We start from the raw sequence: 72,089 nt of genomic DNA, 5'->3' as shown, positions 1-72,089 counted from the left end.
CATCAGTTATTTTGCTCCCCAAATAGCGAAACTGCTTTACTACTTTTAAGTGACTCATTTCCTAATCTAATTCCCTCAGCATCACCCGACTTAATTCGACTACATTCCGTTATCCTCGTTTTGCTTTTGTTGATGTTCGTCTTATACCCTCTTTTCAAGACACTATCCATTCCGTTCAACTGCTCTTCCAAGTCCTTTGCTGTCTCTGACAGAATTACAATGTCATAGGTGAACCTCAAAATTTTAATTTCTTCTCCATGGATTTTAATATCTACTCCGAATTTTTCTTTTGTTTCCTTCACTGCTTGCTCAATATACAGATGGAATAACATTGGGGAGAGGCTACAACCCTGTCTCACTCCCTTCCCAACCACTGCTTCCCTTTCGTGTCCCTCGACTCTTATAACTGCCATCTGGTTTCTGTACAAATTGTAAATAGACTTTCGCTCCCTGTATTTTACCCCTGCCACCTTTAGAATTTGAAAGAGAGTACTCCAGTCAACATTGTCAAAAGCTTTCTCTAAGTCTACAAATGCTAGAAACGTAGGTTTGCCTTTCCTTAATCTAGCTTCTAAGATAAGTCGTAGGGTCAGCTTCTACCAGTTTTTCCATTCGTCTGTCTGCATAGCTTTCGTTTTATTTTGGTAATAGTTCCAACCTGCCAATTAATAATGTCTGCTCTATCGCCCACTGCAATATTTCCTCCTTTAATTCCACTCTCAATCCGCTTGCTGTTGCCTGCGTAACCTTTCGCCCAGAAAATTCATTTTCAGTAAATGTCATCAAGTCTTCGAATTGCTGTTGTACATTCACTGCTTCTCTAACTGTTGCAGTTTTCCCTTCGGCATTATTATTCAAATTAGCTGTGACCGTCGTCACTGTTCCTTTCCGGGTAGCCAGCCTGACTACCTCTGTCCATTTGATGTGCACGCTGCAATGCACATCCTCTCCTGTTAAGCTGCCCCTCTGTCGTAACGCCGCTTTCCGCTGAGTCGCCAGAAGCGTCAGGTGTGGCTGGCCTTGCCTGACACCTGTCGCGGCTCGTAGAGAAGCCAGAGCAACTGGCGGCGCAGCGGGGCTCCTGACGCATTGCTGTGGCCCGCGTGCCTCTTCTCAGTTGACACAGCGCAAACACCGACGCGCACTCTGCACCAACGGTATAGCGACGATCCCTCCACGCTGGCAGCGACTGGCCCCACTTATAACTTCAATTCAGTCGCCCTGCCCTGTTTAGACTTAATGTCTCTTCGAGAAAACTTGAATAACTGACACGTCTACTGGTGAGTACAGGAAGCACTTGCCACAGGAAAACACCGTTTAATCACGGAGCCGACGTCAAGTTACAACCGATCCGACGTACTGCTTGACGCCCTTGAGATGCAGCCCAAGCCATGCTGAGGCATCACCTCTGCCATTCCCACCATCAGCCTCTCTGTCCAGAACATAGCCACTAAGATGGGTCCCAAAACAACTGTCAACACCATTTGCATCCCGTCCTTGAGTCCATCTTGCCCCATCATCACCTACAGAATCACCAACTATCATCAAAATCCTGCGTCTCCTAATTTCTGGCTTCTACTGTTGTGAAATATGGACAAAAACCTTTGTGTATTGTACATATACATGAATTCTAATTAACAAATGAACTAAAATTTCAGGACGTTATCGAAAGTTTACACATCCGTGTTAATCTCATAAAAACACTTAAAGAAGAGCGCAAGCTACACAAGCAAACACATATACTGATAATATTTTTTGCTAGATACGTATAACATCAAAATTATTGTCATAGAAACGATGTCTGACGGACTCCAAGAATTAAACTGTACACTGGATTCATTAGTCAGTGATCTACTATGCTTTTAATTTTGTAATACGTGGAATATTCAGTCATTATGTAAAATGAAGCTGAATGGTGAATCACATTACTGTTGCAAATTTTGTTTCCGCCATTCAAGGGGGCAAGTTGTTGTTGTTGTGGTTTTCAGTCCTGAGACTGGTTTGATGCAGCTCTCCATGCTACTCTATCCTGTCCAAGCTTCTTCATCTCTCAGTACCTACTGCAACCTACATCCTTCTGAATCTGTTTAGTGTATTCATCTCTTGGTCTCCCTCTACGATTTTTGCCCTCCAGGCTGCCCTCCAATACTAAATTGGAGATCCCTTGATGCCTCAGAACATGTCCTACCAACCGATCCCTTCTTCCAGTCAAGATGTGCGACAAACTTCTCTTCTCCCCAATCCTACTCAATACCTCCTCATTAGTTATGTGATCTACCCATCTAATCTTCAGCATTCTTCTGTAGCACCACATTTCGAAAGCTTCTGTTCTCATCTTGTCTAAACTACACTCCTGGAAATGGAAAAAAGAACACATTGACACCGGTGTGTCAGACCCACCACACTTGCTCCGGACACTGCGAGAGGGCTGTACAAGCAATGATCACACGCACGGCACAGCGGACACACAAGGAACCGCCGTGTTGGCCGTCGAATGGCGCTAGCTGCGCAGCGTTTGTGCACCGCCGCCGTCAGTGTCAGCCAGTTTGCCGTGGCATACGGAGTTCCATCGCAGTCCTTAACACTGGTAGCATGCCGCGACAGCGTGGACGTGAACCGTATGTGCAGTTGACGGACTTTGAGCGAGGGCGTATAGTGGGCATGCGGGAGGCCGGGTGGACGTACGGCCGAATTGCTCAACACGTGGGGCGTGAGGTCTCCACAGTACATCGATGTTGTCGCCAGTGGTCGGCGGAAGGTGCACGTGCCCGTCGACCTGGGACCGGACCGCAGCGACGCACGGATGCACGCCAAGACCGTAGGATCCTACGCAGTGCCGTAGGGGACCGCACCGCCACTTCCCAGCAAATTAGGGACACTGTTGCTCCTGGGGTATCGGCGAGGACCATTCGCAACCGTCTCCATGAAGCTGGGCTACGGTCCCACACACCATTAGGCCGTCTTCCGCTCACGCCCCAACATCGTGCAGCCCGCCTCCAGTGGTGTCGCGACAGGCGTGAATGGAGGGACGAATGGAGACGTGTCGTCTTCAGCGATGAGAGTCGCTTCTGCCTTGGTGCCAATGATGGTCGTCTGCGTGTTTGGCGCCGTGCAGGTGAGCGCCACAATCAGGACTGCATACGACCGAGGCACACAGGGCCAACACCCGGCATCATGGTGTGGGGAGCGATCTCCTACACTGGCCGTACACCACTGGTGATCGTCGAGGGGACACTGAATAGTGCACGCTACATCCAAACCGTCATCGAACCCATCGTTCTACCATTCCTAGACCGGCAAGGGAACTTGCTGTTCCAACAGGACAATGCACGTCCGCATGTAACCCGTGCCACCCAACGTGCTCTAGAAGGTGTAAGTCAACTACCCTGGCCAGCAAGATCTCCGGATCTGTCCCCCATTGAGCATGTTTGGGACTGGATTAAGCGTCGTCTCACGCGGTCTGCACGTCCAGCACGAACGCTGGTCCAACTGAGGCGCCAGGTGGAAATGGCATGGCAAGCCGTACCACAGGACTACATCCAGCATCTCTACGATCGTCTCCATGGGAGAATAGCAGCCTGCATTGCTGCGAAAGGTGGATATACACTGTACTAGTGCTGACATTGTGCATGCTCTGTTGCCTGTGTCTATGTGCCTGTGGTTCTGTCAGTGTGATCATGTGATGTATCTGACCCCAGGAATGTGTCAATAAGGTTTCCCCTTCCTGGGACAATGAATTCACGGTGTTCTTATTTCAATTTCCAGGAGTGTATTTATCGTCGACGTTTCTCTTCCATACATGGCTACTCTCCATACAAATACTTTCAGAAACGACTTCCTAACTCTTAAATCAATACTCGATGTTAACAAATTTCTCTTCTTCAGAAACGCTTTCGTTTCCATTGCCAGTCTACATTTTATATCCTCTCTACTTCGACCATCGTCAGTTATTTTGCTCCCCAAATAGCAAAACTCCTTTACTATGTTAAGTGTCTCATTTCCTAAGCTAATTCCCTCAGCGTCACCCGACGTAATTCGACTACATTCCATTATCCTTGTTTTGATTTTGTTGATGTTCATCTTATACCCTCTTTTCAAGACACTATCCATTCCGTTCAACTACTCTTCCAAGTCCTTTGCTGTCTCTGACAGAATTACAATGTCATCAGCGAACCTCAAAGTTTTAATTTCTTCTCCATAGATTTTAATACCTACTCCGAACTTTTCTTTTGTTTCCTTCACTGCTTGCTCAATATACAGATTGAACAACATTGGGGAGAGGCTACAACCCTGTCTCACTTCCTTCCCAACCGCTGCTTCCCTTTCATGTCTCTCGACTCTTATAACTGCCCTCTGGTTTCTGTACATATTGTAAATAGCCTTTCGATCCCTGTATTTTACCCCTGCCACCTTCAGAATTTGAAAGAGAGTATTCTAGTCAACATTGTCAAAAGCTTTGTCTAAGTCTACAAAAGCTAGAAACGTAGGTTTGCCTTTCCTTAATCTTTCTTCTAAGATAAGTCGTAGGGTCAGTATTGCCTCACGTGTTCCAACATTTCTACGGAATCCAAACTGATCTTCCCCGAGGTCGGCTTCTACCAGTTTTTCCATTCGTCTATAAAGAATTCGCGTTCGTATTTTGCAGCTGTGGCTTATTAAGCTGATAGTTCGGTAATTTCACATCTGTCAACACCTGCTTTCTTTGGGATTGGAATTATTATATTCTTCTTGAAGCCTGAGGGAATTTCGACTCTCTCATAAATCTTGCTCACCAGATGGTAGAGTTTTGTCAAGACTGGCTCTCCCAAGGCTGTCAGTAGTTCTAATGGAATTTTGTCTACTCCCGGGGCCTTATTTCAACTTAGGTCTTTCAGTGCTCTGTCAAACTCTTCACGCAAGTAGAAAAATAAATTACGATTCAGCATCAAAACGTTTATTGTACAGCAGAAAGATTATGGTGTTCCGTGTATGTACAGTAAAGTCTTTGTTTCCTGATTGTAAAGTTTATATCTTATGCATATTCTACTATCTTTGGGAATTCCGTTTTTCTAATGCTTTGAACAATATGAACACAAGGTACTACTCACTCTCATTCTTCTTCCTCCGTGAGCTTCCACGCGAAAAGGTCCTGCATATTTTGTTAGCGCAATTTCATAATGAAATATTAACTTGATACTTAAAATGCATTACATTTTGTTTAATAGTAGCATATTTAGTACCACACTCCACTAATCAAAAACCTTTTATATATTTTTAAGCTTGCAAATTAGTTGCAAGTGGTCAGTTTGGTGATACAACAATCGTGTGCGGTAAGTGTGCTTTCGTTTGCAAATTACAATGTACGTCATTCAAACGTGCAGTACATAATTTTAACAAAATCCGATCATAAGTAGTATTTTCAACAAAGCTGACATTTTGCATTTACATCTACACTGTCTGGCGTCACCAAGACTATCATTTTACAAATATGGCTTTTGACTGCAATAATTTCAATTTCTGCCGAGAAAAGTTGTAGTATGGCACTGAAGATAAACTTATACCATATCACTTAATTAAACAGAAAAACATTTTCCTTCTCTTGTCAGCTGTGTGATGTGTCCTTACTTTGTCACAAATTTTACTTTCAAACATTTAATCTTTAAAGGGCATGTTGTCACAAAAATGGGGATACATTACGTAGGTGACACCAGTGACATAGAACATGATAACACAGGTGAGCCTTCTATACCCAGCTGAAGAATCTTATTGGAAAATAACGAAAAATGCGGTCAACTGCTTAAAATGACATATGACATTTTACATAATCTCAAGAAGGGCTGATATGACTATATATTGGCCACGACATCTTGGTAGATGATTGTTGCAGTGTCTGTGTGTTTATGGGTTGCATTTTTTGATATGACTTGTCAAGCCAATGGCAGCACGGCATCTCTTGACGCAATTGTCACAAGTGTATCTGGCTGCTGAGGCGGGAGCAGTGGTAGCGTTGCGAAGCTTTTTCTGCCTTAATCTGTCTAACAAGCCTTCATCATGCTTCGACATTCCAGATGATATATCATCACGCCACTCTTGTCTCATGCTAGCCCGTGCCTCCCATCTGTTTGTGTCGATTCCAAAGCTCTCCATATCTCGTTTACAGGAGTCTTTGAACGTCAGTACAGGACGTTCTACAGGTCTTTTGGCTATAGAGATCTCTCCAGGCATCACCTCACGTGGTAATCTGTCACGATCCATTCGGTGGACGTGTCCCAGCCAGCGGAGTCGTCTCTGCTTCAAGATAGCTGAAATACTGTTGCAGTTAGTTTTAGATAGCACTGCTTAGTTGGTCACTCGGTCCTTCCACGTTACTCCGAGGATGGATCTCAGGCACCGCATGTGGAAAGCATTAAGGCGACGTTCTTGTTTGGCATAGGTAGTCCATGTTTCCGATGCATACAAAAGGATGCTGAGGACGCAAGTTTGATATACAAGAATTTTGGTGGTCAAAGAGAGTTTGTTGTTTTTCCTAACACGTGTAGAGAGTTTGCCAAAAGTTGTCGCAGCTCTTCCAATGCGAGCAATTTCCTTGTCAACAGACATGTTTGATTCTATAGTAGATCCAAGATAGCAGAAGTTATCTACGACTTGCAGAGTAGTGCCATACTACATAAACTACAAAGACTGAACAGTTATTATGAGAAATGTGTATTCTTCCTCAAATGAACTATGATGTGAATTCTACAAAAGTATCGCACAAGGAGTTACTCCAAGGACATTTTATTACTGATTTCCGTATCGAATACTAAAATGTGAATGTGTTTTAGAGTATATAATTATTTATAAAATGAGTTTTCTTTTCTGTTATCTACTGTCAGGTCGTGATATGTGAAAGTGTTATGTAAAATTTTGATGAAAAAAGTTAACGTAGTGCTCTGTGCCTGCATTTCTGTTCTCTGTGTTTGCATTTCTATACCTAAGCCAATTAACTTCGCACCGAACTCTGTTCCCAGCACCTGCAATTTCTTTAATACCAGATTTCGGAATGCAATGGAATCAGAACTGGAAGCAGAAACCGTGTCTTCTGCGGACTTAAGCTCCCGAGCTAACCAGCGCAGTGGCGTCCAGCTTTACCTGTCTTGTGGACGAGGGTCGCTTGAGACCCACACCAGTGCTAAGTGTTACTAGGTGGTTGCTCATGGCCTGTGGTCCAGCACATCTGATAAGACTGGAGACAGTGCTTCGCCGCCCTTATCACTTGAGCTCCAACCTTCCATTAGAAGAACATATTCGTACTCTGTCACATTCTCTACTTCAATCCCATGGCCGTTATTCGGCGCACTAACGCTCTGTTCGCCATCAATTTCAAGAATCTGGAGTCGCTTACACCTATGTACATCATGCCACCTAGAACAGCAACCGGAAAACTATGGCGTATTTTAAACAAGAAAGCAACGTTTTACCCCTCTGAAACTGATCGAAAATATTTGCTATGTAATACATACACGCATGTTATTCACTACTCCTCGGAAAAAACCATAAAAATTACAGGAATATGACGCTGTTTAGCTGTCGGAACTCTAATGCTGTAATCTTCGCTACACAGAAATTGCATTAATCCTGCAAGAGAAAATTACATATTACGCGTTTCCTAACATCTACTGCTTCCCAAAATATTCATGTTATCTAAAATATCCTGCCACGAGTCGCCAGATAAAAGATGCCCCCACTATTTGAAATACCTCTTTGGGGGGAGAGGAGACGATCTTCCGCCATGTAGTAGAGACTACACGTAGCCATGAGGTTTTCACTAAACAAATATAGTGCTTAATGTTGTCCCTAAGTGTCAAATCGCCAAAGGTTCCACAAATGTTGAGATATAGCCCTAGTTTCTATCCCAGGGAAAAGAGGTGCAACGGAAATTAACTTCAGATCGATTGATTAGGGTTTATTCTCAACTAAATATTCCCTAGTAACTATCTCTTACAGGGTAAATGAGATCAGAGATCACAGGAGGAGGGAAGGCGTGTTGGTATGCACATAATGGCGAAGTTTAATGAACTAAATTTATTTAGCAGGTGGAGCATACTCCCGAAACTGTGTTTACATGGGACACATAATAAATCCTAATTTTACGATTGTGTGCACCAAACTGCAATAACGGAGCGATCGTCATTATTCAGGAAGGACAGAGTCAATTACAGAATGCACAATCGAAGTGGAATTGTTCACACACAAGATTAGAATTCACAGAATAATCGAAAGAAAAATTCACCGTTTTCATTTAATGACCAGATCGTCAATACCGACTTGTGATTCACGACGAAATGAAAAACTTAACTGGGATCACGATGCATCAAATTAATTGTGACCGATTAAAGAACAAGTATTGTTCCATCTCAATCTAAGTAAAACAAAAGCAAAGTTGTCACTTATGAGAATACCTCACTGCTCCTAAAGATTTAATTTAATCCTTGTAAAGAATCCTAACTGAAGACTGAGCTAATTACCATGCAAAATAATCATTTAAATGCACACATATGCAGTGTGTCATACTTACTTGACCGCAGAATAGCGACTAAGTAACAACGAATAAAAGCTATCCTGCTTCACCTATGTATACAGCGATCAGAGAAACGAGTGTCTTCTCCTATCAGAAGACAGGAGAGAGAGTGGCTGGTTTCCTTCTCCTCAAAACTTTCCTCACGGTTCAACGTCGGAAATTCGAACATGGCGTCCCTAGCACATGGGTCTAGAGGAATCAATCGTTTTTTTCCCGAGTTTAAGAACGCTTAGACAGACGTGTGTCACGACTGACTGGCACCACGACCGGATTCGAAGATTACATTCAGTGGGCTTTCCTAGGCTTTTACTGCGAATTTAAACCAAGAACGTCACCTTGAATTTACCCACTCGTATTCATTTAATCTAGCCATTATCCATGTTTAGGACAGGTGGTTACAGGTACATGGTGCGCTGGGTGGAAACTGTAATAAAATGACAATTTCGCGATCTTCCTCCCTGGCGAGTAAAATGGTTCAAATGTGTGTGAAATCTAATGGGACTTAACTGCTAAGGTCATCAGTCCCTACGCTTACACACTACTTAACCTAAATAATCCTAAGGACAAACACACACACCCATGCCCGAGGGACGACTCGAACCTCCGCTGGGACCAGCCGCACAGTCCATGACTGCAGCGCCTTAAACCGCTCGGCTAATCAGGCGTGGCAGCAAGTAAAAAAGCGATACAATACAGGCAGAGAAAAAATACTCTGCAGCACTTGATAAAACCACGAAATTACAAAACCGCAAAACTGCACTGACGGAAAAAGTCGCAGCACCAAAAAATAATTAATGTAAACTAATGAAATTTCGGGAATACAGTTGTCTAGGTAACATATCTAAGTGATTGATTTTGCAAGATCGCAGGTTAATGAAAGAGCAAAATAAGCCATTGAAATTGTGAAATGCTGGTACATTAATAACTGATGTAACTACCAGAATGTAGAATGCAAGTATGCAGACGTGTATGCATTGTGTTGTACAGCTGCTGGATGTCCATTTATGGGATGGAGCTCCATGCCTATTGCGATTGGTCGATCAATACACGGACGGTTAATGCTCCAAATGCTGTCGACACTCTATAGAGTATGTTGGGTAGCAACAATAGTATGTGGACGAGTATTAGCCTGTTGGTAAACACCTGTTGGAATGAATATTGTAGTCAGGATGCGTGGAATAACCACGAGAGTGCTCCAGCACTCATACAAAATCGCAGACCAGACCAAAAACCAGGTGTAGATTCGGTGTTCTGGCACACAGACAGGTTGGCTGCAGTTCTCAATTAGCCTCCTCCTAACCAACACATGGCCATTACTGGCACCGAAAAATGGTTCAAATGGCTCTGAGCACTATGGGACTTAATATCTGAGGCCTTCAGTCCCTTAGAACTTAGAACTACTTAAACCTAACCAACCTAAGGACATCACACACATCCATGCCCGAGGCAGGATTCGAACCTGCGACCGTAGCGGTCGCGCGGTTCCAGACTGTGGCGTCTAGAACCGCTCGGTCACAGCGGCCGGCCTGGAACCGAAGCAGGGCTAACTTCCATCAGAAAACAAACGGACTTCCACCCTGCACTCTAATGAGCTCTCGCTCGTGAATTTAAAGCAAACCTGATTTGCATCCTCATACCGGGGCTACTACCATCACTCTTATTTGAGTGGTATGGAATCTGAATAGAAATCAGCTTTCAGATATAGAAACATCCCTCCCTAGTTTAGTTTACATCGACAACTCCTTCTTTATGTTCCACCTTTTTTCCATCAGTTTATGTTGAAGATGGGGGAACACTACCTTTCATAATTATTTGGAAATATTTAAAGCAGTACATTTTTTTATAACATATCCACATACACTATGCTTTGACAAGAAAACAACTGAGTGAGCAGAGATCTAGTGCAGTATTAAAAATTGTGTGGAATATGTATACAAACACCTTGCACAACATATGTAAGGTGGGAATGTCGTTTTGATTTTCGTAAGTTATCGATGTGCACGTCAGAGAGAGAGCAGGTTATGTTACTGTTAAACAGTCTTTGGTCTTGTTGTGGCACAGTCTTTGCTTCTGCACAGTCTGATACACTCTTAGTTGAAGTGTGGTGGTAGGTGATGGACGTGTTCTGTAGTTCTTTGTTACCTTGTGATAGTATTTGTTGAATGAAGGAAGACTTATTGTAAAGGACAACAAGGATGAATTGATGTGTATATTGAAAGGTGAAAGGAATGTAAATTTTGAATAATGTAAGAATAAGGTAAGACTGCAGCACTCTGTAGTTTGTTTGTTGGACTGATTATTGTCCGTTAGTTAACTTCATTCACTTCTCAGAGCTGAGAGAAAGGCCACCTCACTTGCCTGAGCCACGCATGATCATACCAACTGATTAAGCTCTTTGGTTTTTATAGAAATTCTCTGTTAACATTATGCCCTTTTTAAATCATTGTTCACTTCTTTAAGGATAATATTGTTCAGGCCAATGTTATGTGTGAAGGTGACGTGAAGTTTTAATCATTCTTTTTGAATACACAATTCAGTCTAAAATCGCTGTCTTGGAATTCCATTTCATAGGAACAGTTACCCTCCCCATCCCTCTGTTTTAAGAAGCTTTATCATTACCCATTACCACATTGCACCATTTATTATGCAACAGTTTGAATTTGGGAGGACGATGGTTTAATCCTGCGTCTGGTCATCCTGATTTAGGATTTCCGTGATTTCCCTAAATCGCTCCAGGCAAATGTCAGGATGGTTCCTTTGAAAGGGCATGGCCAACTTCCTTCCCCATCCTTCCCTAATCCAATGAGACTGATGACCTCGCTGTCTGGTCTCCTTCCTCAAACAACCCAACCCAGTTTGAATATTGTTTGATAACTTCATTTAAAAATAGAAATCTAGCTTAGCCAAGCCTGCTTGCTATTTGCTGTTATGCTTTTGAGAAATCTGCAACAATGTTGTCAAGATGCGAGGTAAGTGGAAATTATGAGTAGGGCCAGATAATTGTTTTACTTCAGTTGTACATTTAATATAAAGGCAGGCTGTATTCAGACCAGTTACAGATCAATTCAAATTAGGTTCTGTTTAGTCAAAGGTTAGCATACGGGCTTACGTTGGATACATCTGCACCTACATCTACAAACATACTCTGCAAGCCATCATACTATGCGTGGCGCAGGGTACCTTGTACCACTACTTGTCATTTTCTTTCCTGTTTAACTCGCAAATAGAGCGAGGGAAAAACGACTGTCTGTATGCCTCCATATGAGTCCTAATTTCTCATGTCTTATCTTCATGGTGATTTCGTGCAGTGTATGTCGGCAGCAGTAGAATCGTTCGGCAGTCAGCTTCAAATCCTGGTTCTCTAAATTTTTTCAATAGTGTTTCCCGAAAGAACGTCACCTCTCCCCAGGGATTCCCATCTGAGTTTCTGAAGCATCTCCGTAACACTTAGATGTTGGTCAAACCTAACGGTAACAAATCTAGCAGCCCGCCTTCGAATTGCCTCGACATCTTTCTTCAATCAGACCTTTTACAGACCCAAAACACTTGAGCAATACCCAAGAATAGGTCGCACCAGCGTCCTATATGCGGTCTCCTTTACAGGTGAACCACTCTCCCCTAAAATTCTCCCTATAAACTGAAGTCAACCATTCGCCTTTCCTACCACAGTTCTCACATCCTCATTCCATATCACATCGCTTTGCAACTTTATGCCCAGATATTTAAAGGACATGACTCTGTCAAGCAGGACACCAGTAATACTGTATCTGAACATTACGGGTTTGATCTTCTTACTCATTCATATTAAGTTACATTTTTTCACATTTAGGGCTAGCTGGCATTCATCACACCAACTAGAAATTTTGTCTAAGTCGCTTTGTATCTTGCTACAGTCACTCAACTTCGACACCTTACTTTACACCACAGTATCATCAGCAAACAACCGCAGATTGCTATCCATCCTGTCAGCCAAATCATTTATGTATATAGAGAACAACAGTGGTCCTATAACACTTCCACAGGGCACTCCTGACGATATCCTTGTCTCTGATGAACACTTGCCGTAGAGGGCAACACACTGGCTCCCATTATTCATGAAGTCTTCGAGCAACTCCCGTACCTGTGAACTTATTCCATATGCTTGTACTTCCGCTAACAGCCTGCAATGGGGCACCATATCGAATGCGTTCCAGAAATCTAGAAATATGGAATCTGTCTGTTGCCCTTCAGTATATCACATGAGAAAAAAACCAAGCTGAGTTTCGCATGAGCGATGCTTTCTAAAACCATGCTGATTTGTGCACATAAGCTTCTGAGTCTCAAGAAGGTTTAATCTATTTGAACTGAGAATATATTCAAGGATTCAGCAGCAAACAGAAGTTAGGAATAACGGTATGTAATTTTGGGGGTCCGTTCTTTTACCTTTCGTATACACTGGAGTCACCTCCGCTTGTTTCCAGTCGCTGGGCGAGAGATTCACGATAAATCCAATCTAGGTAAGAGGCTAGTGTCGTAGAGTACTTTTTGTAAAATCTAACTGGAATTCCATCCGGACCTCGTGATTTATTTGCTTTCAAATCTTTTATTTGGTTCTCTACGCCAGGCTTACTTATTACTATGTCATGCATATGGGAGTCTGTCCTATGGTCAAATGACGTTACGTTTGTACGATTCTCCTGTGTGAACGATTTCTTGAACGTGAAATTTATCTTCAACTGCCACACCACATTGGTCAACAAGGGACTAAATGGAAACCCTCAGACCCGCTTAGTGATTTAACATACGACCAGAATTTTCTTAGGTTCTCTGCCTGGTGTTTTGCTAAGGTGTTCAAAAATGTTCAAATGTGTGTGTGATCTTATGGGACTTAACTGCTAAGTCCATCAGTCCCTAAGCTTAGACACTACTTAACGTAAATTATCCTAAGGACAAACACACAAACCCATGCCCGCGGGAGGACTCGAACCTCCGACGGGACCAGCCGCACAGTCCATGACTGCAGCGCCTCAGACCGCTCGGCTAATCCCGCGCGGCTGCTAAACTATGACGATGGTAGTTGTTGTATGTTTCGCGCATAGATCTTTTCACAGACGCACGAATCTCTTCTAACCTTCGCTTGTCGTCATTTATGCGTTGCCTTCTGAACCAAGAATACAACAGCCTCTGCTTCCACAGCATCCACCGAATTTCGTTATTAAACCATGGTGGGTGTTTTCCATCTTTTATCCACTTACTGGGCACATAACTCTACAGACCACGATTTACAATCTGCTTAAACGTCGCCCATAATTCCTCTACATCCATCTAACTGGAACTAAGTGATGCCAATTCACTGTCTAACTATCATAATCATAGTTGCTATAATGACATTATGATCGCTAATCCCCGTTTCTATACTGACATTGTCGATAAGGTGTGATCTATTTGCAGCTACAAGGTGTAAGAGATTTCAAGTTTGTGTGGCCTGCTGTGTTCAAAAGTATTTCGCATGACTGTCTGCCTGTGCCACCCACAATGAATCCATACACGTCCCAGTCTATGCTCAGCAAGTCAAAATCGCTTCCAACCAATATTGCATGAGCTTGGTATTTACTAGCTATATACTATACACTTTCTTTGAAAGGCTCTAGAACTGTCACAGCAGAATTGGGTGGCCGGTAAAGGCCTTCCAACAATTAACTTGTTTTCATCTATACCTGTTATATGTGAACAGATGACTTCACTGTCACACTCAACGTGGACCTCAGTAGAGTCTATATTTTTGTCAACTGCTATGAACACTCCTCCTCCTAGGGCCTCTAATCTATCTTCTCAATTTACGTTCCATGACTTATTAAATATCTCAGAGCTTTCGGTCCCAAGAATAATTTGGGCACAAGAACTTTGCTGGAGGGCAGTAAATTCGGAAACTTTATTAGAAATACTTGGGCAGTTTACTGATAAAATTTTGACAGTCGAAGTGTCTTTATTCTGAATGCTGTTTGACCTCCTTTGCTGCATATCGACGGACGAGTGTTCATCAGAGCACCTCAAACTACTGCTTAACCTAAAGAAACCTCATGTGCACTCCACAAGTACTCTACTAACCAAGTAGCTGCTTCCTGTGAGTGTGGACCCCTGACCTATCAAGGGGAGATGTACAAATCTCCAAACGATAACACAGGTCTAGAAACTTGCAGAGAAGACCGCTACAGAGTTGACGAAGCCTTTGGTTGAGATCCTCCACTCAGCCACAAACCAAAGAACCCCTATCAACTCTGGGAATGATGCTGAAAATTACGTGCTCTGCTTGCCCCCCCGTGTGCGAGGCCAGCAGTCTTCACCACCTCTGTCGGCCACATGTAAGAACTGAGGATCTCCGCAGAACCCATGCAACAGGCGTCTTTGGTGCCAACATGAGCCACAACATACAGACAACCGCATCCTGCACACTCGATAGCCACAGGTAAGACTGACACCACATCTCGGATGAGGCCCCCTGACAGACATACAAGGTGCACATTGGCTTTCCTAGCAGTCCTGAATGCCATCTCCCTATGGGCTCCACAACACGCCTAACACTGGAGCTCCCAATAACTAGTAAACCCCTCCCCCATGTGCCTGCTCAGACCCTGCTGAAGGAGGTGCCAACTGTCCACTCACAGTGTGAATGGATGAGGTCAGGCGACTGGTCTCCAGAAAGCACTCCACCTCAAGTGAAGCGAATGCTTTACCACCCACCAATCATCCCACTGTGAGGGTGGATCCACCATTGGGTGCACTAGGAGGTGCCTTGAAAGCTGAGCCTGTGGGCAAAACAAGTGACATCTGAGCCGTCCCATGCGATGCGACATATTCTCCACCACCACTACAACCTGAGGCAGTAGCCTGAATGTGACTGACCATAGCCAAAAGCACATTCAGCTGTTTACGAACTGCAGCCAGCTCCTCTTGCATCCGCACACAGCGTGTGCACATCCCAGCCAACCTAATGAGACTAACTGAAGAAGGGAACTATAAAAGCAGACAATCCTAGATACGCTACTTACTGACTACAAGCGAGTGAGTATGGCGTCGAGGATGGTGCGTAAGCTACACACGCATCAGCTCACTCTTCGAATGTGGTTGCGGCTATGCACTTGCAAAGAGGTGACAGTGGCACCTTTGATGTGCCTGATGGCTTTCCAAGAGTGTTCATCTTCTCGATTGACAGCTTCAGACGCTGCAACAGCCTCTGCAAGAGGTGACAGTAGGACCTGTGACGTATCCAGCGACTTTCCACAGCATGCTGTCACTCAAGCAGATGCTCCAACTGCGGATGGGTCCAAGGGCTCGTACGCACGCAAGGCAGTTCAAAAGCAGCCTGTATTCATGGCTATGCCATCGTATACAGTCGCTAGAACACTGGACGTTGGGGGCCGGCAGACAGCTCGACCCAAACAAGAAGATGGTGCAGCAGACGGGACCAAGGTCTTGCACTCTCCTGTACCTGTATAACGGTCTGACAATGAGCTTGCTCCACCAGCCGTTGCTCACAACAGCGCAAATACACAATCTGTGAGCACTGCAAACGCGAGAACTGACAACACGCAGATCATAGAGCCAAATCTGGTCGTTGCAATGGAAATCACTCGCGATAACAGGCCCACCGATGTAGAAATGGAAACAAATTCACGGAAGTGCCGTGCTGACGTGAGTGAGATTTCCAAGCTACTAAACGCTCTGCTGCAGCGAGGCCGAGAGCAAGAACACGTAGCAATACGTCCAGGAAAAGCACCACGGCAAGCGCGGGAAATGCCTAATGAAGACGGTTTTGTCAGGCTAACCGCAAACATACTGCAAGGGCAGTTACACTTAGTGCGACAACGCAACAAATGGAAACAGACAACCGCTTTTCTAACCTAAATGACAATGCTCATGCAGCTACAACCGACATGGAGGTATCCGTAAGGTCCAAGCACGGGAAAAGATTACCACCTCCAACACTGGTGGTTATTAACTGGAAAGAGGAACCTTTAAAGCAGCAACATTTGAAACTCTGCTAATACTTACTCATTCAAGAATAGGTATTTTTACTTTGAAAAAAATTGATAATTATAACTGAGATGATAGTAGAAAACAGCCGGCCGAGGTGGTTGAGCAGTTCTAGGCGATACAGTCTCGAACCGCGCGACCGCTACAGTCGCAGGTTCGAATCCTGCCTTGGGCATGGATGAGTGTGATGTCCTTAGGTTAGTTAGGTTTAACTAGTTCTAAGTTCTAGGGGACTAATGACCTCAGAAGTTGAGGATTCGAACCTGTGACCGTAGCGGCCTCGCGGTTCCAGACTGCAGCGCCTATAACCGCACGGCCACTTTGGCCAGCTGTAATACATCCTTGGTACCAATCTTCTCTATAAAATTGTCTGTCCAAGTTTCTTGTGAGGTGCTTGGCATAGACAAATTATCACAAAATGCGACGTCTTCACACACATCATCGTCATCAGCTTCGATTTCTGAGTCCTATGGGTTATCTGGCAGTGAAAATAAAAAATCCAGGATTTCGCTGTTCGCAGCTTCTGTAATGAAGATTATAGGTAATTTTTGTAAACCACATGCTGTGCTTTTATTAATCACAAAAATTTACAGAAAAACTGTATTTATCTAAAATATGAGTACTGCAATATCGCAACATGAAGGCATTATAAGGCGACACAAGGATCACCAGAACGCATGTGTCCCACTAATTGCAAATACCCTGAAAAAAATTTTAGAAGTAAAATGATTTTTAGAAAATGTCGTTTTTGTTTGTAAAGATCTAAGAAACACGAAAAAGCAATAATGCTTACATTTTTAGAGCAAGAAAACGACGAAAACCGTTTCGACACACAAGTAACAATGGTTACGGCGCGAAAACTCACGCGGCAGCCCATTTAAACAGTCACAGCCTTCTACACAATGAGAACCCCAGTGCCTCGATTTCTTTTCCAAGTATAGAAGGGCAGTGAACAGATGACAGCACTACGCAGAAGTATGTAACCAGCCTCCCAAACCTTTAAAGGTGGATTCACAATTGCCAGAATGTCACTGACACATCCATCATGTCAAAAGATTCTCCTCTGTAATTCAAATGGTGACATTCACACATGTCGTCACCAGAACGTCATTTCTAGGCAATATGATGTTGAATCAAAATTAGGTGTATGGTAGATGATGAACTTTATTTAAAGTAACAGGAATAACTTGAAATGCTGTTATTCCTGTGAAATAATTGGTCTTTTCAGAGTCTCCAGCATATTGTCACCATACAGATATCATGGCGATTGATTTGAGTGACTACCTTGCTGTTGTATTTACATATTAGAATCATTAAGTAATTCAGCAGCAATGGGTACTATACCGAATCTACTTTTCCTGACTCATTTAACACTATTTGTGCAGCCACTTTTGAACTTAATAAGCGTATACAAATCCTGTTCCTATGAAGTGATGGTTATTGATAATTATATTTGGGCATATATGAAGAATAAGACGCCAAATTTACAATGAACTACCAAATCTTTTTTTTAAATTGCTATTGAGCGAGATGGCGCAGTGGTTAGCACACTGTACTTGCATTCAGGAGGACAGTGGTTCAAATCCGTGTCTAGCCATCCTGATTTGTGTTTTCTGTGATTTCCCTAAATTGCTCCAGGCAAATGCTGAGATGGTTCCTTTGAAAGGGCATGGCCAGCTTCTTTCTCAGTCCTTTCCTAATCTGATGAGACTGACAACCTGGCTGTTTGGTCCCCTCTCAAAATCAACCAACCAATCAACCTTTATATTGCTGAAGTAAAAATATTGGTATGACATGTATGCATACTAAAATCTGTTGTTATTGCATCTCCCCTAAATGTTTGAAGAACAGTAATTATTTCATATATAATTTCGGCTTTTTCAGTCATCTCTAGCGGCTGTATATAGTCTGGGATGGTGGGAGAGGTAACTGGGGACATTACACCTTCACTGTGTTATGCCTTGTTTTCTACTATCATCTCAGTTATAATTATCAATTTTTTTAAAGTAAAAATACCTATTCTCGAATGAGAAAGTATTAGCAGAGTTTCAAATGGTGCTGCCTTAAAGATTGCATGGAAAGAGGCAGAGAAGTGAAGAAGAACTGTTTTGGGTAAAAAAGAGAGCATAAAGCTCAAAATTAGGATTAAAAAGAAAAATTAAAACAAATGATCTCAGTATAAAATATATTAATTTATGTGCATCTGCTATTTTATTTTCATTTAATTACAACAAAGAACTTAAACAATTAACATAACTGCCTATTGTGCGAGTTATCCATTTTCATACACACCCTTTTAATAATCCTGCTGACTGTTCCCTTGTCAATGAAGTATCCAGTGGACAGAAGGAAATCACCAGAGAGAAAGTACCTGAGTGTCAGTAGTAGCTGGTTCGCTGATGGAATGGAATCATCAGAAAGAAAGAAAATAATTACCTGCGATAATCTGTGATACACTTCAAGACAAATTTAAAAACAAAAGTTGCCAGCCACTCCTTCTACATGTTATGGGTAAGCAGATTCAAAACTTAAGATTCCTGTGATGATGATGAGGTCCCATACTCCGAGGATTGTGGGGGACGATTTTGGAGACCCGCACTACCATACTAGGCAAGGTCCTTGTGGTGGTGGTTTGTCATTGCCTTCCTCTGACTGTAACGGGGATGAATGATGATGATGAGATGACACAACACCACACAGTCATCTTGAGGCAGGAAAAATCCCTGACCCCACCAGGAATCAAACCCGGGACCCTGTGCACAGGAAACAAGAATGCTACTGCAAGACCAAGAGCTGTGAGATTACTGTAAGCTGAACGAAAAGTACCAATGCACTTACAACATACAGATAACTACTATCTTATGTGGATAAAACTAATAACTGACAAACACAACAGCTGTATTCTATAGGTAAGGAAACTCCATCACTTTCCTTTATATATAAAAAAATACACAATGTACTAACTTTACTGTTAATGGTACTGCTTGAGTAAGGAGAAATAATTTACATAGTTGGAGGATTAATACTATGTGGGAGATAATTTTTTTTGCTCTGAAGCAATAATGGTCCTGTGGTCCTACCATTTCCACTAAAGGGTTGAAGTTATTGACCCAATGGAAGATAAAGGTGAACAATATTTTCTGCTGTAGATGTAACATGGCCGAATGAACTCGGAACATTAGTGTACTATCAGACTTTTTGTTATATGAAAAATCATAGTGTTTTTGCGGGGTTATGAAAAGGGTGGTAATATAATAGCATCCATGATTAGCGTGTTTTTTCTATTTGATTAGTTCTATTTTGGCACTGGCTGCTAAATAAAACGAAGTAGTTCTTTCTAACACTGCAGAACACTCTAGATAAATGAGACTATTTTGGCAAAAATTAATACTTTTATGCACCTAGATTATATAAATAAAACGACAGTATATCATTCACGAAGTACAGGTATCAAATGCATATTATCTCGAATAAACTGTACCAAATATGTTAAGGAGCACAGAAATAGTTTCACCTATCAGTCATATGCTCCAATTTCGCACTTACGAGATCTCAAATGCAAAGTATGGTTTCCTTCGACAGACGAAATAAATTCAGAATCATCTTTCAGTTGGTCCTGCTTTTTTTATTCTATGAAACAATTGTGGCAAAATGTAGGCATCAGTACCTAATTCTATAACTATTCCTGCCATCGTATGCATTTATCTCCAAATAAACTCGCTAATCCAGCGAGTTTATACTCCGGTTAGACTTTATTCCGGGTTGGTATAGCGGGTTTCTCGCGAACTGTGTTGTTTTGATCTTCGTGGGCTATGCTACTGTAAATTCTCAACCACTTCACGGTAAACGTCGCCGGACGGTCTGTTCCGTTCTGTTGACGACTAATTTGAATCGCCTTTAAAGAACTAGGGTAGAGACGAGAAATGTATTAGCTCTACGCATGCAAGCAGTAGTTACCTGGATTTTCTTACCCGGGAAATACATGTTGCGCTGTTTCGCGATTGGTTCCCATAGACATCTACTTAAATTTGTTTTTGTTTTCTTGCGGCTGTAGTGAAGTTCTTTGGTATGGGTAATATCGTTGACGAAGCTAAACGCGGGGTCGCCATTACTGGGTTGAGAGGAAAGAGTTGAGGGTTGTGGTTGATTGTTTAGTGTGTGTGCGTGTGTGGTATTTGTGTTTTCATTTAACAATGGTCGACAAGATAGAAATGAGTTTGGATGATATCATTAAGTCCTCCAAAATGATTAGAGGTAGCGGAAGACGAGGTCGAGGAGGACAAAGAGGTTCCAGTATACCAAGACGAGGTAGAGGTGGGCCGACGAGGGGAATTGGAGCCGGAAGAAGTCGCCGCGGAATGGTGCGATCAGCGCCTTATTCAAGGGTATTCATTTATACGTATAACTGTTGTTTATTTGGAGAATGAATGTCGTTAGTATCAAGTTATCAACTCATAGTTTTGCAGGGAGACATTAACAGCAAATGGCAGCATGATATGTTTGATGGATCCGGAAGCAAGAAGGCGAGAATGAGTTTCGGGGGATCGCTACCAACTGGTGGTCCTGCGAAGTTGTTAGTCGCCAATCTCGATTTTGGTGTATCGGATTCGGATATACAGGTTAGTTTTAGTTTACAACGACCTCATGAACTAGGTATTTCTAGTTATCGTCACAACTTTCCAAATTCGTGACTGGGCCTTCCAAGAGGGTGCCTGTCTTCATTATGTACTCAGCCTTTAGTTTATTTTGATCTGGCCAAAGCAGTTTCATCAGACTTCGTTTTGATCTTCTCAAAGATTAGTGCTCCTTTAGGGGGATGATGGGCCTTTCTGTGTGTTCTTTGGAAGATCACGTTTATCAGACGTCTAGTAATAAATTGTCTGCTTGTAGCAAGGCTTTGTTTACTTACAAATAGATGTGTTGTAAAGGTGTTTGTGACAAAATTCCCTTATAAGTAAGCACTTTCTCTGTCAAGGAAATATTTATGAATGTTGTAGATACTGTTTACAGAGAAGATGGTTTGTAAGTGGATGTTTAGTAGGACGGAGCAGTGCATCGTGCTTTAACATTTCGTTAATTTGTCTGCTTTCATTCCTAACCAATAGCAGTATAATGTTAAGTTAGTATGTAGTTAACAATGCAAGTAATAGTGATATTTTCTTTCAGGAGCTTTTCTCAGAATTTGGGCCTCTGAAGTCCGCTGCGGTACATTATGACCGTTCTGGTAGGTCACTGGGTACAGCGGATGTTATATTTGAAAGAAAAGCTGATGCAATAAAAGCAATGAAACAGTACAATGGTGTTCCCTTAGATGGTAATTACATTTATATCATTAGTGTTAAAAGTGGGTTAATAGTCCTGCAAGCTATATTATTTGCTTATTCTTTTAGGCAGAGCAATGCAGATTCAAATGGCAACATCAGAAATACCCTCTGTATTGCGTGGTGTTCGTGTGGGAGGTGGTGGATACGTGCAAAGCCAAAGGTCGCGATTGAGTGGTGGCAGTGGTGGTGGAAGTGGAGGAAGGGGAAGAGGTCGAGGTGGTGAGTTGATTTTTACTTTTCATTTAGCTTTAGTATACACCAAGCCATTGTTAGTTATGTGTATGAGTTACTACACTTTAAATTCATGGTCAGTTGATCTGACTTAAGATTTTCCTCTGGCCTTGTACTTCATTTCTAGTGTGCTGTGAAGGACATCAAATCCTAGCCTTTATATCTTGAATCGTTGCAATGCTAAAACCTCCAGTAATGTTTTTCTTCACTGTTGATACTTGGTTCAGTTAATCTGGGAACTCATTACCATGGTTTATTATCTATAGAGTTCGTTTGTAAGTCCTATTTAAAGATGAACTTCCTTGTTATTGATGAAAATTAGAATTTAAATAATCTTGTGACTCTTTTGTTAGATGAGGTCTCCTCTGGTATCTTTTGAAGTAGCAATCTGTGTAGTGTTTAGTAGAATTTATGTTCGTACGAAGTGGATTCTGGTTTTTTTACTTTCGTCAGATTGCCTATAACATTTTGTTTCTATAGGTCTGTGTTACGGCACAATCTGTTAGTCAAAACCCTTCAGGCAAAGAAGCTCGGTATTAAGTTACTCCAGCAATTTCGATTAAATTCCATGATGTTTTTCATAAGAGATAACATAAAAGCAGTTTCTTTTGCTGAGAGTAGATGGCAATAAGTTTTCTACTTAATTTTGTATGGTAAGGGTGAGGAGTGAGTTTATTAGCATGTACACGTGCTTGTACAACAAATGACTGTCTATATAATCTTGGGCAAAGTCTACCAGTGGGATTGCAGTAGGCCTACTTTGTCCTGCAGAAAAATTGAAATTGGAATCTAAACCTTGTCATAGAAATTGTGCATTGTAGAAACATTGTTAGGCAATAACTGAATCAAATATCTTACGTGCAGACAAAGCAAATGTATTTCCCATTCAGTAAGCTTGCAAACATTTTGAATAAATGTCTTGAACTTGGAATAAACAAACCTTTAGACTAATAAAATCACCTTTTTTATTGGTACAGTTGCCAAATTCAGACCAAACACTGTCACTTCAGGAAATTCATGAAACACCTTTGAAATGTTTTCTTAGAACAATTCATCTTATCCAGATCATCTGATCAGTAATCGTCATCTGGAATCCATGATCACAGTGATTTCTGCAGAAGCTTATATTTACTTGTCTGTTGCAGACTCCTAATACTTTTTCTGGAAAAGCTCTTCATGTGTAAGCACAACACACCTGACAACGTCTTGAAGCCTGAAAAGGCTATTAAAGTTTTTTCTGCCTTCCCAGATGGAAATTAAGTTTTCTTCACATTAACTTAAATTTCTCTACTTTTTAGTTCAAGCTTAAGGTTAAATCCTCATCACTTCAAAATCCAGTACCTACAGCTTTCTGTTTCTGATGGTGATCATTATTTTCAGTGTACAAGAAATGGCTACTTGGATTGCTCTGCACACTCGGTGGTTGACTCTAATGCTTCTACTAGCAGCCACTGTTACTGTTTCCTTCTTCTTCCTTTTCTATTGTTACCAAATTTTTCTTTTCTTTCAGTGCTTTGAGGACTGTATCTTTGTTCTAGTCCATATTGTCAGTGTTTATTGTTAATTTTTGGTAGTTTTGAAAAAAGTTCATGCGGACTTCTGAAGTCACGAAGTTTTTAATAAGGCTCTAGTGCATTCATTAGATGTTTTAAAAGATGCATAACAATTTGTTTTGGAATTTGAGTCTTTGAACTATCAGTTTCTTTCCACTGCAGCCACCACTTTTTTCAATGGCCCGAATAGTATCAGGTCAAGCAGCTGCATAGTTCTGTCAGCTGGCAAGCACTCACAATCTGTATTTTGTTCGCGTTTCCAAAACTTCAAGAGAAATATGATGACAAATTATCGCCAATGAAGACCTTCCTACCTTCTTGAAATGAGGAAAGTGTAGCCATTGAGAGCAATTAGTGAAGATTAGAAAATCAAACCATCCAGAAGGCTTTTACAATGATGTGCTCGTGTTTAGCTATTTTCCATCCATGTATCCCATAGCTTTGAAGCTCATTAAACTAAAAGTTTCCCTGTAGTACAGCCATTATCATTGTCAGTATGCAAGTTTTACCATTGTTACATACTATTTCAGATTGTTTGATTCCACATGGTTTCTTAACCAGCTTGTCCTTTAAATTAGACTCATAGTAATGGAAGGTGTGGGACTGTGGAACACTTTCCATTACTAAAGGCATGTTCTCAGCATATTCCTAAAAATTTGTTCATTAATTGATCTATGAGTCAGTTGTATGCTTGCATTTATTGTGGAACCATTGAGAAAAAATTACTTGGTCCATTTTACTGTCTGGTTAAGGTTTCTCACCCATCCACAGATAAACATATTTAATGATATGCAAAGTCCCAACAGCCTATCTTCTGTGAAAACTGGGTATGTGTGCTGTCTTGATTCCAGTTATTTAGTTTGATTTAGTGTTATCTGTGGTATCTCATACAAGTTTGCTGCTTGCTGCTAGACACTTACGTCATCTTATAATAGTCATGATATTCTTTTTCTCCTTGCTGTTTTTCATATTTTTGCGGATTTCTGGAACAAAACAAAGTTTTGTAAACACTAGTTCCTGTAATTAACATTTACCTCTGTTGTTTAGGTACTTCACTTTAATATATGTTACATTTGTACTAATGTACAAACCAAAAGCCAAATGGAGAGACTTAGTTCCACAAGAGTTGTGTTGCATAGTCTCACAAAAAATTGTGCAATATGACCTTAACATAAAGAAATTGTGCATCAAAGCTTTAAATAAATATAGAAATTCAAATTGAAGTAAATTTTTCTATAGTAAACCAACTATAGAAATACTGTTTAACAATGATTGTCTTGTTATACGCCAGTAAAGGCACCCAAAACACCAGATTTTATTATGATAAAGACTAAGCTGAGACAGCTTATAAAAAATGCAAGCAATGGCAGGAGATGCTTGCCAAAATCTCTAGGGAGAACTGTCAATTGCACAAAAAAATTAGCCTCACCAAGGATACTCATTCCTTGTAGAAGATCGTTAATATTTTTGTGGACTGGTCCACAGTCTCCTTGAAAGGAGCAAAGTAAAACTTTCAGATGATTCTGCATATTTGTGAGTGCTTTAACCCTTTAGACCATCATCATACTTCAGGGTCATTCTGTGCAGATTGAGTTTGATGTTCTCAGATTTTGATGAAAGTAGGTGTACCTGGTGTCCCTACATAGTTACGAATGAAAAACACAATTTTTTCATGATTTAATCAAAAAGTCTTGAATTTTCAAATTTTCATTAAAAATTGCCACACCCTGGAATTGTATATTGCCATGTTCTCCAGAACCAGAAGAGATACAAATGTGTAAAATGTCATTTAAAACTTTTAAAAAGTTTTGGTATGAAACATGATGGAGTTTGAAAAAATTAAATATATTTTAAACTTTGATTTTTTTAAAGAAGCCATTTTTACAATTTTGAAAAATACTAAAAATTTCCTTGCACAATATTCTTGCAACTCTGATAGTTTCGTTTTGGGATGATCATGGGATCACATGCTACAAAATTTTCAAGTTTCATGTGTTGTGTGAAAAATGACTTTCAAGGAGGGGTCATTCCATGTCAAGTGTCCTAGAATAAAAAATAGGCCCATCCAGATTTGCTTCAAAACTTGTTTTTGTATAGATATGTGTGTGTTAGGTCTATGTGCAAAAATTCCGTGATATCTATTACTGTGAATGTTTGTACCCTTGTACGACTTATGTTGCTGAATGCTACTAAAGCATTCAAATTCCTTAGAAATGACTGTCCATTATGCTACTTGGTCTGAAAGTGCCTTGTAAAATTTATCGTGAAAGATTCAATCCTTACTTTAATCATCCTTTACTATAAGAGAAAGGTAGCTGGATCCTTGATTTTTGGGCTGCTAGCCAACGACCAGGTGCTCACCATACTACACCAGTATTAGCATGTATGAGTAAATAATTCTGATTTTATTGACCCTTGTTTCAAGTGTCAAACTGAAAATTTCTTGCACGTTTCCGGATCAGTTTTCTATATTGCTATCAACTCTGATATTCTTTTTATGGACACCACTGAAAAGGGAACATTTTTTGCTACAAGGGACTTGAAAGAGATGAATGGTAATTTTCCATATAAGTAGTTAAAGTAGATTAAAAGGAACCTAAGCTGTTATGCTTACCGCATGTATTACCGTGTTGGCAGCTGTTGCGCTGGAGAATGTCAAGGCACTTTGATGTGATTTGTTAGTACAAATTATTTGCAGCATGTTCGTCTGATGATGTGCGGGTACAACTGTTTCGTATATGGGTTCCAGAAACTTCTGGAAATTAGACATGCAGGTGTGACTGTTTCATAGCACAGGGAATGGGTTCCAGCAATTTCTGGAAATGTGATGTGCTGGTATGACTATTTTATAACAGGGTGTAGGATCTGGAATTTTCTGGATATTTGATATGCAGGTACAACAGTTTTATAACAAGACACTAGAAACTTCTGGAATTTTCTGTAATGTTCTCCAGTATTCCCATTTTATACATTCACACTATATAAGATGTAATTAGATTTGGGTATCATTCATGTTTGTATGCAAATTGTCAATCATTGAATCATTTGTGGTTATTACCTCTGAATGTTTACCTTGCAGCTTGGTTGATTCCTTCAATCTATTGTAGAATCTTTGCAGAAGTTACAACCTGCTACGGCTTCAAACAATGGAAATATGGACATAGGTCAGTGCACCATTGTACAAGTAAACAAGTCTGTGTGTTATTTAACTAAGTTCACCAAGGACAAATGCCTTTTGAAGTCAATTAGTAACCTCTCTGAGGAGAATCGGAAATTGCAGGTTCGACGAGTTGGCTTTCAGTTTGATTGTGATGCCATAGTATGTTTACATCATGAACCAGAACTGTTAACCAGGTTTCAGTATCCGCAGAAATCATGCTGCAATCCATTTCAAAAGAAGAATCATGTGGTCAACAAAGGTCTGCATCCTATTGATGCTGCAACAGCCAACTTTTTGAAACGACTTACAGCAGTTGATGTTAAGCCTGGACAGAAACTTTGCCCTTCTTGTAGAGTTGACATCAATGCAGAAAAAAGGCCAAGCCATTGCCATCATCAGTCTGATGAAGATGATGTTACAGTTGCTTCAGACAGCTTGAAATCTAGCATGGCAGCAATTGGTGCGTCACCAATAAAATTTCAGCGTGTTTCAAACTGGGATTGTAGTGGATATGCAAAATGAAAGATAAGGCAAGTTCAAATGGTTGTGGCTTCCAAAATTGGTGAAATTGGCGGGCTTAAAGCAGATGATGTCATAGGACCGCAACCAGGTCAAAAACGCCACGATAGCTCTTCGTACAAAGTGTTCGTCAATAAATTGAAAGTAAAGCTGAAGGTGTCCTCAGCTTCAGAGAAAATTCAGATTTTAACTTTGGCCCCTATCAGTTGGAACATAAAAAAAAGATGGAAGAATCCAACATGTCTGAGTGAACGGTGAAAACTGCCAGAAGGCTGAAGGAAGAGAAAGGCATATTAGTGAAACCAGATCCAAAGCGAGGAAAGGCTTTGCAAGAAGATATTAAGGAAAGCGTAGCAAAATTCTGTGATGGTGATGAAGTCAGCCGAATCTGCCCTGGAAAAAAGAACTTTGTTGCCATAAGGACACCAGCTGGCCCAAAAGTTCATATGCAGAAATGTCTGCTGCTTTGTAACTTGAAAGAAGCCTATCAAGACTATTGCAGACAAAATTTACCAAATTTGGCTTTTCTAAATTTTGTGAGCTCCTGCCAAAGTGGTGCATCACAGTTGGTTCAGCAGGAACACATTCAGTTTGTGTTTGTACAGTTTATCAGAATGTCAAGTTGATGCTAGCGAAGTCTTGACAAGATTTGTAGAAGCTGCATTTGAAGGGAATGACATTAATGAAGCAGTTGAATACAAGGAAAGGATACACACTGACCGAGATACCCTGTAGACAAAGCAGTCAACAATTGAATTAATCCAAAACATTGTGACTAAAATTGTGAATCTCTCACCCCATCATTACCTGGCAAAGCATCAAAGCACGTACCTAAAAGAAATGAAAGAAAATCTAGAATGTGGAAAGCTGGTTGTTCTGATGGTTTTTGCAGAAAATTATTCATTTGTTGTGCAGGACACTGTACAAGGCTTCCTTTGGGAAAATATTCAGGCCACATTACATCTCTTTATTATTTCCCCCCTGCGGGTCCGGGGTAAGAATAGGCCCGAGGTATACCTGCCTGTTGTAAGAGGCGACTAAAAGGAGTTTCAACCTTTTCGGCCTTCCATGTGATGGTCCCCCTTGGGGTTTGACCTCCATTTTTCAAAATTCTACGGAAGTACGAGCCTTTTGGGGAAGGACGCCTTACGTGGTGTCTCACTGGTCCTTAGTGCACTAAGACCTTGGCACTCAGCATTGTAATGGCGTTGTAACCACACCCGCTATTCCTCAAATTGGGCCTAAACGCCTGATGGGTTGCACAAGTTACGCCCATAGTGCGTCCCCATCTGCAGCTATGATCATGATGGACTTTCCATGGCACCCGAAATCCAGCACAGTAGCCAGCCCGTTGTGGTGGGGTCGTCATGTACCCTCTAGGTTGTAGCCCCCAGACAACACAGGGATTGTACTGCCGATACCTGAGCTGCACCCTCCCCACGTCGGCCAAGGAGTAGATGCCCGTCTCCTTGGGGCATCAGGACTCCCGGCAACGGTCATCCTGCCAGGTGGCCCTTGCTGAGGCTGGGTGGCGCCCGTGGGGAGAGCCCCTGTTCGGAGTGGGTGGTATCGGGGCGGACGTTTCGCAGATGAAACGTCAACATGTATCGGGTCGCTCTGCGGCCGAGTCTTTTAAAAAGAAAGGTACTGTCTCTGGTTCTGGTTCTCCTGCCCCTTCCCCCTTGGCCACTCCCTGGGAGCAAGGGCAGGCCTGCCGGCTTGGGGCGAAGTACTTCCCCCGCTATTTAGTCTGTTCTCGGACCGATGGGGGGACGTTCGCCACCTCCAAGCCCATGTTCTTTGTCCAGCACATCAAGGACATCTTCGGGGAAATCAAGGCTCTCAGTAAAGTGCGTTCGGGGTCCGTTCTTATAAAGACCACCTCCACCACTCAGTCGGCGGCGCTCCAGGCATGCGACCGACTAGGGGACATCCCAGTGTCCATTGTCCCGCATCTGGCACTGAATAGGATGCAGGGGGTTATTTTTCATCGGGACCTCCTGCTGCAATCTAATGAGGAGCTCAGGGCCAACCTGGAGCGCCGAGGTGTGCATTTCGTCCGGCGAGTCCAGCGCAGCCCCAAAGACCGTTGCATCGACACCGGGGCCTTTATCCTCGCCTACGAGGGGGACGTTCTCCCGGAGAAGGTAAAGGTGATGTGCTACCGGTGCGACGTGCGACCTTACGTCCCGCCTCCTGTGCGCTGCTTTCGGTGTTTGCGCTTTGGGCACATGTCGTCACGGTGTGAGGCTGAGCCCCTTTGTGGCGATTGTGGACGTCCTCTTCGTGAGGAACATACATGCACCCCACCACCTTGGTGCGTCAATTGTCCTGGCATCCACTCGCCCAGATCTTTAGACTGCCCCGCGTATCAGATGGAGAAGAAGATCCAAGAATTAAAAACTTTGGATCGCCTCTCTTATTCTGAGGCCAGGAAAAAGTATGACTGCTTCCATCGCGTGACGTTGACAACTTCGTTTGCCTCAGTCATGTCCGCTCCTTCCACAGTATCCTCACCCCTATCCTGTCCTCCCTCCACCTCCTCACCCCATCCGGGGTCTATGCCTCCGCCTCCCAAAGCCCTCCCTTCCAAATCCTTCTCCCTCCCGGCCCCTGCCCCCTCTGCCCCAGGGGCCACCCTTCCTCCTCCTCCCCCTCCGCCGCCTGAGAAGCGATCCTCTTCTCAGGCGTCCATCGGGGAAACGTTCCGGACCCCGGCTTCCGAGGTCCGGCGTTCCAAAACGGACCCCGCGCGTGAGGACCTTCTTTGGGTCCAGCCTACCATCCCCGTGCCTCATCGGACTTCCCAGAAGGCCTCCAAGAAGAGGTCTTTAGCCCCCTCTCCACCCCGGCGCGTTTCGTCTGACGCTCCATCCGTGAGTCCTCTCGGACTCTACTCATACCTACTCCCACTTGGACCTCTCGATCTTTTCTACCACTCTTGCCCGTCGGTTCGAGTGGTATGTCCTTTCTGACACCTATTCGAGTGACCACTTCCCCTGTGTCGTTCGTCTCCTGCACCACACCCCATCCCCACGTCCTTCGAGCTGGAACATACCGAAAGCTGACTGGGGACTGACTCCTCCCTGGTGACCTTTCCAGACGACGATTTTCTAAGTTGTGACAGTCAGGTCGAATACCTCACGGCTGTTATCATCAATGCTGCCGAACGTTCCATTCCTCGTACTACCTCTTCTTCACATTGCGTTTCCGTCCCCTGGTGGAATGAGGCTTGTAGAGACGCTATCCGTGCTCGACGATGTGCTTTACGCACCTTTCGCCGCCATCCTACGTTGGCGAATTGTATTGGATACAAACGACTCCGAGCGCAATGCCGAAGAGCCATCAAAGACAGCAAAAAAGCTTGTTGGGCCTCTTTCACCAGCTCCTTTAACAGTTTTACTCCCTCTTCTGTCGTATGGGGTGGCCTGCGCCGGCTGTCGGGCATTAAGGCCCACTCCTCGGTACCTGGCCTGCCTTCAGGTACTGAGGTCCTTATTGATCCTGTGGATGTCTCCAACGCCTTCAGCCGCTTTTTCGCGGAGGTTTCAAGCTCCGCCCATTACCACCCTGCCTTCCTTCCCAGGAAAGAGGCAGAAGAGGCTCGGCGACCTTCCTTCCACTCGCTGAATCTGGAAAATTATAATGCCCCCTTTACTATGCGGGAACTTGAACGTGCACTTGCACTGTCCCGGTCCTCTGCTCCGGGGCCAGATGCCATTCACGTTCAGATGCTGGCCCACCTTTCTCCGGCAGGCAAAAGCTTCCTTCTTCGTACCTGCAATCGTGTCTGGACCGAAGATCAAGTCCCCATGCGTTGGCGTGATGCCGTTGTTGTTCCTATACCCAAACCCGGGAAGGATAGACACCTTCCTTCTAGTTACCGCCCCATTTCTCTTACAAGCTGTGTCTGTAAGGTGATGGAGTGCATGGTTAACGCTTGGTTAGTTTGGATTCATGAATCTCGACGGCTACTTACCAATGTTCAATGCAGCTTTCGTCGCCGCCGCTCCGCTGTTGACCACCTTGTGACCTTGTCGACATTCATCATGAACAACTTTTTGCGAAAGCGCCAAACGGTAGCCGTGTTCTTCGATTTGGAGAAGGCTTATGATACCTGTTGGAGAGGAGGTATCCTCCACACTATGCACAGGTGGGGTCTACGCGGTCGCCTGCCCCTTTTTATTGATTCCTTTTTAACAGATCGCAAGTTTAGGGTACGTGTGGGTTCCGTATTGTCCAACGTCTTCCTCCAGGAGAACGGAGTGCCTCAGGGCTCCGTCTTGAGCGTAGCCCTTTTTGCCAAAGCGATCAGTCCAATTATGGATTGCATTCCACGTAATGTCTCAGGCTCTCTTTTTGTCGATGACTTCGCGATCTACTGCAGTGCCCAGAGAACATGCCTCCTGGAGCGCTGCCTTCAGCGTTGTCTGGACAGCCTGTACTCATGGAGTGTGGCAAATGGCTTCCGGTTCTCTGAAGAGAAGATGGTTTGCATCAACTTTTGGCGATATAAAGCGTTCCTTCCACCATCCTTCCATCTCGGTCCCGTTGTTCTCCCATTCGTGGAAACAACTAAGTTTCTAGGGCTCACACTGGACAGCAACTTTGTTGGTCTCTGCACGTCTCTTATTTGGCTGCCCGTTGTACACGTTCCCTTAATGTCCTCAGAGTTCTTAGTGGTTCATCTTGGGGAGCGGATCGCACTGTCCTGCTTCGCTTGTATCGGTCCATCGTCCGATCAAAGCTGGATTATGGGAGCCTCGTCTGCTCGGCCATCCCTCTTACGCCGTCTCAACTCCATCCACCATTGGGGGTTACGTCTTGCGACCGGAGCATTCTACACTAGTCCCGTCGAGAGTCTTTATGCTGAAGCTGCCGAATTACCATTGACCTACCGGCGCGACGTACTGCTTTGTCGGTATGCCTGCCGGCTGTTGTCAATGCCCGACCACCCCTCTTATCAGTCCTTCTTCGCCGATTCTCTCGACCGTCAGTATGGGTAGTATGTGTCTGCCCTGCTGCCCCCTGGAGTCCACTTTCGTCGCCTGCTTCGACAATTGGATTTTGCCCTCCCTACCACTTTCAGAGAGGGTGAGAGCCCGACACCACCGTGGCTCCGGGCTCCGGTTCATATTTATCTCGACCTCAGCTCGCTCCCGAAGGAGGGTACTCCGGCTGCAGTGTATTGCTCACGGTTTGTCGAACTTCGTGCGCGACTTGCCAGTCACACCTTTATTTACACTGATGGCTCCAAAACTGACGATGGTGTCGGCTGTGCCTTTGTCGTCGGGGCCGGCACCTTTAAATACCGGCTCCTCGACCAGTGTTCCAGCTTTACGGCCGAGCTTTTTGCTCTCCATCAGGCCGTTCGGTATGCCCGCCGCCACCGCCACTCATCGTATGTACTCTGCTCTGATTCACTCGGTGCTCTTCAGAGCCTTGGAGCTCCATATCCGGTCCATCTCTTGGTGCAACGGATCCAGCAGTCCCTCCATTCTTCTGCTGCTGATGGCTCTCCTGTCAGCTTTCTGTGAGTTCCCGGCCATGTAGGAGTGCCTGGGAATGAGGCTGCTGATGCTGCAGCCAAGGCTGCAGTCCTCCTGCCTCGGCCAGCCTCCCATTGTGTCCCGTCATCTGACATTAGTGGGGTTGTTTGTAGGAGGCTTGTGTCTTTGTGGTGGGATACTTGGTCATCACTTCAAGGAAACAAGCTCTGGGCAGTAAAACCGTTCCCAACTGCTTGGACAACCTCCTCCTGACCATCTCGGCGAGAAGAGGTCCTTCTGACCAGGTTGCGGATTGGGCATTGCCGGCTTAGCTACCGCTACCTGCTCTCTGGTGACCCAGCCCCGCAGTGCCCTTGTGGTCATGCATTAACAGTGCGCCATGTTTTATTGTCGTGTCCCCGTTTTAGTCAATTTCAGCAATGGATCAGCTGCTCCTTACAAACTTCATGAATCTGTCAGCAGTAAAATGACTAAATGACTTTAGTATCAGTTCAGAATGGAACTTCTTAGTCACAAACCATGGAAAGTCTCCATCTGATGGTGTTGCGGGCACAACAAAGCGATTAGCAGGAAGAGCAAGTCTGCACCGGCCAGCTTCAGATCAAATTCTAACACCAAGTGGTTCGTTCAGATTTTGTGGCGAACAAGTTCACGGAATCAAGTTCCTCATCATCACAAAGGAAGAAATTGATGCTGCAAGGTCTTTACAAGAAAGGAGACTTGGAAATAGTTGCACGGTTGCAGGGATCAGAGAAAACCACTGCTTCAGATCAATCAATGAAAAGCTGTTACAAATTAGAAGTGTTTCCAATGACATAGTGCCATTTATTGCAAGTGTTGATCAATCAGTATACTTCTCGAGTGTTCCAATTGACAGCATCCGATCTGGGCAATATGTAGCCTGCATTTATGACAGCAAATGTTGGATTGGAAACATGTAACACATCATTGGAAGAACGAGATGCCTTTGTTGGTGTCGTGCATCTACTCTCCAACTAATTCATTCCATTGGCCCCTAAGGAAGTACACATGCTAGATCCCAATCGACATTTTGCCATCTCCAATTGCCAATTCCATGGGTTGTAGGTACGCTTAGCATTGAAGATAATTTTAGAGCCATGAAAATGATTTCATGAGCTCTGGCAACAAATTTATGATGCTTGGTTCATTTTGTGAACCTATTGCTTTGTTATGTTCACAACAATGTTGTTTGCTCATTTTTGTATGCCATTCATTAAAGCTATTCTGTCAAGCACGCAGTATGTGCAAAAGCTAAGGTATATTTGAAGCTAGCTTAAAAGCCTTCTATGGAAAATCACCATTCTAATTTTTAATGTTGCTTGTAGCAAAAAGTGTCAGTTAAAAGGAGGTCAGGTATGGTGGCCATAGTTAAAAAAAGAAACCGCGCTGAAAAATGCTGTAAATGTTCAGTTTTTGATTTGACACTTGAAGCAAGGGTCAATAAAATCAGAACTATATACTCATAAAAGCTAATGCTGGTATAGTATAGTGAGACATGGTTGTTGGCTAGCAGCTCAAAAATAAAGGTCATAGCTGCTTTTCCCTTATAGTAAAAGATACTTAAAGTATGGCTTAAATCTTTAGCAATAAATTTTACAAGGTACTTTCAAACCAAGTAGCATAAGGGATACTAATTTCTGAGCAGTTTGAGTTCTATAGCCGCATTCAGCACAAAAAGTTCGCTAGTGTACAAAAATTCAAGGTGGTAAATGTCACAACAGATGCATAAAGCTATACCCAAATTGGTCAAATTATTCACCCTGTGCAAGTTACGATTTGGTATGGGTCCACAAAGGTGCCCCTAGCTGTGGATCCGCTGAGATAATTGAGCTAGAATTTTACACAGCGGCGTAAAACGTACATATGTATACACCACAAATTTTTAGCAGAATCTCAGATGGTTGAGTGATGTGGAATGACCCAGAGGTTCTACATTAAGAAATAACCAAACTAATTAAAAAGGTTACTTACTATTGACATTTATGAACAGTTGTGTCTATCACAATTTCTTTTAAATTGGAATTAACTGTAAAGGCTATGTTAGTTTTGACCATGTCATTTTCAGGCAAGGCGTACATTTGGCCTGTTGAAGTCTCCTTACATAGAACATCCACCAGTTGAATCCACATAACATCTGGCTTCTCCGGGTATGCGAAAGAAGGTTGTGGATCACATAGATGAAGAAATGTCACCTTCAGTTAATCTTCATCTTTCCCAAAAATGTATGCAAGTTACCACTATGTTGTTATACTCTATAGTCATGTACCCATTCTTACGTCAGTGACAGTGTTTCTTGGGATTTGGTGGTCAACGTACTTTCATATCTAGCTGAATAAAAATTTTTGGGTGTTGTATTGTACAACATAGGTATGTCTTTGCATGCTACTATTTGCAAAAAAAAAACTCGTTTCAGTATCTTGGCCCGTTTACGAAAAATGACGGTTTTTCATCATCACATGACTCCCGATCTGCACCACTTGCGACTATCTATTGGGTATAAAAAGCAAAATATTGAGAATGAAATAATTTTGCTCTCAATTTTAAATAAAATTTTGATATCTTGTCTAGATTTCATTTGTTGCATTGTATCAACTAAAATTAACCATACACGAAATCTATGCGGTGTCATTTTATCTCGCAAACTCTTCAAAATTTTGTCCAATGCTTTACTCAGTTTTATACTGCACAGTGACTCTGAGAAGCAACAAAAAGAAATTTAATCCTGTATTGAGCGAAGATATCAAATGATAAGATGTTAAAAAATCTAATTTTTTCGCCGTCAGTTCACGTAAAATTGTATAATAAGTGTTTCACAATGGCTGGGATGCTGTCTTTCAGCACAAGCGAGCTGTATAACACGGAATGAAGAGAGCATGTCTGTAGGAGCATTCATTATCTCAATCCTTACCGCTTTTTCGTGATGATGGACTTCTTTAATAGGTGTTGAAAGGTACGAAAATCAAAAAGGAAGAATGTAGAATTAAAAGAAGTCCATTTATGTCAAATTTGCCCCATATACTTTGAAATGGTACACATATTTAAAAAAAAAAAAAAAGGCAAATAGATGACCCATAAACAACTAGCGAAATTCTGCAATGACACTGTGAGCTACTGTTCACACAGGATGGCACAAATTTTATGGTGCAGTTGCGCAATTTGCCGTATGGTGTCATCTGTCTCAACTGATGTGATTCAGGCATGCATTTAATATAGTAAACTTACTCCTTGTACAACCTAATCCCATAATGAAATTTTCAGAGGCATAAGAGTGTAGTGCAAGGAAATTTTGTGACATTTCAAAATTTTAAAAGTATGGCTTTTTTAGAAAATTAAAATTCAAAATTTATTTAAATTAAAAAAAATTAATCTTAGTGGCTCAGATGGATAGTGTCTGCTATGTAAGCAGGAGATCCTGGGTTCGAGTCCTGGTCCGGACACACATTTTCAGCTGCCCCCTTCGATGTATATCAACGCCTGTCGGCAGCGTAGGGTCTTGATTTAATTATCATTTAATTCTAGAGTGCTGCATGGCGTATTTTTGGGTGCTCTCTTACCAAATTCAACCCAAACAATCCCGTCAGTGACATCATATGGCTGGCTGTATAGTCTTCCTCAAGACATTCTACAGAAGATTAATGAAACCTGTAAAAATTCAAGTAGCTTTAAGTAAACATAAGCACAGGATCCTGAGACTGATATCTTCTAGTTTTGACCTCCGACACTTACAGACATGTATTATCAGGTTTGGGATCCTGTGTGAAAAATTGTCAGGTTTAGGAAATTGTGGTAAAGAAACACCCCCTTTGCTGCTATTGCTCAGCTATCTGGTGTGACCCCCTATGATAGTGGGGATGCTGGTTTTCTCACTTTAAAACGAACAGCAGTGGTTGATCAATCACAGATTACAGCAACACTTAACACTAGACTCTCTAATCTGGCCATTCCTGGCACATGTGGCTGCTGGATTAGGGGAAGTGCTGGATTGTGGAGTGTCTGAAATTTATTTTAGTCGTTTGTTTTGTTTTTTATTTATTTTGAAAACATAGGGCATCTAGTGTACTGTACTTTATTAAGCCAAAGGATACAGTTTTAAAACATAGGGGGTAGACTTTATTAAATCCAAAAATACATTAATTTTCAAAGAAAACTTAGTCCTTGAATGTGTACTGTACATAGTTAGTCATATCACTCACTATGAAACGTGTCCCTAATTTTTAACTGTCACAATGATGATACGCAAAGGTGGCATGCTTTAGTTTGCAGCCACTTTACAAGCATTGCATCGGTACTGCATGTATCTGGTTGTTGCATAATGTACTCGAGGAAGACCTCGGAAGCTTCACCATCAGCAGCGTGAGAAATCTTCATGCTCTCTCCTCCTGTGTCCTCTTTTTCATCACTTTCATCATTACTTTCATGCACGCTTTTGATTATTTCTTCATCTGTTAAAGTTTGGTCCGTATCACGTTTTTCCTCATTCAGTCACTTAGTAAAATCTTCATTATCAATTTCTTCTCCTCCTGGGAGGTTGTGGAACATGCCATTGTACAAAGTAATTGATAATTCTGAATTGACTGGCTCATCGCTGTCACTCACTACTAGATCCAACTCGGCATCAATGGATGGCCACAATTTTCTCCACCTCTTCATTATGGTAGCGCTCTCCACTTTATCCCATGCTTCGGCTGCTTAGGGACTATCACATGTGTTAATTGCTTTCTGCACCTGCAGCATAGTTTCAATGAAGTTGTTTTCACTTTCATTCAGCAAGGAGAAGAGAAGTGAATGTCGATAATGAAGTTTGATTCCAAAATTCCCTGGTCCATGGGCTGAATTAGGGCTGTCACATTGGGTGGGAGAAAGTGTGCTTGTACATGTATACCATCAGACTTTAGAGAAACATCTGAAGGATGACTGGGAACATTGTCTATTATAAGGATAGTTCTTTTCTCACTGCTGGTACAAACGTTTCATGGAACCACCTAGAGAATATTTGTCTGTCCATCCACACTTTCTACTAAGTGCAATACTGCACTGGTAGAGTATTTGTCAGTGTGTAGAAAACTGTAGATGTTGGGATTTTCCAATCATCATAAGCAGTAGTTTGACTCCCATTTGCATTACAACATGCCATTAATGTTACGCGCTGTTTCTGTTGGTTGTAACCACGAGCTGCCTTCTCGTTCTTGGCAGCTAATGTTTTTGAAGAAAGCATCTTGTAAAAAGAGTCCTGTTTCAACAGCATGAAACAAGGCATCAGCAGTTAAATCTTCTTCCTTTATCATCTTCCGTATCTTGCTTACAAACTCATCAGCATCCGTATTGTTAGCTGAGCTACTTTCCCTGGTGACTGTCAGCTGCCGAATGTCACGTCGTTTTTTTCTTGTTTGATAGTCAACCTTCGCTCACTGCAAACAAGTTACTACTGTCGATTAGTTTGTTAAATGCAGCTGCTTTTTCCGCTATAATCGGGCCGTTGACTGGAATTCCTGTACTGTGTTGTTGTATGGAGCATCTATAAACAGCTATGTCCAGTTCTTCATTCTCACTCTTCCACATAACCTTCCATTTTCCCAACTCACTATCCGTTTGTGTTGAGTACTGTGGAATAACATCTTCCTTTTTGATGTACCTGCTTGTCCAACATTGAACTTGGCGGCAGTGGCTTTCTGCGAAGAACCTCGCTTTAACTTACTAACACAAAGTACCCTATACTTTAGACAAGAATTAAACTAACACATCTATAGCATTACAAAGTAAAATTACATCATAATAATTCTCTGTAACATGAACCATTCCAAAAAATATCAGGAAGGCTGCTATGAATTAATGCACTGTAACAATGGTGTAAAACCTTAGGGCTGTTTATACGAAGAGTGCTGCAGCTGTTACGCAACAGCTTTACTGCTATGACCTCCACTGCCTTACTAATGCACAGGTAGATTGTGAAGTTTATAGCTGCTTTGATTCTGTTTGGTTATAGCAGAAAAACAAACTGGAATATGGCGTGATGAGTCGTCAATAGTCATGCTAACAAATTTGAAGTCTGACAAGGGATACTTAACGACTTTTTTTCTGGCAGGAAAGGACAACTATTCTTTATGCCTGTTGTTGATTTGACAGACTACAACTTGTTGTCCACTTCCATGACATCTTTTACATGGGTTTTAGGACAACAAAGTGGGAGCAGAAAATATCTCACCTTTCCCACTGTCAGAGATAGATGGAGGGAAGAGAGATAGATAGGGAGGGGGGGGGGGTGGACTCCAGGATTCTGTGCACAGGTTTGTCTGCTTGCAGCTGCTAAATACCCTGCAAAGCAAAGGAGAAGTCAATTTTTTCATTGCAGTTGATTTCATCGGCTGCAGCATGTCAGACACTGTGTATTCACATTTGGTACAGTATCCTGAGAGCACAGTTGGGGAGAAAACTATTGAACAGCCAACAGAAATTCTTGGTTTGGAGCTATCAGTGAACACTACCATATGTGCCATACAATGGGGGTAGGTAGAGTGTTGTTAAAGGAAGTGGTTGTTATATGTGATATGGGAGGACAGATTGTGGGCAATTGGTCAATGAGGGTTGAAATTCTTTCAGTGGGGACACGAGAACCAGCCACAATGGGACATCCAGTATTATTGGGTTTATGGTTTTTGGGGAGCATGTAGGAGGTCAGTGTGTGGGGTGTCATGGGGAAGAGGAGGAAAACGTATTAGAGGAGAGGTTCTAGGAAGGCCCTAAGGCTTTAATCCAGAATTGCAGGTTGTGTTGGACTTCTTTTGTGGCTAAGAGAAAAAATAGACTACCTTGTGGCATAACATAATTTGCTTGATTTTAGTGGGTGCCTCACTACCCAAGCCATCTGGATCTTGCCCTCCACCCCCATCTTTTTCTGCTACTGTAATTATCCCAGCCTGAACCTACAGTAACCTAGTGTTCCTACACCTTCCACCCAACAGTTTCAATCTCTTCTGTCCTGTCACCTCCTCCCCATTCTCGTCTCTCACTGTCTTTGCGTGCCACCCTCTGCTCATGTTCCCAGTTTTCCGCACCTCCCTGCCCCACATCATCCTGACACTGCACCTGTTGGCAGTCTAGTCACTATGCACACTGTTAGACAGCACCCCCCCCCCCCCCCCCCCAAAAAAAAAAAAAAAAAAAAAAAAAAAAAAAAATCTTACACTGTTATCTCTTCCCCACCTCCTAAATATTGCTGCTTCTATCTCACGTGACGGTTGCAATCTGATCTGAGCTGCCAGAGTTGGTTGTCGTGTGTGTGTGTGTGTGTGTGTGTGTGTGTGTGTGTGTGTGTGTGTGTGTGTGGTGTGCTTACTTGTGTGAGTGAATGGAGTGTTTCTTTTTCTAATGAAGACTGTGAATTGTGACTGTCTGCTACTGAACATGTCATCTTTGCAGTATATAGCATTCTATCTTTTCCTATGTTGTTAATAAATTATCGTCTCAGCACGTATTGGGAGATGAATAACTGCTATCAGTATGTTCTTGTGAGTAGCTATCATAAGAAAAGGCAAAATAAAAAAGATGTTAAGGGGTGTATGTCACGTAGCCATTGCTGGCATTTAATTTCGTATAACACAGTTCCTCACAGAAAATATAAAAATTGTTTTAAGCTTTATATTGAATACACCCTTTCAGCAAACACTTGAGATGTGTAAAAATTGTTCTGTTTTGTGTTTAGGCCTACGCCGTGGTGGAAGAGGTGGTCCAAGAAACCAGTCAAGATCACTTCCTACAGCTGAGGAGCTGGATGCTGAATTAGATGCCTATGTAAACAAAATTAAGTAACAGATGGAAACCTTGTGCCATTGTGGAAAAGATATAGAGTGAATGTGTGAATCTGACATACCTGCCTTTCGCAGTTTAGAGTTTGACTGACTGTTCAATTTTGCGTGCAGTTAATGTACACATTGGATTGAAGACTTTACAATAGAGATGTAACAAGAGTTTCTGCGTGATGCTGGAGGATTTGCTGGTAGATAATTTTACATGGATAATGTCTGGGTTTTGATCTCCTTGAATACCTGTTGTAATGTTTCAGGACATACTGTGAAGCGAATTATACTGAATTTCAACACTGTTAAATAAAATATTTTCTCATTGTTAAAATTACTGCCATGTATTAAGCAAGTGGAATATTCTAACTCTGGTTTAGTTTTACAGCTAAACTGCCTGCATAGCTATTTTGTACATCTGAACTTTCCAACATACATTGCTTTCATAAATCATATACCCTGCAATACAAAGCACCAAATATTTTATTACATGGATTTTTTATTTATTTATAGCACTTACATTGCTTTAGCTCCTGACTTTTGTCGCCACACTGTATTAAAAAAATATTGAAAATTGATACATTTTTACAACTCCTAAATACTGGTGACAAAACAACAATGAAAGTGTTTCAGTTTGTAGTGAATTAATATTACATGGTGTGTGTTCTTTTATATGATGTGCTAACATGAGTGAATGGTGATTTTTGTGGTCCTGTATAAAATTATGGAGTAAGTTGACACAGTGGATCGTAATTTCTGAAATACAGACTTGCTCTTTGCTAGATTCTTTTGTAGATTTTAAGGTGATCATACAGCCTCACCTTCAGTCCTTACAGTGTGTGGTGTGCTTCTGCCATCAGGCAGCCACAGTGGAAAACTGAAACAACATATTACCAATATGTGGCTATGCATGATAAATAGCTTTGAGTGCAACTGTTGACAAGGTTTTCAGCACCTTGTTTTGTAAAATAAAGTCCTCAAATTGTAATGTTTTATACTAAACGTATATAAATATAGAACAAGGGATTTCATCAGTTTGATATTAAATAAATCTGTTGTGTGAAACTGTTGCACATAGTTTTTGTTTTAACCAGTTACTGAAATACCAGAATATTGAACCCATAAAATAAATGTAATATGTAGAAATATATAACTGAAATGTGACACAAAGATGTAAATAGTCACAGAATATTACAAAGACTTATTTAAAAGAAAGGCTTCTATTATGCAGGATTTTATCTAGGACACTGCAGTTTGCTGCTGCATTAAAAGCTGAACCTTGCCTGAACTACATAAAGGAGTTGAGTATATTTCAAAAATCATTGCATTATATTTTTAAAAAAGCTGTTGCACATGTCCAACATTCAGTTGTTGCAAATATGTTTGCAAGAATTGCCCACTTTTCTCCTGAATACCATTGTATTTAAATGTATCGTGTCCTTATGTCAAAAGTGTATGCTATAAAACTGAAAATTGCAGTCGTATTTTATAAGTATGTAATTAACTCAGATGATTTTAAGTTTATGGATTTTTATAAAAGTGTTAAGTCTTTAATTCAATTTTGCATTTTAGGATCTGTTTCCTTGTGCAATTCATTACGATTGAAAGTTCAGCAAGTGCGTATTGTGCATGGAGTAACAGTATTAGTACTGGCCATGGGATGCACCCAGCTAGCTTTTGAGATGACGCACAGTATGTGAATTGCATAATCATTTTCTTATTGTAGAGTAATGGGTAATAATGTAGTGTGCTCAAGAGGCCATCTTACATACCGTCTGAAGTCATACCAGCAAGGAATGAGAGTACCTTGCATACCCAAACTTTAAATTCTGGTGTTTGTCGGGTATGAGTCAGCGTTCAGCATGTATGGCATTGTTGATACTAAAATATTTGTCCTTACCTTTTTAATGCAAATGTGACTGAACAAAATGCTGGGATACTCGTTTAAAAAGCTAGGGAATTGTGAAGTGGATGAGAACAGAATTGTTCTCTGAAAGGGAAGTAAATAAAATAAATGCTAGTAAGTGGCCTGTTTTCTCTCTTTATGATGTATGACATGAGAGTGTGAGTAGTTTGTGAGTGTGGAGTCCTGTTACAATGGAAGTTACTGGAAAATACGACAAATTATGTCTTCAAAATTGCAGACAGCTGTACTAATAACTTCTGCATGTGATGTCAAACTGTTGGTATTTCTGGTTGGGTGGGGAGTTGGGAGGGAGGGAGGGGGAGGGGGAGAGGGAGGGAGAGAGAGAGAGAGAGAGAGAGAGAGAGAGAGAGAAGCAACAGTTGTAAATTCTCTCTCTCTCTCTCTCTCTCTCTCTCTCTCTCTCTGTCTGTCTGTGTTTTGTGTGTAACGATAAATGATATAATTTTTGCATATACTAAATAAACATTCTTGAAAATTTGTTGTGGAAGAAATATGAGAGTCAGTTCTGTTACACCATGCATACTTCTATCAAGCAAATAAATTGTGTATGCTGTTGGAAAAATAAAATATATCAACACAATTAGAAGTCAGTCTTATTTACAGTAAGACAATGAAAAGGTCTTCTACTATACTAGATTTAGAAGAGAGTGGGTATTTACTTCTGGAGGCTAGAAATGCAGATTTCCTTTTTAATCTGCTGCATTTTTTGACTGAATTATGAGATAGTTATTGATCACAAAATTGTATAAAGAGACGAGAATGTAAGGGTTGGAGAGAATGGCATATAAGTTAAATATTTCTTGAAGTGGAATGGAAAGGATATTGAAAGCTTGGAACAGTGCTATTGAAAGATAGGAACCTAATTAAGATTTAGTAATTTGTAGGTGATTGGAGTAAGTTACAATTGGGTGGATGAAAAATGTGCAACATAAATGGAAATATTCATTGTGTTGCTTAAAACCTAATGAAACAAGAAGAGTGTAGCATTCCATCGTGATGTGCAAGTAAGTCAAAACTGTTTTTGCAGCTTTCAAAAGCAAAAAGAAGGTTCAGATTAGCTTTTAAAACTACTGAGATAAAACAACTTTTTGAGCCATTCTGAATTATTTTTATATAATTATCCTTCCCTTAATATTGTTCCATACAAATAGACATGTTGTTGATGATGATGATGATGATGATGATGATGATGTCTTCAGTCCAAAGCAGCTCTCCATGCTACTCGACCCTGTACAAGCCTCATCATCGCGGAGTAACTATTGCAATGTACATCCCTCTTGATTTTGCTTCTGTATTCATCTCTTGGTCTCCCTCTTAAGATCCCCCCCCCCCCCCACCCCACCCCACCCCCCTCCCCTCCTCGCATGCTTACGTCCAATACTAAATTGGTGATCCCTTTGTGCCTCAGAATGTGTCGTATCAAATGACCCTTTCTTTTAGTCAGGTTGTACCACAAATTTCTCTTCTCTCCAATCCTGTTCAGTACTTCCTCACTAGCTACTTGATCTACCCATTTAATCTTAAGCATTCATCTATAGCACCACACTTCAAAAGCCTCTTCTTCTTGTCTAAACTGTTTTATTGTCCATGTTTCATTCGCATACATGGCTGCACTCTCTACAAATACTTTCAGAAAAGATTTCCGACACTTAGATCTATACTTGATGTTAAGAAATTTCTATTCTTCAAAAATGATTTTCTTGTCATTAAGTCTACATTTTATATCCTCCCTACTTTGACAATTGTCAGCTATTTTGCTTCCCAAATAACAAAACTCATTTGCCGATTTCCTAATACAATTCCCTCAGCATCACCTGATTTGACTACATTCCACTATTTTCGTTTTGCTATTGTTGATGTTCAACTTCTATCATCCTTTCAAGATACTGTCCATTCAACTGTTCTTGCAAGTCCTTTGCTGTCTCTGATAGAATTACAGTCATTGGCAAACCTAAGAGATTTTATTTCTTTTCCCTGGACTACGTTTCTTACTCCAAATTTTTCATTTGTTTCCTTTACTGCTTGCTCTATATACAGATTGAATAACATCGGGGTAGGCTACAGTTTTGTCTATCTCCCTTCACAACCACTGCTTCTCATTCGTGTTGCTCAAATTTTATAACTGCCATTTGGTTTCTCTACAAATTGTAAATAGCCTTTTGCTCCCTGTATTTTGTCCCTGCCACCTTTAGAATTTAAGAGAGTATTCCAGTCAACATTGTTAAAAGATTTATCTAAGTCTACAAATGCTGTAAATGTAGGTTTGTCTTGCCTTAACCTATCTTCTATGAGAAGTTTTAGGGTCATTAACGCCCCATGTGTTCCTACATTTCTCTGGAATTCAAACTGATCTTCCCCAAGGTCGGCTTCTACCAGTTTTTCCAGTCTTATGTAAAAGATCCATGTTAGTATTCTGCAGCCATGACTTATTAAACTGATAGTTCGGTAATTTTCACAACTATCAGCACCTGCTTTCTTTGGAATTGGGATTATTATAGTCTTCTTGAAATCAGATGGTATTTTACCTGTCCAATACATCTTGCTCATCAGGTGGAAGAGTTTTGTCTCCCAAAGTTATCTGTAGCTCTAATGGAATGTTGTCTACTCCCAGAGACTTGTTTCAACTTAGGTCTTTCAGTGCTAGACCTCATCTTCTTACCTACTTGATCCTCTGCTGCTATCACTATTCCATCTCTGAAAGCTACCCATTTTTCTTCTACTGTATTCCTTTCCCCTGTTGTCAATCATTCCCTAATGCCCCCTCTGAAATCCTCTACACCCTTTGGTTATTTCAATTTATCTGGGTCCCAACTCCTTAAATTCATGCCTTTTTGCAGTTTCAATTTGCCGTTCATAACCATTACATTATGGTCAGAGTCCACATCTGTCGTGGAAATATCTTAAAATTTAAGACATTAACTTCATGATTAAGTTATGCTCTGTGCAAAATTCTACCAGGTGGCTTTATCTTTCATTCCTTTCCCCTACTCCATATTCCCCTACTGCTTTCCCTTTTCCTGTTGTATTCGTCCCCCATGACTATTAAATTTTTGGCTCCCTTAATTATCTGTATAATTTCTTTCATCTCGTCATACATTTCTCCAATCTCCTCCTCAATTGTGAAACTAGTTGACATATAAACTTGTACTACTGTTTTGGATGTGGGCTACGTGCCTATCTTGGCTACAGTAATGTGTTCACTATGCTGTTCGTAGGTTATCCTCATTCCTATCCCACCCCACCCCCCTCCCAATTTGATTTTGTATTTATAACCCTTTATTCACCTGACCAGAAGTCTTGTTCCTCCCGCCACTGAACTTCACGAATTCCCACTATATGTAACTTCAACCTATCCATTTCCTTTTTTAAATTTTCTAACGTACCTACCCGATTAAGGGAAATGACATTCCACGCTCTGATCCGTAGAACACCAGTTTTGTTTCTCGTAATAATGACGTCGTCCTGAGTAGTCCCACTTGAAGATCTGAATGGGGGCTATTTTATCCAAGAGGATGCCATTATTGTCAAACCATACAGGAGAGCTGCATGCCCTTGGGAAAAGTTATGGCTGTGGTTTCCTCTTGCTTTTAGGTGTTCTCAGTACCAGCACAGCAAGGCTGTTCTGTTTGATGTTACAAGGCCAGATCAGTCAATCGTCCAGACTTTTGACCCGGCAACTACTGAAAAGGCTGCTGCCCCTCTTCAGGAACCACACCCTTGTTTGGCCTCTCACAGGTACCTCTTCATTGTGATTGCATGTACAGTATGGCTATCTGTATTGGTGAGGCATGCCAGCCTACCCACCAATGGCAAGTCCACGGTTAATGGCGGGGAGGGGTGTGCACATATTGTTACAATAGTAAGTAAAATCAAATTATTAGACAGTACATGTTAGAAACTGATGGTATGTATTTATCATAAGTTGTTGTTGTGGTCTTTAGTCCAGAGACTGGTTTGATGCATCTCTCCATGCTACTCTATCCTTTGCAAGCTTATCTCCCAGTACCTACTGCAACCTACATCCTTTTGAATCTGCTTAGAGTATTCATCTCTTGGTCTCCCTCTACAATTTTTATCCTCCATGCTGCCCTCCGACACTAAATTGGTGATCCCTTGATGCCTCAGAATGTGTCCTACCAACCAGGCCCTTCTTCTAGTCAAGTTGTGCCACAAATTTCTCTTCTCCCCAATTCTATTCAATACCTCCTCATTAGTTGTGTAATCTACCCATCTTACCTTCAGCTTTCTTCTGTAGCACCACGTTATGGAATCTTCTCTTCTTGTCTAAACTGCAGGGTGAGTACATAGTCTTGCCCTGATTATAAAAATTTATAACAGAATAACTGTTTGACATAATAAGTTACATTTGATGCCATTGCAGAGGTTAGTGTTACTAGTTTTTTTAAGACCACTTGCGTTAGTAAAACTCAACGTGTGCTCCCTTGGTAGCTTGGAGATTGTAGAGGCGGTATTCCAGTTCCAGCCAGGCGTTTACACGTGTTCTGTCATGGTACCCACAGCAGCTTGTATCCTAGCCTTCAGTTTGTTGATATTAGCAACTGGTGTGAAGAAGACTCTGTCCTTGATATAGCCCAGAAAAAAAAAGTTGTGGATAGGCTACAACCCTGTCTCTCTCCCTTCCCAACCACTGCTTCCCTTTCATGCCCTTTGACTATTATAACTGCCATCTGGTTTCTGTACAAATTTTAAATAGCCTTTTGCTCCCTGTATATTACTCCCACCACCTCTAGAATTTGAAATAGTATTCTAGTCAGCATTGTCAAAAGCTTTCTCTCTGCCTACAAATGCATGAAACATAGGTTTGCCTTTCCTTAATCTATCTTTTAAGATCAGTCATAGGGTCAGTATTGCCTCACATGTTCCAATGTTTCTACGGAATCCAAACTGACCTTTCCCGAGGTCGGCTTCTACCAGTTTTCGATTAGTCTGTAAAGAATTCGCGTTAGTATTTTGCAGCTGTGGCTTATTAAACTGATAGTTCGGCAATTTTCACATCTGTCAACACCTGCCTTATTTGGGATTGGTATTATTATATTCTTCTTGAATTTCACCTGTCTCATACATCTTGCTCACCAGATGGTAGAGTTTTGTCAGGGCTGGCTCTTCCAAGTCTGTCAGTAATGGAAATGTGTGGCTAGGGCCTCCCATCAGGTAGACCATTTGCCTGGGGCCAGTCTTTCGAGTTGGCGCCACTTTGGCGACTTGCGTGTCGATGGGGATGAAAGGATGATGATAAGGACAACGCAACACCCAGTCGCTGAGCGGAGAAAATCTCCGACCCAGTCGGGAATTGAACCTGGGCCATTAGGTATGACATTCCGTTGCGCTGACCATTCAGCTACCAGGGGTGGACAAGGCTGTCAGTAGTTCTAATGGAATGTTGTCTACTCCCGGAGCCTTGTTTCGACTTAGGTTTTTCGGTGCCCTGTCAAACTCTTCACGCAGTATCATATCTCCTATTTCATCTTCATCTACATCCTCTTCCATTTTCATAATGTCCTCAAGTATACTGCCCTTGTATAGACCGTCTATATACTCCTTCAACCTTTCTGCTTTCCCTTTGCTTAGAACTGGGTTTCTATCTGAGCTTTTGATATTCATGCAAGTGGTTCTCTTCTCTCCAAAGGTGTTTTTAATTTTCCTGTAGGCCGTATCTATCTTACCCCTAGTGATATGCGCCTCTGCATCCTTACATTTGTCCTCTAGCCATCCCTGCTTAGCCATTTTAAACTTCCTGTCAATCTCATTTTGGAGATGTTTGTATTCCTTTTTGCTTGCTTCATTTACTGCATTTTTGCATTGTCTCCTTTCATCAATTAAATTCACTATATCTTCTGTTACCCAAAGATTTCTATTAGCCCTCATCTTTTTACCTAATTGATCCTCTGCTGCCTTCACTATTTCGTCTCTCAAAGCTATCCATTCTTCTTCTACTATATTTCTTTCCCCCATTCTTGTCAGTCGTTTCCTAATGCTCTCCCTGAAACTTTCTACAACTTCTGGTTCTTTCAGTTTATCCAGGTCCCATCTCCTCAAATTCCCACCTTTTTGCAGTTTCTTCGGTTTTAATATACAGTTCATAACCAATAGATTGTGGTCAGTCCACATCTGCCCCTGGAAATGTCTTACAATTTAAAACCTGATTCCTAAATCTCTTTCTTATCATTATATGATCTTATCTGAAACCTTCCAGTATCTCCAGGCCTCTTCCATGTATACAACCTTCTTTCGTGATTCTTGAACCAAGTTTTAGCTGTGATTAAGTTATGCTCTGTGCAAAATTGTACCAGGCGGCTTCCTCTTTTCATTTCTTACCCTCATTTCATATTCACCTGCTACATTTACGTTTCCTTCTCTTCGTTTTCCTACTATCGAATTCCAGTCACCCATGACCATTAAATTTTCGTCTTCCTTCACTATCTGAATAATTTCTTGTATCTCATCACACATTTCATTAATCTCTTCGTCATCTGCGGAGCTAGTTGGCATACAAACTTGTACTACTCTGGTAGTGTGGGCTTCTTGTGTGTCTTGGCCACACTAATGTGTTTGCTATGCTGTTTGTAGTAGCTTACCTGTACTCCTATTTTTTTTTATTCGTTATTAAACCTACTCCTGAATTACCCATATTTGATTTTGTATTCATAATCCTGTATTCACGTGACCAGAAGTCTTGTTGTAAGTAAAAGGTCGAAAATGTAAAAAGAGTAGCAATATTTATGATGCCTGTATTGAAAAAAAAATTGTGTTATTTTAATCAACTTACAAAAGTTTTACTCACATATTCACCATAGTACTTCCTGCTGTAGTTATAAGTGTTTGCTCTGCTGAGAAGTCCTGTTAACTTGATTTTGGAGTGCCCTTTAGTGCCCATGACAGATTTTCCAAAGTTATCAGTGGTTTTGAAATTCACTCTGGCTCAGAGTTGTTTCCACCGTGTTGGTATTTTGTGTAAATTTTATTGAGAAACCTTTCCAAAATGCACAATTCTGCTGGGGGGGGGGGGGGGGGGGGGGGGGGAATTGTGAGCACATCACTTGCCATTTGTATCTTGACGACTGTTTTGAACTCCATTGTGAAGACAACACTTTCCTCTTGCTGTGTTAACATAAACACAACACTTTTCTCCTGTGATACTCAGTGAAATTAGTGTTTTATAAACAATTTGTTCAAGGAGTACCTCGGAAATGTTACCTAGAAAAATGAATTTTCAGGCAACTGTGAACATGTTCAATTTGTATAAAGTCTGATGACACAAAACTTTAGATTACAAATTCTTCTGCAAATTCTGTGACAGGTGTCAGTTATTATGCACCGTATGTCTTTTTTTATTTTCGGTATGCGGGAGTCGGCTGTTTCAACTGGAAGGCCTTACAGGTTTAGTGTTTTAATATATCTATACAGTGTGCATTACGAAATAAAATTTGTTGTGGGTTATATCACTCAGCCACCTTGTGACAGTACACAGGCTAAAGCCGCACACTGTCCACATTGTAACAGATCGTATGTGAAAAGTGTTAACTAAATGGGTAACAAAGCACATTCCAAATAATATACCATATATTCTGTATATTCTGAAAAGTCTTTAAGTAAAATAACCAATTGCACTTTACATTTGATAACAGCTAATCAAAGTGTGTGGGCAGAACTAATTCCTGACTGTTCATTATTGAATGAGTAAGTTCAGAATACATTCTGCAACCAAGTACTCTAAAGTTTATTAGTACTGTTGTTGTTCTGTCAGTAAACATGTTTACTTGAAAAACACATTATTTAGTAATGTTACACAATGATGCAGTCCAGTTCTTCACAATATTCAAACCACATTGCAATAAATAATTGATAGAAACACCACCAGTTCCCGCATAAGGCAATTTACATTACGATATGGCAGTCTAGCTGCTCATGCCAGTCCTGACACATGAAGGCAGCCTCGTATCTGTGCTTGCGACAGTGATCAGCTCCAGTGACAATGCCTTAAATTATAAGTGCTGATAAGCTACTTAAGTTTTAAAACATTGTGTAGGGTGGAATGATAGTATGACTGCAATCTGGCGCAAAAGCATTTTTCTCAGTTTTATAAAATTTTGAAAATACAGGGCTATTACAAATGATTGAAGCGATTTCATAAATTCACTGTAGCTCCATTCATTGACATATGGTCACGACACACTACAGATACGTAGAAAAACTCATAAAGTTGTTTTGTTCGGCTGAAGCCGCACTTCAGGTTTCTGCCGCCAGAGCGCTCGAGAACGCAGTGAGACGAAACGGCGACAGGAGCCGAGAAAGCGTATGTCGTGCTTGAAATGCACTCACATCAGTCAGTCATAACAGTGAAGTGAACAGACACAATGTGCGAATCTGTGCGGTAGAGAATCCTCACGCATTCGTGCAACAAATTCGCAATTCACCAAAAGTTAACGTGTTTTGTGCAATCTCACGGATTAAAGTTTACGGCCCCTTTTTCTTCTGCGAAGAAAACGTTACAGGACACGCGTATCTGGACATGCTGGAAAATTGGCTCATGCCACAACTGGAGACCGACAGCACCGACTTCATCTTTCAACAGGATGGTGCTCCACCGCACTTCCATCATGGTGTTCGGCTTTTCTTAAACAGGAGATTGGTAAACCGATGGATCGGTCGTGGTGGAGATCATGATCAGCAATTCATGTCATGGCCTCCACGCGCTCCCGGCTTAACCCCATGCGATTTCTTTCTGTGGGGTTATGTGAAAGATTCAGTGTTTAAACCTCCTCTACCAAGAAACGTGCCAGAACTGCGAGCTCGCATCAACGATGCTTTTGAACTCATTGATGGGGACATGCTGCACCGAGTGTGGGAGGAACTTGATTATCGGCTTGATGTCTGCCGAATCACTTCAGGGGCACATATCGAACATTTGTGAATGCCTAAAAAAACTTTTTGAGTTTTTGTATGTGTGTGCAAAGCATTATGAAAATTATCTCAAATAATAAAGTTATTGTAGAGCTGTGAAATCGCTTCAATCATTTGTAATAACCCTGTATTTGTTGGTGTGGGGTTGTCATCTGGAAGCCCAATGGTCTATAAAAATATTAAAGGCTTTACTAAATCAGATTACTAAAAATTATCACTGAAGACTGAAAAGTGAATCAAATAACTAAAAATGGAAAAATTATTACAATAAACATGAGGACGTGTGGTTGTTAAAATGAGTTATAACGTACTAGAAAAATTATTTATATTTAGAAATAAAAAGTGTAAAACATCCAGTGCCCCTCCCCCCCCCCCCCCCCCCGATTCTCTCTCTCTCTCTCTCTCTCTCTCTCTCTCTCTCTCTCTCTCTCTCTCTCTCTCTCTCTCTCTCTCTCTCTCTCTGTCTCTCCGGGTGGGGTATGGCCAATGTGTATTAGTAGGTTAGCTATACAATCTGCAGCCTCATACCTTGTCAGGTTATGTTCAGTAATCACTTACATGAGGGGGGGGGGGCGGCAGTGCAAAAAAAAAAAAAACCAAAATATGATGATCCGAATGTCTGTGCCTATGATCTCTAAATAGTGTTACTCTACGAGGCAGGTTCAGGAAATAAGTGTAAAATATGTCACAAGCTTCTTTATGTCCTCCTCAAAGAACTATTCTGCTAGCTTCTTGCCCCCACTTCAGAACCTCTTCCTGCACCTGCTTGTCAGTTGAAAATTTGATTTGACTCGTGTGCCTTCAGGGAGGCGAAAAGATGGTAATCTGAAGATGTCAAATAAGGGGAATATGACAAGGGGGGGGGGGGGGGGCATGCTACAAAACATTCTAACAAAGTAAGAGCACATGGCTAAAGCAATGGGAGGATGGGTGTTTTGCAAAAAGCACACTCCTCTCATCAGCATTCTCCTACTTTGGCTTTGAATCCTTTTCAGTATGATTATGGTCTCACACTATCGTTGTGTACTGGTAGTCTCCCCCTGAGGCAGAAATTTGACCAGACTGATGCCTTGTTGTCCAAAATTGTGGTTTTGAAGTTTTCAGTTGATGGGGAATAGGGGGGACGCCACTGTGAAAACTGTCTTTTTGTCCTGGACATATAATGAGCCACCCACATTTCATCTCCAGTCACAATAGGGCTCATAAAATCCTCACCTAATTTAATTCACCCAAGAAACTCATGGGTGCTATTGACCTGATTTTTCTTGTGCTGCTCTGTAAGCTGTTTTGGGATCCATCTTGCACACAGTTTGCAGTATCTCAGCATTTCTGTGAATGTCTCACATAAGAGTTCTGGAGAGTTGTGGAAACATCACAGAAATTTCATCCATTGTCTGTTGGTGGTATTCATGAACAGTTTCCTTGATTTTCTGCACCAGCTCCTCGGTCAAAATGTAAGGTCTTCCACTCCTCTGGTCATCATAAACATTTGGTCTGCCTGCACAACTTCAGCACATTCATTCTGTTCACAATAGCTTTGCTGTGGCTGTTTTGAGTTGCGAAAAAATTTTGGTAGGTGTTATTTCTTGTGCAAATAGGATGCAGATCACAGCACATGGCTTGTGCTTGGTGAGATTTCTTACTGACATATTTCGTGCAACTGAGCTCTACAACATTTGTTTACATACTACTCTGTTCCTGCGATGCTCGCTCTGGTCAGCGGATGTCCATCTACCACTCACTGCTGCCAACCCTTAAAGCCTTAGCCTGTTATGGGCACAGCATACTTACTTTCTCATGCATTAAACATATGGTAGAACTGTAGGGGTTGGTTAGAGCAGACATAAATACTTAAAAAAAATAGAATCTGCCTATGAACTAATACAAAAAAGGAAAAAACATTGTAAATGAAGAATATAGTTATGAGTCAATGTACTAAAGATGGATAAAAACGTTGTCAACAAGGAAAATATAGCTGTAAGACTCTCCTTTGCATTTGGCATTGTACCTGATAGAGGAACATGAGAAGAGAAAAAAAATTGTTTACAAGAATGATATCACATAGTTATGAAATATTATTATTATTATAGAACTTTGATGAAACGTGTAAAAATTGACAGATCATTACAGTTTTGAGAATGCTGGGATAGTTCCTTTGTTTCTATCTGGTGCTCTTTGAAGTAAATACTAATGTAAGTATGCTTCTTCCCTTGTCTCTATCTATGATAATTCTTTTGTGGTAAAAAAAAAAAAAAAAAAAAATCTGTGTTTTCACTGACTGATCACTTATAGATCTCAGAAAAAAAATAATCATGTTGTTGGTCCATGGCTCCAAACTAGTGTTTGAGTTCCCACAAGACAATGAAAGCTGCTTGTACTGTACCGCTATCCATTCTCCGGCTGCTCGATCTTGCGGTCATCTGTGTTTGGCAATATTTGTTGGTGATTTTTACCATATCCAGAGTGATAGCTACCACACCTAAAGTATCCTGTTGTGGGTGATGCATGCACAAGCAGAGAAAGGTGGCCAGGTAGCCAAGAACAGTAGAGCCTTAGATCTTCATTATTACAGAGAAGTCCACAGTAATGTGAGCAACAGAAACCAACTGACAAGTAAAAGCAGTGTCTTAATGTGTGGGCCGTGCTGCCAATGTCCAAGGCTCTGATAACAAGCATTGCACTTGGAGGAATACACTTTAGGCACTTTTGAAATGGAACACACATGTCCAGGCTGGGACTCGCACTTGCTGGTAAGCTGCTAGGTCATGTTCTGTAAAGGTCACCAGGCAGACAAATACCGGGAAGCTGTCTGTTGTCATGTGGCTTGTGGATGCAAGCTAGTTCCAGCTATATGTAGTGCTGTCAATATCACAGTGATTGTTGCAAGCAATAATGAACAGCACTCACTTGCAGGCATTTGGCAGGACAGTAACCCTCAGCATTCGGTTGCATAGCTTGTGGCTGGATCATGAAATACCAGTTGCATGCCACAGTTCTCTTCCCTTTAGAGGAGATGGCATAGCCATCTCACTGCATAGACAGTGGCAGTGGCAGAGATGACAGCTGAAGATATGTCATCCCTCTTCCCCAAAGAGGAGACCACAGAGCTATCTGAGAGAACTGGACCAGAGGACAGGAGCCCAGGTGATGTCCAACCAGAAAGGCTGAGAGTAGGGGAGGGGCTGAAAGAGAAGAGGCTGGCACTCCACGGAGAGAGGAAGGCCATGGAGTACATAGCAGAGGACCACAGTCCTAGATGTCCAGGACCCACAACCAGCTTAGAACAGCATGGAGCAGGTCAAGACGAAGGAGCATGATGGCATGCTATGTATTTGCCGGTTGAAAATGAAAAATCCCTGTACATGAGACAAGTGAGAGGCTCACTCAGAGGAGATGATGTCCAGGGAAGGGAGAAGGGTTCAGAGGACAGTGGCAGAACACCTGCAACAGACAGGAAGGAAAATGGGATGAAGAACTATGTGGTTGAAGGAAATGAGGAGTGGGCAACAGGGGTGACGGAGAACAGGGAGAAGCCTGTATTGGACAAAGAGGGCGCTGCACACAGGAGGCTAGAGTCAGTGGCACAGGAGAACCGAAGCTGGCTGGTCACCAGGCCTCGTCATTAATCCATGAGATGGATTCAAGCTGGGGCAGGATCACCTTTCCGAATCCTGGAACTGGCTCAAAAGTGCGCTTGGCTACCTGGGTGGGTCAAATGGCTACACACACATTGTACATAGCACACAAGAAAGCCAAGCGTAATGCTGATAGTTTACTGATAACACATGAACAGAATAACAATATTACGAAAAGGAAGATTGCTACTCACCATATAGTGGAGCTGCTGAGTCGCAGATAGGCACAACAAAAAAACTGTCACAAATAATGGCTTTTGGCCAGTAAGACCTTCAGAATTACACGGCAAACACACACTCACACAGAAGCAACTGAGGCCACATTGCGAGCAGCAGCACCAGTGCATGATGGGAGTGGCGACTGGGTGGGGGTGAAGAGGAGGCTGGGGTGCTGGGGGGGAGGGATAGTAGGGCAGGTGTGGCGGACAGTGATATGCTGTTGGGGAGCACTGAGGGACATGGTGGAAAGAGGGTAGGGCAGCTATGTGCAGTCGGGAGGTTAGACAGAGGAAGCAGAAAGGTGGGGATGGGGTGGGGACAGCAGAAAAGGAGAGAAGTAAAAAGACTGGGTTTGATGGAGAAATGAGAGCTGTGTAATGCTGGAATGGGAACAGAGAAGGGGCTGGATGGGAGAGGACAATGACTAACAAAGGTTGAGTCCAGGAGGGTTATGGGCATGCAGGGAAAGTTTGGCTGCGTGCTAAGCAACAGGGTGGTCCACTTGTTTCTTAGCCACAGTTTGTTGGTGGCTGTTTATATAGAAAGCAGCGTAGTGGTTGCAGCTTAGCTTGTAGGTCACATGACTGGTTGCACAGGTAGCCCTGCCATTGATGTGAGAGGTGATGTTTGTGACTGGACTGGAGTAGTTGGTGGTGGGAGGATGTATTGGACAGGTCTTGCCTCTAGCTCTATTACAGGGGTATGAGCCATGGGGTAAGGGGTTGGGAGCAGGTGTTGTGTAGGGATGAGTGAATATATTGTGTAGGTTTGGTGGACAGCGGAATACCACTTTGTTAGGGGTGGGAAGGATAGTGGGCAGGACGTTTCTCACTTCAGGGCATGACGAGGTAGTCGAAATTCAGTTGCTCCAGTCCTGAGGGGAATGTTCCTCTGCGGTCAGAGGGTGAGACTTTTTGAGGTGGTGGGGAAACTGGAAAAAGAAGGCATGGGAGACTTGTATTGCATTAATGGCCTCCTAAAAACTACAAGGTATACGAACAATTTAATAATGATTATTATTAGCCAACTAAGTTGACAGTTATTTGTTCTGTTTTACTATTAAACCAATTTAGATAACATTATTTGTCATTGTCGTACCTCACATTATGTCAAAGAAACTGCCAGGTTGTTTCTTCTCTTGATTATTGTAGAAAGTAAAAGCCTCTTGCTTTTGTTCCTACTGTAAGCTGTTCGTATATGAAACTTCCTGGCAGATTAAAACTGTGTGCCCGACCGAGACTCGAACTCGGGACCTTTGCCTTTCGCGGGCAAGTGCTCTACCATCTGAGCTACCGAAGCACGACTCATGCCCGGTACTCACAGCTTTACTTCTGCCAGTACCTCGTCTCCTATGTATATGTTAGTTTGGAAGCTTCTGCTTGTAGATGCCACTCCAGCTTATTTCCATTCACTGACTGATGTAAAAAATTAAATGAATCTTAATAAATGCATGGTCATTAATGTCTCGTACATGTTCAACTTGTAAACTAAATTGTTCTGTGTGGCCTTGCAGCCAGTCATTGTCAACTACACTCCATGATATTTTGATTGGACACCTGCCAGTCATCTTCAGTCAAGCCATCGAAGACTGTTGAAGACAGCCTTTATTTTGTGATATATATAGCATGCTGGGAGTACTCCGTGCACGCATCAAAATCATTTTGACTGATGGACCATACTACATGGCTGCAGCACCATCATGGTGGAACTGCAGAATTCAGCTGTCCTTAATGTTGCTGACACCATGGCCATTGACACACTGTATTATCTTCGTTGTTGTAGTTGTGGCCTTCAGTCCAGAGACTGGATTGATGCAGCTCTCCATGCTGCTCTATCCTGTGCAAGCCTTTTCATCTCACAGTACCTACTGCAACCTACATACTTCTGAATCTGTTTAGTGTATTTATCTCTTGGTCTCCCTCTACGATTTTTACCCCCCACGCTGCCCTCCAGTACCAAATTGGTGATCCCCTGATGCATGAGAAATTCCCTACCAACCAATCCCTTCTTTTAGTCAAGTTGTGCCACAAATTTCTCTTCTCGCCAATTCTATTCAATACCTCCCCACTAGTTATGTAATCTACCCATCTAATCTTCAGCATTCTTCTGTAGCACCACATTTTGGAAGCTTCTATTCTCTTCTTGTCCAAACCATTTATCGTCCACGTTTCACTTCAATACATGGCTACACTCCATACAAATACTTTCAGAAACGACTTCCTGACACTTTAAACTATACTCGATGTTAACAAATTTCTCTTCTTCAGGAACGCTTTCCTTGCCGTTGCCAGTCTACATTTTATATCCTCTCTACTTTGACCATCATCAGTTATTTTGCTCCCCAAACAGCAAAACTCATTTACTACTTTAAGCGTCTCATTTCCTAATCTAATACCTGCAGCACCACCCGATTTAATTCGACTACGTTCCATTATCCTTGTTTCGCTTTTGTTGATGTTCACCTTATATCCTCTTTTAAAGACACTGTCCATTCCGTTCAACTGCTCTTCCAAGTCCTTTGCTGTCTCTGACTAAATTACAATTTCATCGACTAACCTCAATGTTTTTATGTTTTCTCCATGGATTTTAATTCCTACTCCGAATTTTTCTTTTGTTTCCTTTACTGCTTGCTCAATATACAGATTGAATAACATCGGGGAGAAGCTACAACGCTGTCTCACTCCCTTCCCAACCACTGCTTCCCTTTCATGACCCTTGCTTCTTATAACTGCCTTCTGGTTTCTGTACAAATTGTAAATAGCCTTTCGCTCCCTGTATTTTACCCCTGCCACCTTCAGAATGTGAAAGAGAGTGTTCCAGTCAACATTGTCAAAAGCTTTCTCTAAGTCTACAAATGCTAGAAATGTAGATTTGCCTTTCTTAATCTATTTTCTAAGATAAATCGTAAAGTCAGTATTGCCTCATGTGTTCCGAAATTTATACGGAATCCAAACTGATCTTCCACGAGGTCGGCTTCTATCAGTTTTTCCATAAAGAATTCATGTTAGTATTTTGCAGCCATGGCTTATTAAACTGAGAGTTCAGTAATTTTAACATTTGTAACGCCTGCTTTCTTTGGGATTGGAATTATTATATTCTTTTGAAGTCAGAGGGTATTTCGCCTGTCTCGTACATCTCGCTCACTAGGTGGTAGAGTTTTGTTAGGCCTGGCTCTCCCAAGGCTTTCAGTAGTTCTAATGGAATGTTGTCTACTCCTGGGGCCTTGTTTCGACCTAGGTCTTTCAATGCTCTGTCACGCTTTTCATGCAGTATCATATATCCCATTTCATCTTCATCTACATCTTCTTCCATTTCCATAATATTGTCCTCAAGAACATTGTCCTTGTATAGACCCTCTATATACTCTTCCCACCTTTCTGCTTTCCCTTCTTTGCTTAGAGCTGGGTTTCCATCTGAGCTTTTGATATTCATGCAAGTGGTTCTCTTTTCTACAACGGTGTTTTTAATTTTCCTGTAGGCCGTATCTATCTTACCCCTAATGACATGCACCTCGAAATCCTTACATTTGTCCTCTAGCCATCCCTGCTTAGCCATTTTGCACTTCCTGTCGATCTCATTTTTGAGTTGTTGGTATTCCTTTTTGTCTGCTTCATTTACTGCATTTTTGTATTTTCTCCTTTCATCAAATAACCAAAACGGCCTTGCTGTGCTGGTACTGCGAACGGCTGAAAGCAAGGGGAAACTACGGCCGTAATTTTTCCCAAGGGCATGCAGCTTCACTGTATGATTAAATGATGATGGCGTCCTCTTGGGTAAAATATTCCGGATGTAAAATAATTCCCCATTCGGATCTCCAGGCGGGGACTACTCAAGAGGATGTCGTTATCAGGAGAAAGAAAACTGGCGTTCTACGGATCGGAGCGTGGAATGTCAGATCCCTTAATTGGGCAGGTATGTTAGAAAATTTAAAAAGGGAAATGGATAGGTTAAAGTTAGATATAGAGGGAATTAGTGAAGTTCGGTGGCAGGAGGAACAAGACTTATGGTCAGGTGACTACAGGGTTATAAACACAAAATCAAATAGGGGTAATGCAGGAGTAGGTTTAATAATGAATAGGAAAATAGGAATGCGGGTAAGCTACTACAAACAGCATAGTGAGCGCATTATTGTGGCCAAGATAGATATGAAGCCCACACCTACTACAGTAGTACAAGTTTATATGCCAACTAGCTCTGCAGATGACGAAGAAATTGAAGAAATGTATGATGAAATAAAAGAAATTATTCAGATAGTGAAGGGAGATGAAAATTTAATAGTCATGGGTGACTGGAATTCGAGTGTAGGAAAAGGGAGAGAAGGAAACGTAGTAGGTGGATATGGAGTGGGGCTAAGAAATGAAAGAGGAAGCCGCCTGGTAGAATTTTGCACAGAGCACAACTTAATCATAGCTAACACCTGGTTCAAGAATCGTGAAAGAAGGTTGTATACATGGAAGAATCCTGGAGATAGTAAAAGGTATCAGATAGATTATATAATGGTAAGACAGAGATTTAGGAACCAGGTTTTAAATTGTAAGACATTTCCAGGGGCAGATGTGGACTCTGACCACAATCTATTGGTTATGACCTGTAGATTAAAACTGAAGAAACTGCAGAAAGGTGGGAATTTAAGGAGATGGGACCTGGATAAACTGAAAGAACCAGAGGTTGTACAGAGTTTCGGGGAGAGCATAAGGGAACAATTGACAGGAATGGGGGAAAGAAATACAGTAGAAGAAGAATGGGTAGCTTTGAGGGATGAAGTAGTCAAGGCAGCAGAGGATCAAGTAGGTAAAAAGACGAGGGCTAGTAGAAATCCTTGGGTAACACAAGAAATATTGAATTTAATTGATGAAAGGAGAAAATATAAAAATGCAATAAATGAAGCAGGCAAAAAGAAATACAAACGTCTCAAAAATGAGATCGACAGGAAGTGCAAAATGGCTAAGCAGGGATGGCTAGAGGACAAATGTAAGGATGTAGAGGCTTATCTCACTAGGGGTAAGATAGATACTGCCTACAGGCAAATTAGAGAGACCTTTGGAGACAAGAGAACCACTTGTATGAACATCAAGAGCTCAGATGGAAACCCAGTTCTAAGCGAAGAAGGGAAAGCAGAAAGGTGGAAGGAGTATATAGAGGATCTATACAAGGGCGATGTACTTGAGGACAATATTATGGAAATGGAAGAGGATGTAGATGAAGATGAAATGGGAGATACGATACTGCGGGAAGAGTTTGACAGAGCACTGAAAGACCTGAGTCGAAACAAGGCCCCCGGAGTAGAAAACATTCCATTGGAACTACTGATGGCCTTGGGAGAGCCAGTCCTGACAAAACTCTACCATCTAGTGAGCAAGATGTATGAAACAGGCGAAATACCCTCAGACTTCATGAAGAATATAATAATTCCAATCCCAAAGAAAGCAGGTGTTGACAAATGTGAAAATTACCGAACAATCAGTTTAATAAGCCACAGCTGCAAAATACTAACACGAATTCTTTACAGACGAATGGAAAAACTAGTAGAAGCCGACCTCGGGGAAGATCAGTTTGGATTTCGTGGAAATACTGGAACACTTGAGGCAATACTGATGTTACGACTTATCTTAGAAGAAAGATTAAGGAAAGGCAAACTTACGTTTCTAGCATTTGTAGACTTAGAGAAAGCTTTTGACAATGTTGACTGGAATACTCTCTTTCAAATTCTAAAGGTGGCAGGGGTAAAATACAGGGAGCAAAAGGCTATTTACAATTTGTACAGAAACCAGATAGCAGTTATAAGAGTCGAGGGGCATGAAAGAGAAGCAGTGGTTGGGAAGGGAGTAAGACAGGGTTGTAGCCTCTCCCCGATGTTATTCAATCTGTATATTGAGCAAGCAGTAAAGGAAACAAAAGAAAAATTCGGAGTAGGTATTAAAATCCATGGAGAAGAAATAAAAACTTTGAGGTTCGCCAATGACATTGTAATTCTGTCAGAGACAGCAAAGGACTTGGAAGAGCAGTTGAATGGAATGGACAGTGTCTTGAGAGGAGTATATAAGATGAACATCAACAAAAGCAAAATGAGGATAATGGAATGTAGTAGAATTAAGTCGGGTGATGCTGAGGGAATTAGATTAGGAAATGAGACACTTAAAGTAGTAAAGGAGGTTTGCTACTTGGGGAGCAAAATAACTGATGATGGTCGAAGTAGAGAGGATATAAAATGTAGACTGGCAATGGCAAGGAAAGCGTTTCTGAAGAAGAGAAATTTGTTTACATCGAGTATAGATTTAAGTGTCAGGAAGTCTTTTCTGAAAGTATTTGTATGGAGTGTAGCCATGTATTGAAGTGAAACATGGACGATAAATAGTTTGGACAGGAAGAGAATAGAAGCTTTTGAAATGTGGTGCTACAGAAGAATGCTGAAGATTAGATGGGTAGATCACATAACTAATGAGGAAGTATTGAATAGGATCAGGGAGAAGAGAAGTTTGTGGCACAACTTGACCAGAAGAAGGGATCACCAAGGCTTCAAGGGATCACCAATTTAGTATTGGAGGGCAGCGTGGAGGGTAAAAATCGTAGAGGGAGGCCAAGAGGTGAATACACTAAACAGATTCAGAAGGATGTAGGTTGCAGCAGGTACTGGGAGATGAAGAACCTTGCACAGGATAGAGTAGCATGGAGAGCTGCATCAAACCAGTCTCAGGACTGAAGACCACAACAACAACAACATCAAATAATTTCAATATCTCTTCTGTTACCCAAAGATTTCTATTAGCCCTCGTCTTTTTATCAACGTGAGCCCCTGCTGCCTTCACTATTTCGTCTCTCAAAGCTACCCATTCTTCTTCTACTGTATTTCTTTCCCCCATTCCTGTCAATTGTTCCCTTATGCTCTCCCTGAAACTCTGTACAACCTCTGGTTTAGTTAGTTTATCCAGGTCACACCTCCTTAAATTCCCACCTTTTTGCAGTTTCTTCAGTTTTAATTTACAGTTCATAACCAATAGATTGTGGTCAGAGTCCACATCTGCCCCTGGAAATGTCTTACAATTTAAAACCTGGTTCCTGTATCTCTGTCTTACCATTATATAATCTATCTGATACCTTCTAGTATCTCCAGGCTTCTTCCATGTATACAATCTTCTTTCATGATTCTTAAACCAAGTGTTAGCTATGAGTAATTTATGCTCTGTGCAAAATTCTACCAGGCGGCTTCCTATTTCATTCCTTACTACCATTCCATATTCACCTCCTACGTTTCCTTCTCTTCCTTTTCCCACTGTCGCGTTCCAGGCCCCCTTGACTATTAAATTTTTGTCTCCCTTCACTATTTGAATAATTTCTTTTACCTCATCATACATTTCATCAATCTCTTCATTATCTGCGGAGCTAGTTGTCTTATAAACTTGTACTACTGTGGTAGGCGTGGGCTTCGTATCTATCTTGGCCACAATAATGCATTCACTATGCTGTTTGTAGTAGCTTACCCGCATTACTATTTTCCTGTTCATTATTAAACCTACTCCTGCATTACCCCTATTTGATTTTGTATTTATAACCTTGTATTCATCTGACCAGAAGTCTTGTTCCTCCTGCCACTGAACTTCACTAATTCCCACTATATCTAACTTCAACCTATCCCTTTCCCTTTTTAAAATTTCTAACATACCTGCCCAATTAAGGGATCTGACATTCCACGCTCCGATCCGTATAACGCCAGTTTTCTTTCTCCTGATAACAACGTCCTCCTGAGTAGTCCCCGCCCGGAGATCGGAATGGGGGACTATTTTACCTCCAGAATATTTTACCCAAGAGGACAACATCATCATTTAACCATACAGTAAAGCTGCATGCCCTTGGGAAATACTACAGCTGTAGTTTCCCCTTGCTTTCAGCCATTCGCAGTACCAGTACAGCAAGGCCGTTTTGGTTAGTGTTACAAGGCCAGGTCAGTCAATCATCTAGACTGTTGCCCATGCAACTACTGAAAAGGCTACTGCCCCTCTACAGGAACCACATGTTAGTCTGGCCTCTCAACAGATACTCCTTCGTTGTGGTTGCATCGCCGTTGTATCGCCTCCCCACCAATGGCAAGGTCCATGGTTCTTCAATTTGAGCAAATCATGGAGATGATAGTTATGTATCATCAAACTGGTAACTACCATCACAGTTCATCAGATTTTCCAGCTTTCTTATTTCCATCAATTCTTAAATAATGGAATCCCAGGAAGACGTTTCTGTGACCAAAATTATTGTTTTATCATACTCCATTGAATGTCTAGTGGATGTATATAATGTTTGGCAATAACAGACTTGCCTGGTTTTGAAAGGCGAATGCAGCATTTATGTTCTGTACAGCTTTGATGTTCGGTGCAATATTGGTGTTCGGTGCAGCGTTCTTCCACAGTGCATGGTCTCTAGCCCTTATAAGCCATTCCACACTGGCTAGGTATTTGTAAATTCCAGCCTCTCACAATAACAAATTGTCCTTTACTGATCCTAGCAGTTCAGCAATCTTAGATGATGGGCAGAAAACTGCTTTCACCTGAAAGTTATAAAACATTGCAACAAAGGGAAGAAAGGCTAGAGATTTTCCCAGTGTACTCTTCTCTTTATCCAAGGACGCATTCTTGGTTTTAATTGCTAGTGCCCTGTTAATCTCCCAGGAAGAATACCCATATTCACTGAACCCCGTCTATAGATGAGCAAGCTCTTTAGGCAAACTATCTGCATTTGAGACTGTAAGCTCTGTGTACAAGTACTTTAAGCACACTCATAGTTTACTACACATGATGACAACCCAGTGATTGTAAATACAAGTTGGTATCAGTAGGCTTAGGTTAAAATGAATGGCCCCGAGGGTCGTCATTCATCCATTTAACCAAAACATCCAAGAAAGATAGAAAACTTTCTTTCTCTGGTTACATAGTGGACTGGATTTCTTTTGAATGCAGTTAAGGTGATGTAAGAACTTCATTAATTTATCTTCTCCATGAGGCTACACTCTGAAAGCATCATCCACATACCTCCAAAATGCAGTTGGTTTAAGGGTCACTGATTCAAGTTTTATCTCCTGAAAGTCCTCCACTTAAAAGTTGGCCACCTCGGTAGAAAGAGAGGTCAGCATGGAAACAGTGTTTACTGCTCAAAATATTCATGATTGAACAGAAAATGGGTTGAGGAAAGAGCATGCCAAAATAAAGCAGTGATGTCCACCTGAAACTTTTTACCAATTAGTGCCAAAGAATCTGAGAGAGGAACCTATGTAAGAAGAAATACTACATTAAAGCGGACTAAACAGACCAAACTACTTAAAAGCAGACACCTCAGTCTGTTGATAAAATCAGCTGAGTTTCAGAAACGATGTGAGCATTTGCCCATCAATGATCTCAGCAAGGAAACAAGACATTGGCTAAACTATATGTGGGAAGAACCAATATAGCACACTATTGGTCATAAATGTGAACCTTCTTTATGAATTTTAGAAAGTCTTGGCAGTAAGCAACCTCTTGACCGTCTCTTTTAAAATATAATGAGGTAGAATTCAGGAGTGCAGAAGTCTTCCATTGCACTTGTGCTGTTAGAACTGTAATCAGTCTTCCTAAAGATTGAATCCCTTAGCAGATTATATATCTTGTCAACATACATGCTAAGAGGTAACAAAATCACTGAATTATGTTTATCAGGCTTCAGCACCACTATGTCAGCATCCTTTTGGAGAATTCATAGTGCAGCCCTCCTCAGAGGTTTAGCTAGTGTGTTGATAATGAGATTTCAAAAGTGCATGGCATGTTATCTGCTGCGGGACAACTGCTCTGGTGCCAGAGAGTCAAATTTTAACACCTGCCAAGAACTTACTTCCTAATGCATTCAATAAAACTTTTCTGAAGTCACTCTATCAGCTCAATCCTATGATTCAAGCAAGAGATATGCTGCAACCTTCATTTTAAGTACAACAGTTCTTATGACATGGTATCCAACCTTTGACCATAACATGACCATCCTCCTCTGTAATTTTCAATGCAATGGCAGTCTTACTAAAATGTATCACTCTGGCAAGTGTTGGCATTATGTCATGGTCCTGAAATCTCAATGAAAAGTTTAAAGCACTCAAGAATTTTGCTCTCTTACCACATATCTTCTCAAAACTCCAGACATGTGAGACCATCCTACCTGTAAGGCATCTGATGCAAATTTTAAAAATTTTCTGGTGAATTGAGTGTTGAAAGAAATATCAGCCTTGCCAATCTTTGTCAACTACGCACCACAATATTTTGACTGGACACATGCCATTCGTCTTCAGGTGAGTGATCAAGAACTGATTAAGGTGTCCTCCATTCTGCAATATGCAGCATGCTGTAAGTGTAATGCACATGTGCCAAAATCATTTTGACAGATGGACCACACTACTCGGTAGCAGCACCCTCTCTAGTGGAACTGTAGAACTCATTTGTCTTGTATTGTCACTCACTGTGGCCATCGGCATGCTGTGTCATCTTCAATTTCAGCATATCATGGAGATGATAGGATTCCAAACATTATCCATCTGGTAGTCACTGTCATGGTTCACCAGATTTTTGTGTTGTGTATTTCCACAAACTCTTTAATAATGGGGTAGGAATATACTAAAATCCTCTACGTACTGCTTGTAATCTTACCCTCCCACACATCACTATTAAAATTCTCTTAGTCTCTTCATTATTTTTGAGAGGCATAAGATATACAAAAGAAAAACTTTTTACTTATTTTCATTTTCTCTTTGTGTTGTTGGCTCCACTTTTTGTGTTTAGGATTACATTCTTGTGGCTAAAAGTTTGATTTAATGTTGTGGGCTCCTGATGACTAAATAACTGATGAAGATTTGCCTGTATATTTCTTGAATTTTATTCTCTGTTACATTATTAAATATCACACCGTCTATACATTTTCCACTTTCAAAAAAACCGATAATTACATTGTTGTTGATAAACTTGAAAAACATCTACTTCCATCAGGGGCATACCCACTACTACTTACATTCTGTGGTACTCACAGTATTCCGAAGAGTTTACAAAGCAAAAGAGTTTACAAACTTTCTTGACAAAAGAAGAATCACCACCAAGTTATGTCATTATTTTATAAATGAGTCCAGAAATAAATTTAATAATTATCATCAGGTTGTGCAATTAATAATATGAATTTAAAGTATGCCACAAATTTTGTAGTTTCAAACATTTCCAAAAGAAGAAGAATTTTAACCGCACATATAGAGTGTAACAAATTAATTTCTTTTTATACATTTTAGTCTGAAATATAATACATCATATACAAAAGTGTCATTATACATCCATGTTCAAAGATCTTGTCATCTATGCTAAATGTTAACAGTACTTGACATTTTACATACTTTATTTGCTTACCAGTAGCTCCTATTATCTTTACTCCTACAATGGGCATTTCCACAAAATTCTTACTATACTGGATTTCATCTCTAAATTGTTCAGATATGCCACAAACTGTATCAATCAAACAGTTCCCTTCCCAATGATCCCTCTTAATCTTAATGTAAGGACACCCAAAATCTGAATCATCATCTCTGTTATTAGACATGTCATCAAAGATCACCTTCAGTTTCATTAAATGTGAGCTGCTGTTGGCCTATCTAGGTCAAGGGAAGTGTCTGATTCCAGTTTGTCTTTGAAGCTATGTGCGTTTTGATATCGTGAGTTGCTGTTGACCTATATAGGTCAAGGGAAGTGTCTGATTCCAATTTTTGTTGTTTTTGGTGTGATTATAATTTTTGGAGTAGTTGGTTTGTATTTTGTGGTATCAACAATTGTGGCTGAGCTATGTAGGTGGAGGGAAATGACCGATTCCTGTTGATATTGTAAGTGTAGCGGAATTTGGGAATTTTGTGGTGTTTTTATGTCATTGTTTTTTGTGGTTTGGGATCATTGTATGTATCTGTATGGGCTTATATTTAATTTGTCCCCACTCAAAACCCCGAATTTCCCATGCTGGTCCCATTAGTTTGATTATATTTTTGGAGGGAGATGTGTTTGCTGGTTTTATATGTATTTTCGTGTTTGTTGTCGTATTTATGTAATGATGTCATAGGCGCCATATTGGAGACATCAAGAATGGCCATTTCTGGCATATTGGTGACGTTATGGGTAAAAGCAGACGGGTGGAATTGGACACTTCTGTAATCCCCATCATCATCATCATCATCATCATCACCATCATATTCTTCCAAAATTACTTCAGCAATAACATAATTAACAACACAAGTCTCATCTCCATTAAAGTCACCTACCTCACCTACATTCATCTGCAATAAGCTACCAGTCTCAGACATACCAACTTCAGTCATTTCACAGTTCTCATTCACATCTACATAAAAAATACCACCTAATTCAGATCCAATACAGTCATCACCTGTTTTACACACCTCAGTAACACTGTTTTCTGACCAAAAGAAGAAATCATTAGTATATACTACATCAAAATTCTCATTACTCTCACATTCTGATTTGTGATTGGTACCTACTCCACTATAATTAAACATAATATTCCAAAACTTTTGACCAAAACATATGTGAGATATCTGATGTTCCATTTGTTCAACTTCTGATACTTGTGCCACATTATTAATACTTTTGCTATTGTCTAATTGTAAATGTAAATTGGGGGTCCTGTACTTGTGTTCCATCCTCCCAAAACTGCAGAGGCAGACTGCCGTTTCCCTAGTAGGAACCTCTATGATTGTTTTTCCTATTACATTGCCCATAGTTATGCCCATTGTTCCTATTCTGCTGATGTTCAGTGTTTCTGTCTCTATTACCATTTGACCCTGATAAAAATTGCCAAATCGTAAAAATTGTTCAAGGCATTCGTCAGATCCGTGTACTAAATCCCACTGCAACCTCTCTATTAATCTCCTTTTTAGTGCATCAATCAATGTCATTTTGTCAAATGGTCTGTCAAGGTGTGCTAATTTCTTAAGTTGATTCTTACAAAGCTCTTTCAATGTACCATCCCTATTCCTATAGTTTGGGTCATTCAAAAATTCACTTTTAATTCTTCGTTGTTCAGCTTCCAACAGAAATTTATTTAAAAAACTTTTTTGGAAACTTTGATATGTTTCCCACTGACTTAAATTTAAATTTACCAAGAAAGAGCTTCATCTTCAAGATATATTTTAACAAATTTAATCTTTTGGTCATCACTCATGCCCGACACAAAACTATCTCTACAGTTGTGCAGAAAATCCACTGGCTGTAAATTGTCTGATGGAAAACTATTGATTGGAATGTAGGACCATGCAAAACCATTGTTGAATATGGATTGCTGTGAAAGCAAATCTTCTGAACTACTGAAATTTTTTGATCTAAAACATTTACTTTAGTTAGCATACTGTTTTCAATATTTAAAATTTTTTGATCTAAACTACTAAAGTTCTGTTCCATTTTTTCCTCTACTACCTTCTGTTGAACTCTGATATCATTGATGTTCTTCTCCTGTTGTGCAGATTGTGCATCTAACTCATTTTCCAAAACAATAAATTTATTTTCTAAGGCCTCAACTTTTCCATTCACATTTTCTAATCCCTCTGACAACCCATTTTTCAGTTCTGAAACCTGATTACTAAGTTGGTCTATTTGGCATTGTACCCTGTCCATTTTATCATTGTTCTCAGTTTGTGTTTCCGTTAACTGACAAGTAACTGCACCCAATTTTGCCAGAATCAGCAGTTAAAACTGTTTCTTTGCTGACTACACTTTCACTTGGTTTAAACATGTCTTGGCTAGGTCCTACAGCTTTCACATCTACATCACTACTACCCTAGTCCCTATTCATTTTTCTAGCAATCACATGAGTCGAGAAAAAAAAATTCACTAATGGTTTGTACTTATCTTTTCTGATGTCCTTCATTGTAGGTATCAAGTCCTCTTTCAATTAATTTGGTCTGTCATTGTTGATATTATCTCATCACTGTTGGTCCAATTTTGTTGGGCAGTTCTCAGGTCTTCTTTTGTTGGGTGATTGAAGGTCATTTACATAAAAAAAGGAAGTAGACAAATCCAAAATCCATTCTTCTTCAGCAAAAGACAAAACTTTGTTATCGGTCAACAGATCATGGCTGACGCCCATACTTGTAACCTTACACTCCCACACATCACTATTAAAATTCTCTTAGTCTCTTCATTATTTTCAAATGCTTTGAGAGGCATAAGATATACAAAAGAAAAACATTTTACTTATCTTCATTTTCTCTTCGCGTTGTTGGCTCCAATTTTTGTGTCTAGGGATACATTCTTACACTTGAAAGTTGAAAGTTCGATTTAACATTGTCAGTTCCTGATGACTAAATAACTGATGAAGATTTGCCTGTCTATTTCTTTACATTTTCCACTTAAAAAAAACAGAATTACATTTTTGTTGACAAACTTAGAAAAACGTCTACTTCCATCAGAGACATACCCACTACTACTTACATTCTGTGGTACTCACAATATTCCAAAGAGTTTACAAAGTAAAAGAGTTTGCAAACTTTCTTCACAAAAGAAGAATCATCACCAAGTTATATCATTATTTTATAAGTGAGTCCAGAAATAAATTTAATAACTATCATCGGACTGTGCAATTAATATTATGAATTTTAAGTATGCCAGACATTTTGCAGTTTCAAACATTTCCAATAGAAGAATAATTTTAAGAACACATACAGAATGTAACTAATTTCTTTTCATGCATTTTAGTCTGAAATATAATACATCATATACAAAATCAAATGAAATTCTTTCAGTGAAACAGCCGAGAATATTCACCTATACCAGATTTGGGATTAATCCTGGTATCGGATACTTCTATAAAAAAGGTTATTTTAGAAAAGGGTGTCTCATTACGTGTTGACATAGGAATTGTGAGGATAAGATTAGAATAATTACTGCACACACAGAGAAATTCAAGCAATCATTTTTCCCACACTCCATACATGAAACCCTAATAACTGGAACAATGGGATGTCTCTTCTGGCCTGCACCTCACAGTGGTTTGCAGAGTATAGGTGTAGATGTAGATTTACAGGTGGCTGCCAGAAGACTTGTGTACTCTGGAATTCTTCCTTGTTACCTTAAGGGCTATCAAGAGTTTAAGACCACCACCGAAACTGTACGGCCTTCCTCAAATACATGAAGAAAGTTTACCTTTATGGCCAGCAGTAAGTTGAATTGGTGTCCTCTTCCCCCCCCCCCCCCCCCCCCCCTCCCCAATACTATTTAGCCAAACATCTTGCTCTCTTACTGATGCCAATGGTAGGCAAATGTTCACTCATATACAAATATTGGCCAATTTAATAAACAGACTGGGGTGTCTACATCTACACACTCTGGTCTGTTTAGTCAGCTTTGATGTAGTATCTTTTTTCTTACAAAGGTCCCTCTCACAGATTCTTTGGCACTAACCGGTAATAACTTTCAGGTGGACATCAGTGCTTTATTTCAGCGCATTCTTTCTTCGACCTAGTTTTTGTTCAAGCATGAATATTTTGAGCATATTGATGGCATCACCACACTGACCTCTCTGTCTGCATTGGTGACCAACCTTTATATGGAGGACTTTGAGGGGAGAGAGCTGAAATCAATATGCCTTAAACTAATTGTGCTTTGGAGATATGAGGATGATACCTTCATAGTGTGGCCTTATGGATAAATAAATTAAAAAATCCATTCAAAATAACATCCAGTTCATTATGGAGCTAGAGAAAGACAGTTGTCTGTTTTTCTAGATGTTTTGATTAGACAGAAGAATGATGGTTTTGTGAGGCATTCAGTTTATTGGAAGTCTATTCATACCAACTTCTATTTGCAAACCATCAGATTGTCATCACTAGCTGAAAACAATGAGTGCCCTTAAAACACTTTTACACAGAGCTCATCCAGTCTCTAACGCAGATAGTTTGCCTAAAGAGCTCATCCACCTAAAGACAGTGTTCAGAGAAACTGGGAATTTACCTGGGAGATTGACAGGGCACTATCAGTTGAAACCAAGAACCAGAAAGTGGATAAGAAGGGTAGCACACCAGCAAAATTTTCTCGTTTTGTTCGCAATATTTCATTTAAAATAGCAAAAATCCTTCTTAATTTTTGGGTAAAAGTGGTTTTCCGTTGTTATTGTGGAAGGCTGGAATTTACAAAATACCTTGCCAGTGTGGCATGGTTTACATAGGCCACATGATGTGCACCATGGAAGAACATTGCACTGAACATCAATGCTGCACTCATCATCTTTTCCAACAAGCAAGTCTGCTATTGCTGAACATCACTGTATCTTCATTGACTTTCAATATAATGTGATAAAACAACTTTCTCTCTCTCTCTCTCTCTCTCTCTCTCTCTCTCTCTCTCTCTCTCACACACACACACACACACACACACACACACACACACACACAATATCACAGAATGGACATACAACTCATAGTTCCTTGTGCACTTGCCTCATTATTAGAGCCTGGATTTTTTATGTAATTATACATTTTTTTGGTCCTACACACATGAAAATGTAAATGTTCTGGGTTATGTTGTCACCATTGATATATTTCATTTTATTGTCTGGCCTGTGTATTTGTAAACTTTTCACAATAATTAGATATTTCAACTTTATGATACATAAAATTGCATATTAATGGTTTTTTTTATCCTTCCTCATATTTCCCCACACATTCTATTACAATAATTTCTGAATCTGA

General features: G+C 41.2%; 1 protein-coding gene across 1 annotated transcript; it reads left to right on the top strand.

Moving 5' to 3' along the window:
* The first annotated feature begins 20,635 nt into the window (after positions 1–20,635).
* On the top strand, positions 20,636–41,733 carry LOC124783827 (THO complex subunit 4). Its single transcript, XM_047254051.1, has 5 exons — positions 20,636–20,937; positions 21,019–21,171; positions 21,719–21,866; positions 21,943–22,095; positions 40,570–41,733. Exons 1-5 carry the CDS (start codon positions 20,746–20,748, stop codon positions 40,674–40,676), a joined length of 753 nt encoding a protein of 250 aa, XP_047110007.1. The 5' UTR covers positions 20,636–20,745; the 3' UTR covers positions 40,677–41,733.
* Positions 41,734–72,089: the final 30,356 nt, after the last annotated feature.

Source organism: Schistocerca piceifrons, chromosome 1 (assembly GCF_021461385.2).
Source record: "Schistocerca piceifrons isolate TAMUIC-IGC-003096 chromosome 1, iqSchPice1.1, whole genome shotgun sequence".
NCBI classification, from domain to species: Eukaryota; Metazoa; Arthropoda; class Insecta; order Orthoptera; family Acrididae; genus Schistocerca; species Schistocerca piceifrons.
This window is presented reverse-complemented; position numbering and strand designations above follow the sequence as displayed.

What these genes read in the sequence shown, in the direction of transcription:
- LOC124783827 (XM_047254051.1), top strand. Translation starts at nt 20,746, where the DNA reads ATGGTCGACAAGATAGAAATGAGTTTGGATGATATCATTAAGTCCTCC. An exon ending in GATCAGCGCCTTATTCAAGG is followed by an intron (nt 20,938 to 21,018) that starts GTATTCATTTAT and finishes ATAGTTTTGCAG; the next exon opens with GGAGACATTAACAGCAAATG. An exon ending in TATCGGATTCGGATATACAG is followed by an intron (nt 21,172 to 21,718) that starts GTTAGTTTTAGT and finishes ATTTTCTTTCAG; the next exon opens with GAGCTTTTCTCAGAATTTGG.